Raw genomic sequence first — 72,089 nt, 5'->3', positions numbered from 1 at the left:
TATACTGCACTTTGTTCATCTTCTATTTGTTTACCTAGCAGCTAATGCATTTGAAGCCTTGCACACTCACAGTAAATAATTTATTCTGGATAAAGTAAAATAATAAAGTAGCAACACATAAAATCAGTTAAGCAACAAGCTAAATAAATTAACTCAAACCAACTTTTGCAGGGTGATCACCATTGCCACTCGCACTGTCCAATCCTCATTTTGCATGAAGTCGCTCGGTCCTATGGCATCAAGAATGTTGATGCTGCCGTCTAACATTCTTCCTCTTGATGTTATTTCTGGTTTGTGGTTTTCACATATTTCTTTCTCTTCTGTTCTTCTGTTTACTCTTAATGTTGCCCTTTTACTAAGCATTTAGGGGAGACCGGGAACGAAAGTAACACCTTTTGTTTGAGCATCGTTAACTCAGTGGTTGTTTGTGCTAGATTTCTCAAAATGTTATACATGGTAGCCACATTTGTCTGATACAAATAGAACACACTTGGACACGTACAACACAATCACAGATTATGTGAGTTAGTCAAACACATAGAGTTCCGTTCTTACAACAGGATGGGGAGGTGTAACAATGAAAGGCAATTTGCTGAAATAAGATCCACACAATCTAAATTTATGCAAGAATGTTTTTGAAGAACAAATAATAATCAGTTTTGAATAAAGTGAACAATTTAAAGTAACAAAAAAACATTGTTTTGTATTTCTTTATGGACTTAATATTTAGCACAAAAATGATTGCCGGGTGTGTTTTTGTTTGTCTGTCCTGTATTCTTGTCACATAACAGTTCAGTCTCTAGTGTAAGACTGGAAAAACTGGAAGGACTTTAATAGAGGGCCACTCTCTGAGAAAAAAAAGGAAATTAACATTTGAACTCCCCCTCATGCACTATTGAGTTGAAGGTCTCACCTCCTCATCCTAATCTACATTTCTCTGCCCCATTCTTCATCCTGGTAGAGATCATCCATACTCACACAAGAATCGAAATTTAGTATGAATGAATATCATCGAGTTTGATACATGTTTGTTATTATTTGAAATGACTCAGTGCGACTGGCAGTGGCGCCTCCAGAAATTTTTCATAGGGGTGGCCAGATGGGGCCACTTAAAATCTTGAGGTGGCACACCAAAACTATAAACCATAATTTCAGAATTTTATTCTACTGTTGTAGTAAACCGGCCTGTAGAAAACTATCAGAAAGACTTAAGGAAACTCCTACTGATATACTTTGGTTTATTGTGTTATATTTAATATTACTATAATAATAATGTTACTAATGATATAATGTGCATAGACTAATTACAGTACAGTTAACATTTTGAGTTGCACAACAATTCTGTTTTATTTTGCAATAATATTTGGCATAAGGTGTACATTTATTGCAAACAAAACAGTTACTAGGGAAAAGCAGATACTGGCAGATACAAATTAAAGCAAGGACAGAAACAATCACATCTTTGCTTTATGTAACAGGATTTTCCCAACAGGGATCAATAGTCTGATTCTGATTACCAGGCTATACAGTATATGTAAGAAACATTTATATCTTTGCTTAATGTAAAACAAAAATAATTATTACTGTTACAAAAAGAACTTCCCAACAGGGATCAATAGTCTCTGATTATGATTACCAGCCTTCAGAATAGCTTAATTTGCCTGTTTCTATGTTTTTTGGCAAACACATCCACAAAGTCATCAAGATTTATGGCCCTAGCCCTTCTTGATTCTACACTCAGCACACCCAAATTGCTTAAACGCTCAGCAGTCATGGTACTTCTCAAAGCAGTTTTGATTAACTTTAGCTTAGAAAAACTGCGCTCACAGGATGCAGTGCTCACGGGTAGTGCAAGTGCAATTTTGTACAGTTTAAACATTTGGTGGAAGACCTCCTTTAATGGCTCCAAAAAGACAGTGAGCTCTATTAATGCCTTTGGTGTTTCCTGACCACTACTTTGCTTCCTCTCAAGAATGCGCTTAAGCTGGGGGATCTCAAATTGTAGATCCTCAGTACTGAAGTTGTATTGTGAGGCAAATGGAAAGACTAAATCTTTCTCACAAAATATGGCACTGCACGGATTCGAGGCCTGTATCCCTTTCATTATGACACAATTTTCTTTGGAAAATCTTCTCTTCACCTCAGAGAGAAGCACAGCAATAACTGGAATGAATGAACCTGTCCGAAATGACTCTTTCTCTGTGCTCTCTTGTCTTTGAACTATTGGAGTGAACAAGTAATGCCCTTCAAGCAAAGAGCTTGGTCTGACCTGACGGCCTGAAGGTGTGGACCTGATGTTGCATTGTTCGATAAGAGTTAAAGTATTGTCCCAGATGTTATTAAAGAGAGAGCCCTCTCTGTAACTCTCCAATGTGTCAACAAGAGAGTCAACAAGTGTGACAGCTGTGCCCAAATCAAGTTGTGGGGACTGTAAAATATCTGACAGATATTTTATCTCACCAAGAACACTGGTGAATGTTACAAGGAGGCTAACAAACTTGAGATCTATTTGGGCTAATAAACCTCTTGCCTCTACAGCTCTGTCACCATTTTGCTCTTCTGATATTTCTTTTAGTAGACGTATGATGGCTGACAGTCTGTCTCTCACTGTCTTGCAAGCATTATACCTACATACCGTGTCTCTATCAGTCTAGGTAACTCTCTTTGGGCCCGCTCAAACATCTCCCTATGTACCTCAATCCATCTTTGGTGCACATATGACCCTGACACAAAAACATAGAGTTTCTGCAAAAGAGAAAAGAAGCGATTAGCTTCAGGGATGCATTTCACACTGTCAACTAATACTAAATTTAAACAATGCGCATTGCAGTGCACATAAAAAGCTAATGGGGCCTCCGATTTTATGCGTGCTTGCACACCTGTGTTTTTTCCGCTCATGACTGAGGCTCCGTCATATGCTTGCCCTACAAGGTGGTTTTTGTAGTCAAGACCATGCATCTGCAAAATTTGAATTATTTTCTGTGAAAGTGCTGCAGCATCAAGGTGCTGTGCTGCCTCAAAGGCAAGGAAGCTCTCACATACTGACCCTTTTTAATAGTATCTTATTACAAAGGACATCTGTTCTTTTTTGCTTAGGTCTTAGTCTCATCAACCAAAATGCTGAAAGCCTCACTTTGGGAAACTTCACTAGTTACTGAAGTGCGGACCATTTCAGCTAGACAATCAATTGTTTCATTTTGTGTGTCATGCCCAAGATAGGTTGCATTTTTTTGACATGTCATTTTTCTTTTGACTGTGGGATTTGGTTTGGCTAGCAGTTCCATAATAGCGAGAAAGTTTCCTTTATTCTCACCTTCTAATTCTTTATGTGCTCTCTGTGCAATGTTCTGCGTAGCTGTGAGAAGCAGGGTTTCTCCAACAACTTTAATGTACTCTCTATTTTCCTTCACTAATTTATTGTATTCCGCATTTAAGGAGGCTGAGAGAAAGGATGTGCCTGCAGTGGATTTTTCATACTCTGCCCATGCTAACATTGCATTAGTATGTGCTTCAGATTTGCCATGACCTAAAAGTCCCCCATCTTTAAAGGTTGCCTTTTTCCAATGTTTGAACCACTCTTCAGATGTAAATACTGAATCACCTGAGGAGGGGAGACTGAAGTGCCGGCAGGCATAACACTAGGCAGAGTCTTTACTCTGAGAGTATTCCAGAGAAGCATCGTCTTCTGTCCCCTTGATAGGTGCGAGGGAAGATTTTCAGATGTGGCTGCTTGGGCTGCTCTGCTCTTGACTGGGAGATATCTATAATGAAACAAGAGGCAAAATCAGTTATTCTGATATTAAAATAATAATGATGATACTAACAATAATAATAATAATAAGCCCCTCTCGTAATTATAGGCATTTCTATTCAGACTAATAAAACTCAACTACTAATAAACATGAATCAAAAAGCTTTGAGTGATTGTCATGATTTGTAATTTAATGGAAACACACTAAACAAAACATACATTTCTCCAGATGATGTTACTATCTAGGCTAGCCATCAATTTCATTATTAGGGCCACGTGATCGTAACTTCACCTGTTGGTCCAGGAACACGTCTAACACCTGCTTTTGCCGTGTCCTGCCACGCTTCTATGACCAATGGTGCTGACTGTCCCTGGGCTGCTGCTGTCTGTTTTTCCTCATCATTGTGTTCTGTCACTAATGCTGGCTGTGTATCCTTGTCATGCTGCTCTGTCTGTTCCTCTCCTCCATCTTCCTCCTCCTCACTATTACTAAGCCTCTGTTGCTCCCCTGCTATCTCTTTCACTCCTCCTTCTGTACTTTTCTTCTTAAAATAAGAAGAGATGTCGGTGGACTTTCTCTTCATTGTCTGAAAATTGACATAACATATACATGCACCAGCTAACGACGTTAGCTAGGTAACGTTAACTCTTGTCAAAACGTGTCAAAGACACATCAAAAAGCTGCTGTAACAGTATACTGTAACCATTTCGCACTTAAAAAGAACATGTCACGACACATAATTCCCTGTCTTCTTTTATAAAAGAATATTTTTTACTTATTTACTTAACGGTAGTCTTCTTCGTCTTCTTTCTTAACTTCTTTCGAAATTGTTGACCGACAGCAGAGACGACGGGCACGAGCTGAGCTGTTGCTGTCAAAGTGGTGACCTGCCTCTGTGATGTCGCAAAAGGATTTCGCGAGCAACGTCCTTTCCAGCAAAATATGGGGATTTTAAAATCAACACAAGGCTTGAACATCTTCTCTTTCTTCTGCCACTGTGGTAAGTCAACTTTTCTGCCCTTTTTTAGAACTGTTGAGAAAATGTTGTCTGCATTGTTACGGGTCGGAAAGCCCTTTGTTTAGTCCGGAACTGAAACACGTGAGGAGTGGCGGCGGAGATGAAGAATGAAAAGCCTTGTGAATAGATTTTAAAGATATCTTTTGCTTAAGCAACAAGAAACTAAACTTAAAAATGGAATAACATCTTCCAAATTATATTCTGGTACTCAATGAAGAGCTGTAAAGTAAAGCTTAAAAGTTTTCAAATCAGCCGCATGTTTGTCGCCATTGTTATAACTTATGGGCTTGTTGAAACAAACCAACAACAGGTAAAGAGAATGAGTAAATAACAAAGAAAAATCTAAGTTTATAAGCGATCGGAAAACACTTGATTTTATAAATAAAGACAGTTCGATACATTGTTTATGAAAAGCAAAATTTGGAAAAACAGGATGATATGATTTACAGGCTAAAAATCAGATCTCAAGGCTAAGCTAAATGCTAATGTCCATGCTGCATCCAAAACGCTTAACCCTTTGTGTCACCGGCCCACCGGTGGGCCTAAAGCCACATTGAAAACATTAATACCTCTATATTGCATTTGAAAGCTTACACTTTAACACTGATGGGATTAAAATGCATGCAATAATTCTGTTAATTTTCAAATTTGGAATTGTGCTTAACATATTGTGCTCATAGAACACACTTTAGTTGTTTGTTCTACAATGTGCAAATAGGCTAATTTTAAGTTTATTCTATAAACACAGGATTGCTTTACTGTAAGTGTGTTTGTATCACTTAGGTTAAGGCTGTAGATTGCATTCTAGGCCATTTATCTTGTGTAAACTGAATTAAGCACGTGTTTCTATGCTAAATTTGTTTGTATCCTTGGTGGAAAACTCTGCTATTCCCATAGCTGCAGTAAAACCATGCGAAGGAACATAGAATTGCCATGTGGCTACAATGTGATTCACAATCAATTTGAATATCAGAAACAGTGAACGCGCATCTCATTAGTCCTGAAACAAAAAACCTTTTCATATTCGAAGCTTCAGGGAACGAAATTTCCCCAAATAAATTGGAACATATATAATGATCCTGTCCTGTTTACATTATGGGCCGAAAAGGTCGAGCCTTCACTCTACAAACTCAGTAAAAGAGGTCTTAACATGGACGCTATTGACAATGAAATTTTCACTTGGTGGAAAACAGTGGGTAGTAAGCAGAAGGAATCAAAACATTGTGAAATAATTGAAGCTTTAAACTTCATAAGTTATAAACGGCTAGATAAGTCAACAAAATTTCTATCTTCGCTTATGGATGCTAAATGTGTAGAAGTGCATTCTAAAAATGCAGAGGCACAAATGTCTGAGACAAAGATTCAAGATCTTTTTAACACAGCTAGATAAATTACTAGCTTAGCAATTAGCCCTAACTGAAAAGTGTAAAAATCACAAATACACCATTGCAGATCTTAAAGCTAAGCTAAATGCTAAAAAATCCAAGTCTCCCAAAACGCTCAACAGCGATGGGACTAAAAATTTGCACTTCTTAGATGAGGCACCCTGCTCTAACAATCATTTATCTTTTCAGACAGAGGAAGCATGTGATACAATTTTGAAAAGAGTGCCTGTTTTAGCCCTTAAGGTGATACGGCACTGAGTCAAGCATTCAGCGTCCTTTAACGGTAACTGAATGTAACTTGTTTAAAGCAGAGATCGGGCCATTCGAACCATGGTGGAGACGCATTGTTAGTCTAAAACTTGTATTTCAGCTCGAACCAAAAGATATTTGGCTAATTGTTATCAGCTCAATTCCAGATGTTCTGATCTATAAGATACCACGGGTTTTGATGACAGGCACCATTGTACAGTCAATGTATCAAAATGAGCCTGAGAGTGAAATCTTTAATAGACTAAAACAATGCCTTTGTGATCTGCGTGGTTGTAGTCCTGTTGGATGGGAATTGATTTTCAATCGGAAACAGAGTACAGAAGAATCGTTTGAGACATATGCAGAAAACAGTTTGAGCTTTTTGAGGAGGATTCTGGAATTGAAGGTGTTAACCACAACAATGTAACTCTCCTTGAATTACTGCTTACAAATGCAGGGCGCAGTGTACAGCAATCACTCACGTATGGTGCTTCTCCAGCACAAAATACATTCGAAGGTATTGTTAGCTGGGCAACAAGAATTGAGTCACACAAACAAATGCATTGTGAGGTAGTTGTGTTAGAATGTCATGAAAATCCTCCATTTGCAGGAGAATTCAGAAAGCCACACTGTGGCAAACTGAACAGATTCTGTAATTCCTGTCACAAAACAGGCCATACACGAGAAATATTTTAGAGCTAGCAAAAGCTGTGAGAAGCGTGACCGTTTCATATCACACAGTAAGTCGCAACACGCAGAAGTGAAATGTATTATTAATGTCCACACAAGAACTAACACCTTGTTAATGTCCACACAGGAACTAACACCTTAATATCCACACAGGAACTAACACCTAGCCATTTGACTAATGACTTTTAGCTAACATCTGTAAGACTGGAAAAACTTGAAGGACTTTAAGAGAGGGCCACTCTCTGAGAAAACAAAGGAAATTAACATTTGAACTCCCCCTCATGCACTATATAGACGAAGGTCTCACCTCCCTCATCCTAATCTACATTTCTCTCCCCCATTCTTCATCCTGGCACAGATCTCCCAAACTCACACAATAATCTAAATGGTTTATTGTGAATGATTATCATCGAGTTTTATACATGTTTGGTATTATTTGAAATGTCTCGGTGCGACTGGTACAAATGTCTCATTCACAAAGAAGTAAACCCCAAAAGATAATAAAGTTCTTAGGAAGTTTAGAAACATCTTCCACAATGGAGGGTGCGTGTTTGAGTTAACACCTTCTGACCATTTACTGACTGAATGCTAATTTTCCACTGCTAGCAAATGGTGACTTACCACTGTGAATGATGTTTAGATTTGAAATGAGGTCTGGGTATATAATGAAACTTAGCGAGAGCTCAGGGCCTTTTCTATATTTGAGATCGGCCCGTGAGGCTGAGAGTTGCGAGACTCTCAGCCTCACACATTTCTTGTCGGGTAAACTTTTTCCTCTTTGTTCTAGAGCATTTGATGTTTTGCATTGATTATCCTTGAATTGATTATGAAATTATAATGATACATTTACCTGACATATTAAATTGTGACATTTGATTATTCTAATTGACTTTGACATTATTTTCATTCAAGAGTTTAAAAGAATAGTAAAACATTCGCTCACATTTAATGTTGCACAGATATCATTTAAAACCTTTTTCATTTATGGAGTCAGATGAAATAACGTGAAAATACATATGAGAAAATATATTGCATTTAACCAAAAATACTTTGCTGCGAAAAAAACCAGTAACACGCAAAGACCTTCACCGCTAATTCGAATACCGCCATTGGATCGAGTTAGACGGCCTTACAACCTTTAGTCATAGAAACGAATTTTCCCAGGCCCATATTACCAAAAAAAAAAAAAGAAAAAAAAGAAAAGAAAAAAAGACTTCTGGTAATCCATACTCTGGTCTCATGAGACCAAATCGATAATTTTGGAGCTAACAGCATCCAACACGTATTACATTGCAAGGGGGAGCAGTAGTGAGAAGTTCCTAGTCCCCACAGTGAAGTTCAGTGGTAGTTAAGTATTTCACCTGACCTAACACTGGGCACCTGTGGGGGATTTTGTAGAGACAAGTTGAACAACACACACCTCATCAAACATCAAGGAGGTCACCCTTCAGGAGTTAAACAGAACAGATGTGAAAACTTTACAAAAATGCCAATAATGGTCAGAGCAGTATTAAATTCAGCATATTATATCAGAACAGTATAAAGTTATGTAGGACATGTAGAATATTACACATTTGTTGGATTTAATCAAAGGGTATACTCATTTTTGCTACCCTACATTTAATCAAATTTGGCTAATTACTTATTATACAGATACTGACTACATATTAATCACACTGTTTTTATTAATTATGTGCTTAATAGATTTTAATTTTGTCATCTTTTCACAAATTGTGATAGTGATCATCAAGAAAAAAAATCTCTTTCTCTATGTGATTATTTACAATGTTATTCTTACTCTATTCATGTTGCTAAATATGACAGTATGTATGAATGGGCGCGTGTATATGAAATGCAGTTGTTGCATTTCAAGAATGTTGAATTTTATTTCTCTATCACCAGCATGTGTTCGTCTACAGCAAACCACACAAGAACAGCAATGAGGAAACAGGGAGTCTTTAAAACATATTTGACTGGAAGTAAATAATCCAATCAGAAATTGAATCATTTCTTTCTGATACATTTTAGAATATTTCCTAAAGAGACGGCATAGAGAAAAGGATCCAGACAGCAGTTTAGCAAAGCCAGAGTCTTGATTGTATCACCATAAACTCTACGGAAGGACTTCAGTTGGGAATGAACATCTGGATGAGAATTTTTAGTCAGAGCAGTAACTATATCAATCACATTGATGATGTGCACAGGAGTCCAAAACAGAAAGAAAGCCACAACGATGCTGACCACAAGTCTCTTCTTATAAGTCTTAACATTTGCCCCCTGATTTCTGGGTTTCTGGTCCTGTGGAACTCTAGTCAGACTGGAGCTCTTGACTTTTTGGCTCAAGCCTTTGTGCAACCAGAGATAACATGTTAACATGATCAAAAATGGAATGACGAACCCCAACAGGATCTCAAATAGCAAAACAGCCACTACTATAAACTGTGACTCCATTGTCCTCTGACATCTTTGCAATCCATCCTTGTCTTTGAGTCCTTGAGTGAAAAGTATTGGTAGGGCAAAAACAAAGGCTAGAATCCAGATGCCAGTCAGATGAAGGTGTCTGTGTCGTCTTTCCAGTCTGTGCAGTAGCTTCCTGTTAGTGACCCTTGACTTGATGACATTGTGATAGCGCTGCACACATATGGAGGTGACCGTCAGGACACCAACATACAGACTCCAGTGACCCAAGAAGAACAGGATCCTACAAGACCAAAGGCCAAGTTTCCATCCAAACAGTATTCCGGACAGCACGACAGGAGCCAAGCAAAGAGTCAAAGCATCAGAGACAGCAAGGTTTAGCATTAGACTTAAGGTAAAGCTCAAATTTATGTTCCACTCACGAGCAATGCTGATGATTACTGCAATATTGCTTGGCAAACCCACCAAACAGCATAAACCCAGAACTACAGCAGGAGCAATCTCTTCTGAACCCACAGCAGTGCTGTTAGATGTGGAATTTAACCCTAATCTTAGCTCCATCATCAAATGTTCAAATGGAAAATGCTGAATCTAAGTTATGACTGCTTGAAGAACAGGCACTATGTTGACTCCTCCCTCTTCTGTAAACCAAAACCACAGCTTTGCTCTTCTCTCAATCAAGAAAAAATATAGAATTCATTAAATTATAAACTCACACTTTACCCTTAAAATCATAATTTGATTCAATTTTGAACATGCATTATTTTGTTTATTGGGTGTAATAGAATACACCCATATACACTCATAGTGTGTAAATTAATACATTTTCTGTGTTTATATAGGTCCAAACTAAATAGAGTTAAACTAAAACTTAAAGAGTCATGAAACCCCCCTCTTTCAGCTCAAGTCTAGCTCACAATCTTTTTGAAAAATGCAACCTGAATGTGCGTGGATGGCTGTGAGAAGAGGGGAGGGAGTGGGTGTGGTATGGTATGGCACGGCAGGGGAGAGGGGGAACTGTAATCGCCAGTGGCCCATGCATATCGACTGTCACTAAAAATCAGTGGTAAAACTAGATTTGAGGAAATGCTAGATTTCTTTACAGCTGGCAAAGTGAAAGTCTGAAATACACTGACACTTTATAATTGTTCTTTCAAAAGTAACTGAATTCCCTGATACATATATTAGCCTACAGTAATCGTAATTCTATTTAAAACATATTAATGTCCATGTATAATTATAATGCCATTATAAAATAGTTGTTTATATACACACTAGGCTGTAAATGCATATTTGAAAATAATAAATTTTCCGCTTAAAAAAAACAAAACGTTACGTGCATATAGCCTAGATCTACGCGCCCCCTGAACCCCAATAATAAAGATGGACAGTGAAGCAATTAAGCATAGGCCACAATTGAGGTATTATCGAAATATCAAAAATTTTAACAACGAGTGCTTATTTAACAAAAGGCAAGTAAAATGATCAGGGTTACATTTTAGACACACACATACCTCTGAAGCGATAGGAAAGCTCGGGACTTGGTACCGCATTACTCGCAAGACGTAACCTGCATAGGTTGTCAACAAGGCCGAAGTCCACCATTCTCCAGTTCACTTTAGCTTTTTACTCCTAATATCTTAGGGGGAGTAAAGCAGAACCACTTCTGATATGGGACGAATCAAGTTTTTCTGCACGCCTTCTCTGATAAATTTCAACTCCACTTTCCTCACAAGACTATCTTTACTAGGTAGTGTTTTTGCAATGATAGTCATAGGGCACTGATTTCTCTTGGCTTGGCTATCTTTCATCAACACAATGTCTCCTTCCTTGAGACAAGGCTTCTTGTCTTGCCACTTCTGCCTACTCTGTAGAGTGGTAAGATACTCATGGCGCCATCTTGTCCAAAATGTTTCTGCAAGATTTTGAACTCTTTTCCACTCAGCCTTGAAAAGATCTTTATCTGTAAACTCGCTAAGTGGCAGAACGATCGAACAGGTTTTCTGGGTCAACAGAATAGCAGGGGTGAGTATTAAAGGAACTTCAGGATCGGAAGAAACTGGCACGAGAGGGCGTGCATCAATAATAGCAGATACTTCAGCCATGAGGGTTACAAGAACGTCGTGTGTGAGATGCAGAGACTTTCTTTCAAGCAACATGCAATCAAGAATACGTCGGCCTATACCCACCATCCTTTCCCAAGCACCTCCCATATGTGATGCATGGGGAGGGTTGAATATCCATGTACAAGCATATTCTTGTAAACACTGCTGAAGATCATAGACTCAAGTTTCTTTATTCATCTTGAGCTCCTGCACTGCTCCAATAAAGTTTGTGCCACAATCAGAGCATATCTGGTTAGCAGGTCCCCTTATTGCAAAGAAACGTCTCAGAGCATAAATATATCCGCTTAAGCTCAATGTCTCTACAACTTCAATGTGCACTGCTCTTGTACACATACATGAGAAAATGACTGCCCATCTTTTAAAATTGGAGCAGCCTCCTCTGGTACGGCGAGAAACAACCTGCCATGGTCCAAATATATCGACTCCTACATATTTGAAAGGTGGAGCCACTTGAAGTCTTTCTGCGGGCAAATCTGCCATCTGTTGAAGCTCTGTAGGATGACGAAGCTTTCTACATGTAACTCACTTGTAAAGTAGACTTCCAATGCATCTTTTGGCACTCATCAGCCAATACCCTGCTGCTCATATTGCTCCCTCAGTAAAATGCCTTCCTTGATGCTTGACTGCATTATGATAATGTCGTACAAGCAAGGTTGCTACATGATGTTTCCCAGGAACAAATCAAGAATTGTATTCTTCCTTCTCAAGACCTGCCTGAGCAATGTGGCCTACAACAGGCAGAATACATTTGTTATCCAGAATAGGATGAAGTTTCCATATACTACTTTTAGGTGAGAGATTGCATCCTGCTTTTATATTACTTAGCTCTTCAGGAAAGGCTACATTTTGAATGCTCTTCAGGATAACAAATACCTCATTTGGATTTCTAGATCTACTTCAAGATCAACAAGTTCATAGTTCTCTTGAAGCAAGGCGTTTAAGGATGGAGAGTTCTGAAAAGAAATCTGGCCCTGTAAGCAAAGTTGTACTACTGAGATAATCAGCTGATACAGATCTAGACCAATGATCTGCAGGATTGGCATCTGATGGAACATAGCTCCATTGACTAGGAGTAGATGACTGAAGAATTCGTTGGATTCTGTTGTGCACATACACATAAAAGCGTATTGTTTGATTATGAATGTGTCCAAGAACAACTTTACTATCTGTGTAGAACTGGATATTATTGAACTGCAAGCCTATTTCTTCTACAACCATGTCGGCGATCTCAACTGCTAGAACTGCTGCACAGAGTTCTAATCTTGGAACAGTCAGATCTGGCTGTGGTGCCAACTTCGTCTTTCCAAACACAAACCCAGTATCTGCTTGGCCATTTCGAGATGTGGATCGCAGATGAGCTACAGCAGCAACAGCTTTCACGGATGCATCTGCAAAGATACACAAATCCCTTGTCTCAACCTCTGAATTAGGAAAAGACGAGTAAGTCCGTGGTATCTTTAGATCTTGCAGGTTTTGTAAGGAATTCCTCCATCTGATCGATTCTGGCTTTATGTCATCAGGTAATGGAGAATCTCAGTCTTCAGCCTGCATTGAGAGTTCCCAAAGCAACATCCTGACTTTGATGGTAACAGGAGCAATGAAACCACATGGATCATATAAAGCTGTTTACGGTTGACAGTACACCTCTGCGGATGAATGGCTTCTTATCGTCAATGGCTTGGAAAGTAAATGTCTCTGATGCTAAATTCCATGACACTCCTAGGCTACGCTGGACTGGAGTATCTTCAAAGAAGAGGTCAACATCTTTGATATCCACAGCCCGATCTTCAGGGTGAAATGCCTTAATCACTGCAGGTCTGCTCTTTTACATGGAACTGACTTTCACAGGGCCGGAAAAAGCTGGGTCGACCACTTTCAGGTATGTAGGTGGAGGTCTTACAAACATCTACATGAGCAGGTCGATGAGCACCTCCAAGACACACTTCTCCAATATCTACCCATCCAAGAGCTAACTTTTGAGCAATTGTGTGGACCATCAATCTGTTGATGGACCTTGTGGACCCTAATGAGGTCCCTACCTAGGAGGAGAAGGATGTTAGGATCTGGGTCTAGGACTGGTATTTCATCAGCAATATCCGTGAGGTGACTGAAATGACGCGCTGCATCTGGTGTAGGAATTTCAGAACGAATGTTAGGAATCTGATTGCACTCTAGCAGTGTAGGAAGATAAAGGCTTACAGTCTTATCCAATGATTCCACAATGTAGCCACTTGCTCTCCTTCCTGCTGTCAATTTTAACCCAGCACATCTTTTGAGTGAATATGGAAAGGAAGATCCTTTGATTTAAAACTCTTCAAAGAATTCTATTCTTGCCAATGAGCGGTTGCTTTGTTCATACAGAATTGGATACATTCTTCTAGATTCTGTTTTGTTACCCACAGGATAGACATTAATCAAACAAATCTTGGAACATGCTCTAGCACTCTTTCCAGCTCCACACACTTCAGTATACTTTGATGTTACCTCTTAATTGACTAACTTTCCTCCCCGCCATCTTCTAAAATGGGAGAGAGGGTTTTCCTCCAAGGTGCTGAACCAGGATGCAGAGCTGACACATGACGATCACTATCACATTCAGAGCAATGGATTTCAGCTTTGCAGTTTTTTGCCATATGATCTACAGAAGAGCAGCCCCTGAAGCATACTGAATGTTCCTTAAGAAACTGTTTGCGTTCTTCAAGACTTCTTGCTCTAAAGCCTCTGCATCTTTTTAGTGGATGAGGCTTATCATGGATGAGACAATAACGTTGAGGTTCAACAGTTCGTATCCTGTCTGTAGCATCTCTTGTTTCATACATGTTAACTTGAGTTTTATGAACAGCTATAGAAGCTTGCCTGAATTTATCTGATCTTTCTCTTTTTTCTTGTGGCGCTGATAGAGGAAAAATAGCAAATCTGGGATCTGTTCTTGTTTTAGCTTCTGAACGAATAAACTCAGCAAACACAGAAAATGATGGGAAGGCCACATAATGTTCTCTCTTGTACTTCGATCCATACGATATCCATTTTTCTTGGATATTATAAGGAAGCTTTACTACAACCGGGCTCACTCCATGAGCAGTGTCAAGGTAAACCAGGAAGATAGCCATCCAGCTTGGCTGCCTCTAGCTCTGCAAGCAGGTCTCCAAGATCACGCAGCCTATACAGATCTTTACCTGATATTTTAGGGAAGCTTTCCAATTTGGTGAAGAGATCTCTTGCAATTGCCTCTGCTGAACCATACATTTCTTCTAGCCTCTCCCAAACCATTTGTTGACCTTCAAAAGGGTGCCTTATATTTAGGGCTGAACGGTGATGGAAAATAATCTAATTGCGATTTTTTTAACCAATATTGCGATTGTGATTTAATATGCGATTACTTTCAGTTCTTTACCTTCTGTATTAGTCGACAAAGATAAGCAATAAATCATTGTACAGTAGGGATGGGAATCTTTAGGCAGCTCATGATCCGATCTAATTTTTTTCTTATTAATTAATCTTAATAACACTTAAAATATGTATATAATTACATGTGTAAATATACATACTTTAAATATATATATATAAATATATATATATATATATATAACACATTTAATTAAACCAATTACATGTTAAGAATTTTAAATGGGCTATAAACTAATATAGCTTCAAAATATAAAAGCTAGTAAATAAAGAGGAACAAAAAAAAAACATTACAAGCAATAAACAAAGAGTGCTTTCAGTATTTAAAAGTAGGCTGTCAACGTTTTCCATTCAAGAGCTGGAGTGATTTTCCCCCTATACGATAAGCTGCATTCACACTAATGCACATATCTCTTTTGAAATTGTAAATGTGGTTTGTCCTGTTGGTTTTAAGATATAACTGACCGTGTTTACATTAATTTCGCGTCAAAAGCATTTTGAGATGCAAGTACATTTAACCAATGAGTCGCTCACAGCCGCATGCACGAGCGCTCTTCACAAAGCGCGCGGATTTTAAAATGAAAGGAGCTTTCTCAGTGATTTTCATATTTTTAATATATAAGCCAACTGCATTCCAAAAGACATAAATAATGCCTTTGTGGAGCATTTGTAAGGAAAATTCCGGCGGCCAAGACCGCGCACTGCAAGAGTAACATCAAAGCGGCAAAACCTGTGCAATGAAGCCCGCGACCGTCCTTGTAATTCGCTTAAACCCCGAACTTTATGAAAGCTTATTTTTCGGTAGGTTCGAGCGGTGTCGTGTGTGTGTGTGTGTTTGTGTGACTGTGTGTGAGCGAGAGAGAGAGAGAGAGAGAGAGAGAGAGAGAGAGATTTGATGCAAGCAGAATACGGTTGCTTCTAAAGCACGCGCAGAGTCATCACGCATCTGTGTTTAAAAACTAAGGTCAGACTCGATTCTGAAATTCTCTGAATCGATCTAGAATTGTTGGAGAGAGAATAAATAACACAATATCACATACATAAAAAATGAACAGTTCTTTCCTGTATGCCAGACCTATGGGTAGCGTGCCAAGTTGATGCTTGATCTGCAGACTGCTTTTCTCTCGTGTGTCACGTGACCAGTGTAATGGCAGCTTTTGCGGTTACAAAATCCCATTTCATCATATCGTGATATCATCGCAAATGCAATTAATCGTTCAGCCCTACTTATATTAACTGATTTTATTCTTCGTACCTGTTCAGATGATTCTCTTCTGAGATATTTGATGAGCAAATCTATCTCTTCCTCTGGCTTAAGGTCAAAGCCTGCAATAGTACTTTTGAAAGATGATCGCCAAGCCCAATAATTTACAGGTTTATCGTCAAAAGAATTTGGTCCAGTAGTTACCAACTGACTGTGTGCAATGTATTTGGCCAGGCTGTAAGTGTCTGACATATGCTCAGGACTACATTACAAATTACGGCTAGAAGCTTGCATTCTTGCATAGTCGGCGGTGCGTTGGAGGCTGATATCTTTGGAAAACTCTGATGCTGATAGATGGTCTACTTCTGTGAATCCTGCTGCTAGAATTTCTGCTTCTGCAATGGCCGCATCTTTTTCTTCCTCTTCCTGCAGTGCCTCTAGTGTTGCTTGAAGTTGGGCTTGTTCCACTTTAATTTCAATCACTTTCTTTCTTTGCATGAACCGCTCTTGCCTTGGCTGCCTCTGCCCTCGCACAAGCTTTCGTGACGGCTAAACTGGCCGTAGAACTTCTTGATGAAGTAGAAGATTGAGAAGTTGAGCAAGCATCATCACCTTCTTTGTGCATGCGATGGCGCAGTGATGATTTAGATTCTCTTGAAGACATGATCTCTGTGCAGGCTTACCAACAGAGATATTCCTTTATCTCTCTGATAGATGCAGTTGTTAGACAGCCATCCCATCCATCTTTCCAATTCGCTGCTTATCTTTTCACGGTCACTGGCCTCACTGTTTTAATTGATCCAGCTATCCAGCCGCTAAACACTTCCACAATAAATTCCGAGGAGATGCGATTTATGAAGTTTAATCATGAAAAGTGTGAAACTACAGAAAAGAGAAAATACACAAGCATGAATTTTACAAAATAGATAAATCATCAAAATGAGCACTCTTAAACACATAAGGCAAATAACCAACAACAATACAGTTGTATACCAACAGCATAGATTAATACTTTGTAAACTTGAGTAGAAAAAAAGTAACAAACATGCTGAATTAAATGCAACATTACATAGCACAGCAATAAAGTACTCATAATGCTCAATAACCAAAATCAAACAGCCACTTACAGATATTGCATTTCAAAGGGCTTTGATAGGCAAGATGAAGCTGGATGTCTGCAACCACATGGAGCACCTTACACAACTCAAGCACTGAAGAAATATGGCCTACTTCCTCTTTTAAACAGGAAACCATAGGAAAACTAAGGAAAACTCAAAAATAAGTATCAAAATAAAAGTCCTTGTTTAAACCGAAGTTTAAAGTCCAGCACACTCCCCGCCTGGGGTATGTAAATACGTTTGCTGCACACATATAATTTAGATGTGTCCGTATTTGATGGCCAACCAACCGACCCGAGTCTAGCCCTGGCAGCATCGCGGGGAAAATATTCAACGCACTTGAACTTCTGCACCACGAAAACAAACACTTGCGTCCCATGATTGGCTCTCTCATCTACTACGCGATATCACAAGGTTTGTTCGACATCGGCTGCGGCTGGATGTAACTGATCGGCGAGAGTTGCCGCGTGCAGGCGGGGAGAAGCTGCAAACGGAGAAGTTGGACACTTCCCGTAGTGACCGCTCACGTGGTGTTTGCATACTTTACCACAGATGAAGTGAAATAAATGCAGTATTTGCAAAATACACAGATGTTTCAGAGACATTTCCATTCAATACTTTATGTACTGCTTCATACAGCGTCTGTTTGAACAAGAATAAAGTTCAACATTTAAGCCTACAGCTAGTATCAATGAAGTGGAATCAACATTTTTTGATAAGTTTTATTTTGATAAACATGACAAAATATAACATCGCGACTAGATGAAAATAGTTATAAAAAATGATTTGGGAGCTTGAGTGGAACTAAAGGTGTGAGAATAAACACGAAACACATGTGATCGTTGTCATGCGGTGAATCCGGCCAATCGTGGAACAGCTGTGTCGTCATCAGAACTTGTGCAGCCGCTCTTGAGAAGCTGTGCTGACTGAGTTCTCCAACTACTCTCGAATCACTCTCGTGGTACTTCGATGGCATACGTCACAGTCACATGGTGTCAGCGCTGTATCAAGTCGGACAACATTTCTAACCGGCATGCACTGCTTCAAGTCAGCCTCCGATCAGTCTGCGCAGAGCTGCATAAAGTCGAACAAGCCTACAGCACAATCCCAGACGTAGTACTGAAGGAAAATGAAAATTGAGTGGAAGTACGTAGGAGGGCGGAGTCAGGCTAGCTCAACACACATACCTCTTTTAAAATTGGGTTTAGGGTTTCATGACCTTTTAAAGTAGTTCTGTCAAGTCAAGAACACACAAGACAATAGAAATGATTAGGAAATTTGTATTGAATAAATTGCAATTCAGTTGATATGAAATTTGGCGGTATGGCTCTGTTCAGGGAGACAGCAGCAGCATTAAGGAACGCTCACAGTTTAGCACTGGGAGAACAGAACTATTCCCCTATATGAACAGAGCAGCAACGATGACAGAATAGCAAATGCAACGTTATATTTGACAAGGAGGAGCTGGGGAGGTGGGTGGGTTGCAGAGAACGAGCAGCAAGCAGTTAGGAGCGAACTGAATCTGTTTAAATAAGGCGCCCTGATTTGAGTGAAATCATTAGCAGCGAGGGGAGATGAACAGCTGATGCGCTGATGCAGCTCAGCTGAGCAGATCGCTGATGAGAACGTGTTGTTGGCCAATAGCGTTAGCATCTTGACTACTTGGCCTGCCAGAACTGACGCTGACGCTCAATTTACTTTTTTTAACACTTTAGAGTTAAAAAAAAATACTGTTCTAACTGTTAAAACCCATCTTAGATCTTACAGTATCTGTTCTTTAATTTTGCGCCGATTTTTTCAATTGTTTCCTACTACTTAATTCTGAAAAAAACAGATATTCTAATTATTGGACAAAAAACTTCCTCACGCAATAACTTAGAATACATTCTAACACTTTATGGCTGCTCTGTCAAGTCCTCGTCGTCGGTTAGGAACCTGGGTGTGCTCTTTGATACCAATTTTTCATTTGAAAGTCACGTGTCTAGTATCTGTAAAACCTCATTTTTTACATCATATGACAAATCTCATTGACAAATCCGGAACAATTAGTTCATGTGTTCATGACATTCAAGGCTAGATTATTGTAATGCTCTACTGGGTGGTTGCCCTGCCCTCTTAACAAACAAACTACAGCTGGTCCAAAATGCAGCCGCTAGAGTTCTTACTAGAACCAGGAAGGATGACCATATTAGCCTGGTTCTGTCAACACTGCATTGGCTCCCTAAACATCGTATACATTTTAAAATATTGCTGATTACTTACAAAGCACTAAATGGTTTGGCTCCCCTGTACGGGAGCGAACTCTTAACGCATAATAGTCCGTTATGTCTATTGCGATCTCAAAATTCCGGCCAGTTGATAATACCTAGAATATCAAAATCGACTGCTGGCGGTAGATCCTTTTCCTATTTAGCACCAAAGCTTTGGAACAATCTTTCTGACATGGTCCGGGAAGCAGACACAGTCTGTCAGTTCAAGACAATTTGTTGAGGGTTGTTTTTTTAGGGAAGGACTACAAGCCTGCGCACATATATTCAAACGTGCATACCTGTGGTGTGGGCTCTTAATACGCATGTGCTTCCCTTCTGTGTTCTCATGGGTTCTCATTAACCCTCTGGGGTCTAAGGTGTTTTTGGGGCCCTTGAGATGATTTGACATGCCCTGACATTTGTGCTTTTTTCAGTTGCTTATAAACATATTAATGGCAAAGGTGTCATTACACTCTATTTAGCACAAACAGGGCTACCATAATATGTGAGCAGCATTTATGTTTGTATTTTTGAGAGAATATTGTTTATGCATGTTTATTGAAAAAACTAAAACTTAAAGTTTCTGAAATAAGGCCACAAAACACATACTAAATATGTGTCCACAAGATTTCTGACTAATGGGTGTTGTCGCCTAATAATTACATGCCACAGTGTGATCGTGCAGAGATGTTTGCAACAATCACATTAACCTTTCACAAATACGAACCCCAAACTGTCATAACCTGTGGGTCCTATGACCGAATTCTTATTTCATGATTTGAGTAATTTAATATATATATATATATATATATATATATATATATATATATATATATTTTTTTTTTTTTTTTTAAATAAAATTGTTTGATCACAATATAGTTTGTAGTTTATTTTATCTTTGTTATTAAAATAAGCAAAGATGCAAATAATAATATTTCATCGCTTAAGTTTCAATAGTCCTGTGCATGTTTAACACGTTACACGATATGGCAATTTCTAATGATCGAGATTGTATACTATTGCTATGGAATATATTGTCATACCGCCCAGCCCTAATGTGCAGGAAGGGTGGGGAATTTCCATATTACAAACCTAGAAAATGGTTTCAGATGGAGTAAGTGATATTTTCATTTTAGGGTGCTTTATTTAAATGCATATCTCAACAACTTTCAAAATGATTTTTTTCCTATGAGATAACCTATCTGGGTCTGGTTGGTGGCTTTGACCTGAAACACACCGTGTGGAGAGAGCTGAAAGCCACTTTTACAGCTGCTATGGCACGTGTTATTAATTGGAGAGGAGTCAATGTGAAGATTGGTGTCCAACGCCAGGTCGTAAAGGAAGTTGTCATTGGTGAGAACCTTTTTAAGAAGTCATTTTTATTTGAATAGCACTTTGCACAATACACAACTTTTCAAAACCGCTTTACAGAATATTGTATTGTAATTTCTGTTTTCTCAGTAATAGTAATAGTCACATATTCATGGTTTGGAGTTTAAATCCCCTAAACAGCTTTTCTCTTAAAGGGATAATTCACCCAAAAATGATATTCAAAAAATGATAAATGATAGTTCACCTGTGGAACATGTCCCCACCACTTTTTGCTAAGGTCCATATTATCCCCACCACTTTTGAAACATCTCGCAGCACAATGTACCTATACAAATAAATAAAACATCTCCAGTTAACTTGCAGAGCATGCATTTCGTTCGTTTGTTGAATAAGAGGGGATCTAGCACGCCGAAATTTGTTTTTGAAATCAATTGATCAAAGTGGTCGTTGCCTCTGTGATCAGTGGTGCAGATAATGTTCTCTCGTGACTCGTGCACACCGCAGTCTTCACACACACACACACACACACACACACACACACACACACACACACACACACACACACACACACACACACACACACACACACACACACACACACACACACACACACACACACACACACACACACACACACACACCCCACTGCCTACTGCCTACATCTATATTTAGTTCATTATAACTGTGTATTTAAGTTCCTGCTTACATTCAGTACTTGGCCCATTATTGTTTGTGTGTTTGTGCTTGCACGCTGTCTCGCATCATTTTGGATTATCTGAGTTTATTTTATGTTAGTAAAAACACTTCTATTTGAATCTTCTTCACCGTCTTTGGACTAAAACGTGACATTTATGCTATGCTCTGGAAAAAAAAACTTTTATACAGTGGTCAATCAGAGGTGTTGAATCTGTTAATAGTTGCAATTAAAATATTAAAAGAAATAATTTACATTAATGATTTTCCCCCCATTATCCTGCAGCTCTAGCTTCCAGGTTGCATTGCTGCTAATATTATTTAAATTCATCTTTATTGCAGGTGCTGCCAGGCAGAATCCCCATACAGGAAAAGCCTCAAATAAAGATATTGAATATAACATCATTAAATGGTTGCACATGGCTGGAGACCGAGAGGGGGAAGGAGGGAGCGATTGAAGAAACGCGCCGCCCAAAAACAACTGTCGACCCTCATTAGAGAATTTCCTGCACATCAACAACACACTTCTCAACTCTTTACCTTTCAAGTTTTATATAACTTTCTCAATTTTTCTTTAAAGCTCTCTTTACCAACTTACTGTGATTTTTACTTATTTATTAATCTCATTAGACTAGTTGAACATAACATCAATACACGCTTTAAAATATGACTTTTGGTGTAAAAAAATAAATAGTCTAAGACTTTTTGAATGTTATTTATATTATTAATATTTATTGTTAAAAAAAAAAATTCAACTGAATTCAACTTAAATTTTCACGGATTCAGCCAACGACACACCCCAGCCAGCTTCAACCCAACACACCTGGTCCCGATCGCAATCACCGGAATTCTGATTCACCTCACCTGCACCCTCATCACTTCATTCACCACGCCAGCTCTGCATATAAACCCCAGTCAGTCTACAGCTCATTGTCAGGTCTCGTCTTTTGATGCCAGTGACTCTCCGGTTCCTAAACCCTTCGGTCTGGTTCCAGTATCCGCAATATATCTACGCAAGTATTGTCCTTCTACACTAACCTCCCAGTGTGTGTGTGTATATTCCAAGCAGCCTCTGTGTGCGGTGGTTCCCCGGGATTCTCCAAACCGCCTCTCTGTGTTCTACAGTGGAATTCGCGGATCTCTATCAGGATTCCAGTGGTCAGCTATTTCCAGTATCTACAAGACGGACTCAAGTTCAAGTCTTCTCCCTGTGTTCCCTGTGTGGATCTCGAAGCTCATTCCTGTATTCAGGAGTTGCATACAGTGTCTAAAATAAAACCTGTTAACGCCATTCTCTGTCTTCACCCTTGCAGTAGTGTGACAGAAGACCTGACCACACACCATGCAAGCTTCCTCTGCTTCTGAGATCCACGCTGCATCCACCGAAGCCCCTCGGGGTGCCGCCGCAACCCAGCTGCTGATGGATGCCTCTGCTAATGCAGCCGTCGCTCCGCAAAAATCACTTCAAGAAACCCTCATTGAATTCCGTCACGCTCTTCAGAACTACCGACCTGCCTCAGTAAGTCCCATGGCCAAACCAGCTTCATATGCAGGCGGGGAGGATTGCAACGGATTTCTTCAATGCAAACTCTACTTGGAGGTAAACGCTGCTCAGTTTATTTCTGAAAGAGCCAAAATTGCTTTTATAATTTCTCTGCTCTCGGGTCGCGTATTAAACTGGGCTCAAGCTCTCTGGGAATCCAATGCACCCGCGTTACAGACTTTAAATGGATTCTTTGAACATTTTTACACTGTATTTGCTCAAACTTCTAGTGCCATCTCCGTTCATGATCAGCTGTTTCGCCTACGACAAGGCACCTCCTCTGTTTCAGAATACGCTTTGAAGTTTCGGACGATCGCGGCAAGCAGCGGATGGAACGAAATCGCTTTGAGTGCTTATCGTCAAGGACTCAACCCAGATGTCGGGCTACAATTGGCCATCTATGATGACACCATTGGGATTGAAAAACTATTCCAACGCTCGATCCTCATAGACCAACGTCGCACTGCATGTTTGTCTAATCTCCCTGCTTGTACTCGCATCTCCTCGTCCTTAAGCCCTCCAGTACCTGAGGCAATGGAAGTCGATACAGGACGTTTAACTACATCTGAACGTAACCGACGTCGAACTAATAATCTATGTCTCTACTGTGGTGCTTCTGGACATTATCGTGTCGAATGTCCCGTCCGTCCCAGCCGTTTGGCGGTGAGTACTGTAGATCTACCATTTCCAGTGTTAAACCTAAAACAAACTCCAGTCTTAATAACATATCTGAAACACTCTATTCCAGCGAAAGCTCTGACTCCGGCGCGGCGGGGAACTTCATTTCAGCTTCTCTACTCAACCGTTTGCAAAGCCCCCCGTCGACGATTAAATCAACCACTGAATATACACTCCATCCTTGGAAAACCCCTTTGTAAAAGAAGTATTCAGCACTGCAGTCCCGAATTACACCTGTCCATCGGTTGTCTTCACCAAGAAAGATGCTCTTTACTGGTACTGGAGGGCTCCACTGCAGATATCGTCCTCGGACGCCCGTGGCTTACTCAACACTCGCCTGTCATCTGCTGGACTTCTGGAGAAGTAAGTCGTTGGAGTGATCACTGTAAAAAGCATTGTCTACGTACTGTCAAGAAACAATCCTCATCCGCCATATCCGCTGTCCCAGCAGTCCTGGGTTCAACCTCCGTCGAAAGTCCAGTCACCGAGTCTTCCCACCAGATCCCTCCGGAATACCGGGCCTTCCAGGACGTGTTTAGTAAACAACTCGCCACCACTCTACCACCTCACCGGCCATGGGACTGTGCTATTGACCTGCTGCCTGGGGCCACTCTACCGCATGGGAAGATCTACCCGTTGTCCATCCCGGAGCAGAAGGCCATGGAGGAGTATGTGGAGGAAGCCTTACGCCAAGGATACATTCGACCTTCTACGTCCCCTGCCGCCTCGAGCTTCTTCTTCGTCGGGAAAAAGGACGGAGGACTGCGCCCATGCATTGATTACCGCATCCTTAATGCTTCTACCATCAAGTACAGATATCCACTGCCCTTGGTACCTTCGGCTCTGGAACAGCTACGTTCAGCTCGGGTCTTCACCAAACTCGATTTGAGAAGTGCTTTCGTGCACGTGAAGGTGATGAGTTGAAGACTGCCTTTATCACTCCTGCTGGGCACTATGAATATCGGGTTATGACGTTCGGGCTGTCGAATAGTCCAGCCTCCAGGGCTTCATGAACGAGATATTCCGAGACATGCTCCATCGGTTTGTGGTCATCTACATTGATGGCATCCTAATCTACTCCTCCAACCTCGATGAACATGTACTACAGGTGAAGCAAGTCCTTAAACGCCTCCGTGAGTACCAACTGTACCTGAAGTTAGAAAAATGCTAGTTCCATCAAGAATCCATGCACTTCCTGGGGTACGTGATTCAGCCAGACTCATTTCTATGGATCTAAATAAGGTAGAAGCGGTGATCAACTGGCCTAAACCCCAGTCCCTGAAGGAGCTGCAACGTTTTCTTGGCTTTGCCAATTTCTATCGTCGGTTCATCGGCGATTCTAGTAAGCTCTGCGCTCCAGTAACTTCCATGCTGAAGAAGGGTACCACACGGTTAACCTGGTCAGCTGAAGCTTCCGAGGCCTTTGAGGGTTTGAAGAAAGCCTTCTGTTCTGCTCCTACGCTGTGTCATCCCAACCCTGATCTCCCGTTCATAGTGGAATTGGATGCGTCCACCAACGGAGTTGGAGCTGTTCTTTCACAGCGGCAGGGGACCCCTCCACGACTCCATCCATGCGCCTTCTTTTCACGCAAGATGTCCCCGGCAGAGCAGAATTATGATGCCGGTAATCGAGAACTCTTGGCTATTAAATTAGCTTTAGAGGAGTGGAGACACTGGTTGGAGGGAGCCAACCACCCATTTCAAGTAATTACAGACCACCGCAACCTTGAGTATCTCCAGGAGGCCAGAAGATTAAATCCTCGCCAGGCTCTGTGGGCTCTCTTTTTCACACGCTTTAATTTCAGTTACCTACCGCCCGGGTTCCAAGAATCTCAAAGCAGACGCTCTATCACGCCTCTATCAATCCGAAACCTCCACAGAAATCAACGAAACCATACTCCCTCCAGCCATGTTTGTCAGTCCCATCCAGTGGAACATCGACAAACTCATTGCCGACGCCACCCTTACCGAACCTGCTCCGCCGGGGGGTCCTGAGGGGAAGGTTTTCGAACCTACCAACTTCCGCCTTCACCTCATGGACTCTGTACACACCTCTCCGGGCTCTGGACACCCAGGCAGCCAACAAACCCTCTCACTTCTCCAACAGCGCTACTGGTGGCCCGGCATGGCCCAGGATATCTCCCGATACGTGCAGGGGTGCACCGCTTGTGCTATGGCCAAGGTACCTCGACGTCTCCCAGAAGGGAAGCTCATGCCCCTACCAATTCCGAACAGACCCTGGTCCCATCTCGCCGTGGATTTTCTTACCGATCTTCCATCGTCCAACTCCAAGACCTGCATTCTAGTGGTTGTTGACAGATTTTCCAAGTCCTGTAAATTGATATCCCTCTCCGGACTCCCCACAGCCTTCAAGACAGGAGAGATGTTATTCACCGAGATTTTCCGCCACTTCGGAATCCCAGAGGACATAGTATCGGATCGGGGACCACAGTTCATATCAAGAGTCTGGAAATCGTTCTGTAAGCTTCTAGGAGTATCGGTCCGCCTGACGTCGGGGTACCACCCTCAATCCAACGGCCAAGCGGAGCGTAAGATCCAGGAGATCGGGAGATACCTGAGAACCTACTGCCATGACGCACAGGACCGCTGGGACCAGTGCCTCCCATGGGCAGAGTATGCCTAGAACTCTCTACGCCAAACATCTACAGGCTTGACGCCGTTCCAATGCGTTCTGGTATACCAACCACCTCTGTTCCCATGGACAGGCGAACCATCGGACGTTCCAGCGGTCCAGCACTGGTTCACCGAGAGTGAGAGGGTCTGGGACTCAGCCCACGTCCACCTACAAGGGGCAGTACGGAGGTTCCAACAACAGGCTGATGTACGTCGAGGACCCACACCCCACTACACTCCTGGTCAGCTGGTGTGGCTCTCCACCAGGGATATCCGACTGCCCTCCCGTAAACTGAGTCCCAGGTTCATAGGTCCATTCGCGGTGCTGAGGCAGGTCAATGACGTCACGTATCGACTTGCACTACCCCATCACTTCCGGATTGCACCCACCTTCCATGTTTCCTTATTAAAACCCTACACTGCACCTCTCTCTTCCCCTTCCACAGAAGCTGAAGCTGGCGAAGTGGACCCCACGGACAAAGCCGTATACCAGGTCCGCACCATCTTGGATTCTCGACGACGGGGGGGCCAGCTTCAGTACCTCGTGGACTGGGAGGGGTTTGGACCTGAGGAACACTGTTGGGTCCATCGGGACGACATCTTGGACCCCACGCTCCTTCAGGACTTCCACCGTGACCACCCGGATCGTCCAGGCCCCCGTCCACGAGGTCGTCGTCGGGGTCTATGGCCCTCAGGAGCTGGCCGTGGAGGGGGGGGTACTGTCACGGATTCACCCAACGACACACCCCAGCCAGCTTCAACCCAACACACCTGGTCCCGATCGCAATCACCGGAATTCTGATTCACCTCACCTACACCCTCAACACTTCACTCACCACGCCAGCTCTACATATAAACCCTAGTCAGTCTACAGCTCATTGTCAGGTCTCGTCTTTTGATGCCAGTGACTCTCCGGTTCCTAAACCCTTCGGTCTGGTTCCAGTATCCTCAATATATCTACGCAAGTATTGTCCTTCTACACTAACCTCCCAGTGTGTGTGTATATTCCAAGCAGCCTCTGTGTGCGGTGGTTCCCCGGGATTCTCCAAACCGCCTCTGTGTTCTACAGTGGAATTAGCGGATCTCTATCAGGATTCCAGTGGTCAGCTATTTCCAGTATCTACAAGACGGACTCAAGTTCAAGTCTTCTCCCTGTGTTCCCTGTGTGGATCTCGAAGCTCATTCCTGTATTCAGGAGTTGCATACAGTGTCTAAAATAAAACCTGTTAACGCCATTCTCTGTGTCTTCATCCTTGCAGTAGTGTGACATAAATTAAGTACAACTGAGTATCTGTAATTATATTATTCTTAAATGTTTTCAACTGAATACTACTGTAATTATTAAATTGAACTGTGTCTCTGTAATAATATTTATTTTTATGAAATATTTTCAACTGAATACTACTGTAATTATTAAGTACAACTGTTTAGCTGTAATTATTTAAACACTTGTCAATAGTTAATTGTTTTGAGTAAATTTTTTGTTGAGTGTTTCATTTACCTTTGAGTTAATAAGATTTTACATACTATCATCTGCATGTGGGCCACATAGGGGCCGTTAGATTTTATCAGAACTCAACCATACTATTGGCACTTTTCCACTGCATGGTACGGTACGGTTCGGTACGGCATGCTTTGGCACTTTTCCACTGCATGGTGCAGTACGGCTCGGCACGGCTCACTTGTGGCGCTTTTCCACTGCATGGTACGGTACGGTACGGCTTGCTTTGGCTCGCTTTAAATGGTACCACCTCTGTTGAGGTTCCAAGCGTACCGTACTGATACTAAAATGTGACGTAGAGCACTGTAGATCACTGATTGGTCAGACAGACAGAATCATCACTACCAGCGCCATTGTATTTGCGAGACATCAAACCCGCTAGATTTAAATAGCCAGTAACAGCCACTGCTGTAGCACCTGTTTTAAAACTACTTGCTTGACTTGCTTGAAGAAGAAAAACTTCCAAAAAAGAAATGGCTGAATCGTGGTCAGTGGACGACAAGTGCAGACGTTCCTCTTGTTGGTTGCCGAGGAGCAGATAAACTATAACGATCAGTCATAATTAGGGTTGGGTATCGTATCGTTTGAATTTGTACGATTCGGATTTCGATTTCGATTCCTTGTTTCGATTCCGGTTCCTAACGATTCTCGATTCCGATTCTTTTAAGAGGCAGGGTCAAAAAAGTTTAGGATATTTTAAATGAGCTAGCTAACCAACGATCTTTCTGAAGGAAATAGTCTAACCTTCTCCATCAATTTTAATTCTATGAACTTTTTACTTTTTATGAACTTTATTATGAATTTCTCACAGGGTTGTTTTCAATATAAATATCAAATCTATGAACTTGAATACAAATATTATAAATTATGAATATATTTTCACAGGGGTAAACTTTCCTCAAGAGAGCTTTATTTTTGAAAACCTCATGAAAACACATGAGTGTATGATGCTGCAGGTACTTAAACATTTTACCGTGCTCCCACTGATGGACTAACCTAGTGCAGAATAGCAAATAAACAATAAGAAACAACTTGTAAAACCTTCGTCATCTGGCGAGGAGAGAGCAAACAGCGAAATAACCTGTGCTCCGAACGGCGTCGAGAGCACTTTTGGAACATATCCATGCCTTGGTTTGATGCTGAGTTCACACCAGACGTGAATAGAGCGTCTGCCGCGAGTGATTTCAATGCAAAGACGCGTTACTCGCGATAAAAATTCCTGCGGCGCGAATGGGGACAGGCCCGCTTTTCAGTTTATAATGTCTATGTTTATATAGACGCAAATACTCCTTTTTTACGTACGCCAATTTCGCTCTTGACGCGCAAATGGATTCAGAGTGTTCAAGCGTATAACTACACGCGGTAGGTGCGAATTTGACGTGCTATAAGCAGCATTAGGACGACTCTCGAGTTGCTTCGCTCGGTTATGCCAACACTTCCAGTGGACGCTTCTTTGTTGGTGTTCAGCGGTTTCTTATTCCGGTCGGCGGACTGTGAGTCGAAACTAGGAATCGAAATTTAAACTTTTGAACGATACCAGGAAAATCGCAAAGCTAGTCCCGGTTCCAATCGATACTCGATACCCAAGCCGAGTCATAATACCACCCACTTTGAAGCGGTACTAACTGGAGTGGAAAAGCAACCGAGCTAAAGCGAACCGAGCCGTGCCGCGCCGAGTCGTACCACGCAGTGGAAAAGCGAAGCTCCCGAACCGTGCCGAGCCGAACTGTACTGAGCCGTACCATCCAGTGGAAAAGCGCCATAAAATGCCATACAAGGCACACATATAGGCCACATGAAATTGTATTATTTGGCTCATGCTTGGTGGAGTTATGGCACTCCTTTCATTCAGTTCTGGCAAAAGAGGTGTGGGCCATATCTGGGCCGACAAACACAAACTAATCTGGGTGTTTATCTGGACCAAATTTGTGCCAAAGGAAATTTGCTGACTGGGCTATTTCCGGTCAGAATCCGAAGTGCAGATCGATGCACACTCTAACAGCTAATATTGCCCACAACCCATCGCGCCTTGGGCGAGGATTCGGTTAGAACTACATACACGAGTGAAAAGTGTTAACAAACTACAGACATGGAGAACGCACGAGTCCGCGGTTATGTAGAGAGATTTAGATAAAGGGGTTTGAGTGATTAATTATCACTATCAGTATCTAACCTGACGAAAAGGTATTTATTCAATGTTGTCTACATTATATTGCATCTGCAGCAGCATTGTGAACTTTTGTAAAGATACGTTTATCCATTACCTTTTAAATGCATCATTCAAATTGCAAACACATGAGGAGAGTCTCCACATGAAAGACCCACGACTGGCAGATGAACGTACTCGGTTACTAACGTAACCTTGGTTCTCTCTAGAGAGGGAACGAGCACTGCGTAATATCTTACGCTATGGGGAAAACCTCTTTTCCACGAGATATTGAAGCCAAAAATTATCCTTAATTTTGAATTAATGTAAAACGCTGTGCAGCAGCATACAGACATAGGCAAGAAGGCTTGCGCGCCTATTGGCTGCCATGCGGCAATAGCAGCAGCCTATCGAGAGAGGCTCTGCGTGACACATATCCAATGGGGGCATTTCGCGCCCATTTCGTCACGTCCCGCCAGAAAGGGCGTGGTCTCGCTCTATAAACATAGCTCGATTAGGCTGGTACAACTGGTTTTCATCACCGAAGCGAACCAGAGCTGTGTATGCACGACAAGATACGCAGTACTCGTTCCCTCTCTAGAGAGAACCGAGGTTACGTTAGTAGCCGAGTACGTTCTCTTACGAGAGTATCTCTCGTACTGCGTAATATCTTACGCTATGGGGAACACAATGCAAAACGCCATGCGTACTGGGATCCGACACCAAAGTGCCAAGGGCAGTAGCCCGGGGCTCATATAGTGCATAATCACCATTGACTCACAGAGAGTCAGAGAAGAGAGGCTGCAAGCATCATTCCCCATGAAATAGCATCCTACAGGAGCTAGTTATGTTAACAGTGTTTCACGCAGACAGGGTGAACGTATTCAGCCTGAACTGGGTAATAGTACGGGTTATTCAACACCCATGGAGCTGTTTTATCGCTCAGTGAGCGATGCACAAGCTAAACTCAGCATCTGGGCCGGCACAGCGGGGCAGATAGCACTGAATTCTATACCGACAGAAGCTTGGCTTGTAAGGCGGGAACCCCTAGGTTGTAAAACCTTATAATTGTAGACAGCGAGCCCCAGCCTGCGGCCGTACGGATATCGGTAACCCCACTATACAACGCCCACGATGAGGCCACGCCTCTTGTGGAGTGCGCTCTGACACCCAAAGGACACTGCAGGCCCTTAGAAGTGTAAGCCAGTGCTATGGCGTCGACTGTCCCTCTGGATAGGCTCTGTTTTGATTCGGCCAGTCCCTTGGAGCGTCCGCCAAACAAAACGAAGAGCTGCTCAGTCTGTCTGAAGACCAACGAGCGGGACACATAAGCTCTCAGTGCCCTGACATGGCAGAGGAGACTCGCATCCTTCTCCTCATCACGAACCGGGAGGGCGCACAGGGAAATAACCTGGGCCCTGAACGGTGTGTTGAGGGATGTGGGCACGTACCCGTGCCTTGGTTTGAGTATGACTTTTGAGCCATTAGGCTCAAGCTTACCGAAAGCGCTTGCAAGTCCCCTATGCACTTCACTGAAGCGAGAGCCATAAGGAATACCGTTTTGAGAGACAGATGTTTCATGTCTGACAAATGGATTGGCTCGAATGGGGCACCTTTCATGGCATCCACGAGCGTAGAAAGGTCCCACCAGGGACTGAGGGGGATCCGGGAGGATTCAGCCTCCGAGCTCCCCTGAGGAATTGCACGACCAGGTAGTTTTTCCCCAGTGACTGGCCAGACGGGAACAAATTATAGATTAATGAGATCAAAGATAGCCCGTTAGATATACACAAGACGAATTAAAGGGCTAGTTCACCCAAAAATGAAAATTCTATCAGTATTTACTCACCCTCATGTTGTTCCAACCCCGTAAAACCATTGTTCATCTTCAGAACATAAATTAATATATTTTTGATTAAATCTGAGAGCTGGATCACTCCTCCATAGACTTCTAAGGGATTGAAACTTGCCAGCCCCGAAAAGTTATTAAAGACATCGTTAAAATAGTCCAAGTGACTACAGTGGCTCAATCTTAAGTTTATCAAGCGACGAGAATACTTTTTGTGCGCAAAAACAAACAAAAATAACGACTTTATTTCAACTATTCATTTCCTTCTCTGTGGGCCTCTAGTCAGTTAACGTAGTGTGATTGCGTGGAGCTACGTCACACATAGGCTCACTATTGGCCGACGCTGGTCATGTGTGTGATGCGTGTGACGTACAACAACAGAAGCTTACGCTATAACACTAGTGAACTGACTCGAGGCCCACAGAGAAAGAAATGAATAGTTGAAATAAAGTTTTTATTTTTGTTTTTTTTTGCGCACAAAAAGTATTCTCGTCGTTTGATAAATTTAAGATTGAGCCACTGTAGTCACTTGGATTATTTTAATGATGTCTTTAATAACTTTTCGGGGAACAAGTTTCAATCCCTTAGAAACCTATGGAGGAGTATGGAGGAATGATCCAGCTCTCGGATTTAATCAAAAATATCTTAATCTTAATTCGTGTTCCGAAGATGAACGAAAGTCTTACGGGGTTGAACAACATGAGGGTGAGTTAATACTGACAGAATTTTCATTTTTGGGTGAACTATCCCTTCAAATCTCATCTTTAACCACTAGACTAGAGACATCAGAGCCATTGGCAAACGTCAGAAGGACTAGCTGAGGAAAGGCTGTTCCAGGTGGGGTACATGAGCGCTGAGCGCCCGGTGATCGCCCGGATCTCACAAATCCGAAAACGTCAGGTCAAATGTTTAAATAGGCGCTATCTTTATAAATAAACCACAACTACATTCTAGACTGAAAAACTCTTAAAACCACATTTCGTGACACAAAAGTAATATTTTTAAATTTCGTGGCCTTTCTCCTCTCCTATTGACCAGAGATAACATGTTAACGTGATCAAAAATGGAATGACGAACCCCAACAGGATCTCAAGAAGCAAAACAGCCACTTCTACAGACCGCGACGCCATTGTCCTCTGACATCTTTGCAACCATTCCTTGTCTTTGAGTCCTTGAGTGAAAAGTATTGGTAGGGCAAAAACAAAGGCTAGAATCCAGATGCCGGTCAGATGAATGTGTCTGTGTCGTCTTTCCAGTCTGTGCAGTAGCATCCTGTTAGTGACCCTTGACTTGATGACGTTGTTATAGCGCTGCACACTCATGGAGGTGACCGTCAGGATACCAACATACAGACTCCAGTGACCCAAGAGGAACAGGATCCTACAAGACCGAAGGCCAAGTTTCCATCCAAACAGTATTCCACACAGCACGACAGGAGCCAAGCAAAGAGTCAAAGCATCAGAGACAGCAAGGTTTAGCATTAGACTTAAGGTAAAGCTCAAATTTATGTTCCACTCACGAGCAATGCTGATGATTACTGCAATATTGCTTGGCAAACCCACCAAACAGCATAAACCCAGAACTACAGCAGGAGCAATCTTTTCTGAACCCACAGCAATGCTGTTAGATGTGAAATTGAACCCTAATCTTAGCTCCATCATCAAATGTTCTTGTCTGGAAAATGCTGAATCTAAGTTGTGACTGCTTGAAGAACAGGGGCTATGTTGACTCCTCCCTCTTCTGTAAACCAAAACCACAGCTTTGCTCTTATCTCAATCAAGAAAAAAATATAATTCATTAAAGCTCCTCTTTGACTCGCTATATATATTTTCTTCTCAAATAAACAATGCTATTAAAAATAAATACAGAGACAACATTATAAACTCACACTTCACCCTGTTGTGGAAATTTTTATATTCTCATTGATTTTAGTTCCTTATCTGTGTTCTGTGTACGAGAACAGAGGACCCTGTTTTGTGTTATGTTTATACAGCTGGAGGTGTGTGTGAGACACTCAGCAGGTAGTTGGGCAAGTGACCTTTGACTTCCGAGGTGAGAAGACCCCTGCTTTTTGGGCAGTCATAAAGTTCCTTTGTTCCTCTTGTCTAAACAAGAGATAGAACAGTATAAGACTGCTGGCAGCCCCCTACTCAATGTCTCATTCCTCCTGCAGCTGGACTGGGAACTATTCTTGCAAGAATAAATCTTTTAAAACTAATTTGGTATCCTGATGTCTCTTACGCTGTGATGCTGTTTGTTTAATTATTTGTTTTTGCCACAACAACCCTTAAATCATCATTTGATGCAATTTTGAACAAGCATTATTTTGTTTATTGGGTGTAATAGAATAGGTTAACATTGTCCACATACTGTACATTATTGCAGGTTGGTAATCAATGGTATGGTTTGTTGAAGCCTTCTGGTTGCATTATTTTAGCTTATTTAAAAAAATTATTCAAATTAATTTGAAAAATGTGTGTTTCACACATTTCTTTCTCTTCCATTCTTCCTTTTACTCCTAATGTCGCCCTTTTTAAGCTGCAAACATTTACCTCATAAGCTTATTTATTTTAAATAAAAAACATTAAAAAATATATTTTTTTCCAAGGCCCATATTATCAAAATATAGAATTCTGGTTATCCATACTCTGGGATAATTTGGTCTCTCATGAAACTAAATCAATAATTTTGTATCATGTAAGAATGAATGCTTGTATGAAATGCAGTCAGATGAATGTTGAATATTGTTTCTCTGTCAACAGCATGTGCTCATCTACTGCAAAACACACAAGAACAGCAGGGAGAATCATTTCTTTCTGATACATTTTAGAATATTTCCTGAAGAGACGGCATAGAGAAAAGGATCCAGACAGCAGTTTAGCAAAGCCAGAGTCTTGCTTGTATCACCATAAACGCTACGGAAGGACTTCAGTTGGGAATGAACATCTGGATGAGATGTTTTAGTCAGAGTAGTAACTATATCAATCACATTGATGATGTGCACAGGAGTCCAAAAAAGAAAGAAAGCCACAACAATGCTGAGCACAAGTCTCTTCTTGTAAGTCTTAACGTTTGCCCCCTGATTTCTGGGTTTCTGGACCTGTGGAACTCTAGTCAGACTGGAGCTCTTGGGTTTTTGGCTCAAGCCTTTGTGCAAACAGAGATAACATGTTAACATGATCAAAAATGGAATGACGAACCCCAACAGGGTCTCAAGAAGCAAAGCAGCCACTTCTACAGACCGCGACTGCATTGTCCTCTGACATCTTTGCAATCCATCCTTGTCTTTGAGTCCTTGAGTGAAAAGTATTGGTAGGGCAAAAACAAAGGCTAGAATCCAGATGCCGGTCAGATGAAGGTGTCTGTGTCGTCTTTCCAGTCTGTGCAGTAGCTTCCTGTTAGTGACCCTTGACTTGATGACATTGTGATAGCGCTGCACACTCATGGAGGTGACCGTCAGGACACCAACATACAGACTCCAGTGACCCAAGAAGAACAGGATCCTACAAGACCAAAGGCCAAGTTTCCATCCAAACAGTATTCCACACAGCACGACAGGAGCCAAACAAAGAGTCAAAGCATCAGAGACAGCAAGGTTTAGCATTAGACTTAAGGTAAAGCTAAAATTTGTGTTCCACTCACAAGCAATGCGGATGATTACTGCGATGTTGCTTGGCAAACCCACCAAACAGCACAAACCCAGAACTACAGCAGGAGCAATCTGTTCTGAACCCACAGCAGTGCTGTTAGATGTGGAATTGAAGCCTAATTTTAGCTCCATCATCAAATGTTCATGTCTGGGAAATGCTGAATCTGAGCAATGACTGCTTGAAGAACAGGGGATATGTTGACTCCTACTTCTATAAACCAAAACCACAGCTTTGTTCTCATCTCAATCTTCCAATCAACAAAAACAAGGTGCTTAGAAATACACAAAGGCCAAAACACATCATTAAAGCTCCCATTTGACTCACTATTGAAACGTTTAGTTCGATGTCTGTTTAGTTTCATAGTGTTTTGGTTCTGTTTTCCCTGTTCTGCTTTGGTTTCCATTAGTTTCCCCAGTTCCTAAAATTAAGACATATGTCATGCATTTTAGTCTGGGACTAGGCTTAAAGGCCAAAAATGAAAATTAGTTCATGATTTACTCACCCTGAAGCCATCCTAGGTGTATATGACATTCTTCTTTCAGACGAATACAATCCGAGTTATATTAAAAAATTTCCTGGCTCTTCCAAGCTTTATGGTGAGTTCACACCAGACGCGAATAGAGCGTCTGACGCGAGTGATTTCAATGTTAATTCAATGTTAATTCAATGTTAATTCAATGCAAAGATGGGTTACAACGTAAAAAAATTCCTGCGGCGCTTTTGCCATTCATACATGGACTAGTGGTACTTTTGCCATTCATACATGGACTAGTATCTAATGAATAAGCACTAGTAGCCTACCTAAAGAAAAGGCACTAGTACCTAAAGAAAAAGCACTAGTATCTAAAGAAAATGCACTAGTACCTAAAGAATAAGCACTAGTATCTAAAGAAAATGCACTAGTACTTAATGGAATAGATACTAGTATCTAAAAAATAAGAACTCGTAGCATGAAATAGAGACTAGTAGGTTTAAATTATTAATTGTTAAAACGGCTTGCCATATTATGGATATCTAAAATAGAGCAACGTCATGCACAATCATTTTCACTAGTTATAAAGACGTTTGAGATATCTTTAACTTTCATTCTTCCTTGTCAAAACTGAGAGTTTAATGGTGTTTTCAATGAACTCATTGCAGATATCTGTAATTCAGTTTTGCTTAGACAATTTTTAAGTTAACTTATAAACAGAGAAAAACTTGAGAGAGCGAGAGAGTTACCTTTCAATGGCAAAATTCTCCATCAGAATAAGGCACCACCATTTTCGAATAAGAGGAAAGTCAGACTTGCATAAGGGGGGGGGGGGGTGTTAATAGATCAATTTAATAGATTATATTATCTAGTTACAATATATATATTTTAACAAAGACTTACAGCTGTGAAATCAAAGGGTGAGCCCCCCCCCCCCAACCCCCCCCCCCCCCCCCCCCCCCCCCGCCCCAACCCCACACACACACACACCAAAAAAAGGAAACCAGTCAAGTTCAGGCAACCATTTCATGGTTTCATTCTTATGATTTCTCTAACTTTTTTTTTTCAAACTTTTCCTTGTTTCTCACCATTAGCATGAAGATCCCAAAGTCTACAGAGCCAGTCAACTGTTGTGGAACATTCTAAAACAATGGAATATCATTACGTTATTCCTGGAAAGGATGTGACAAACATATAAAAACACACAATCTATATAAGTAACTAATGTTTTTTGAAAGCCTAATAAAACTAACCTTGTTTTTAATCAGCTTCCATGATCCTGGAGCGATTCTGTTTGCCAATTTACTGCAACAAAATCAAACAGAAATATTTTAATATATTATAACCATAAAAATTGGATAAAGGAGCCAAGTTTATTCGTTCTAAAGCAAAAAATGACCACTGACTGAATTGCAAAAACAACATTTCAAATTTAGAATATAAAAGCAGCATGCAGATCATCATGCAAATGAACATCATGTCCAGAAAAACAACAGTGAACATCAATGAAGAGCAAACTTTGCAAACAGCAAACTTCGAACAGCAAACCTTGAACTGCGAACTCTAATCATAATATTTATATTTGTAAGTGCAACCTGAAGACGGTCACATATTTTACATCACCAATCCCGTAGGGGTGAGTTGAATCAAAAAAAATACATAGCCTTGTTTTTAGGCTTCAGAACCTGTGAAATACAGTTAGTATATTGAATCCTAATATCACTTTAATCTTAAAGAGTTAGTTTACCCAAAAATGAAGGGAACAACATACACATAGCATCCAGTGTCTTGGCATCCAAGCAGGGAGCAGAATGTAATCCTTGGATCCTATGTTTTCCTGGGGGGAACATAAGATTAATTAATTTATTGTAACTGCATTTATAACTTCCAGTTTTAGATAAAATACAACTTGATGGACTTACTGGAAACGATAAAAATGGGTCCATATCAAGTGGTGGTAGCCAGGTAACAACAACATAGGAATTTGCTGCAAACACATCTGTTCTCTAAGCTTAGCATTCAATTGCACATCCATTATAAAACACAATTATGTCAGGTGATCATGACGATCACATCAAGACAGCTGTTTGCAGTCTGTTTTTAAATTATATATTAGTTGTATAATAACATAATATTAGTTAATTACTAATAAGAATATATTAGTTGTATGGTCAATTTTTCTATTTTTGAAATCATTGTGTGTCCACTTACTATTGCCTCAAGCTTTGCATTGAGGCCCAAGGTCAAGAAATCTTTTCACTGCAGTTTAATGCTTCCAACTTGAGCAATTGTCTCATCTCTGTCATTTTTACTCAAAATCTGGTCAAGCTTTACCACAGATTAAGATAAAGAGACCAAAATTACATTCAGTATACACAAAATGTGTTATTAAAAGTGTGATAAAAACAAACAATATTACTATTGATGACTGCCAATCACTTGGCTGGAAATCCCAACAACTTCTACTGGCAGACAAGTATTTAATGTCACAAACCATTCCTGTTGACTGGAATTTGCACCTAAGCGCCACCACATCTTGATGCTCATGACAAGAATAGCATGTATAGTTATCTTTATTTAAGTTAATTAGGTTTAAATTGCTGTCATGCCTGAATGAATGATATTTTTGCTATTTTACACATAATACTCCACGATGATAACATTACACAAAACTGATTGTCAATATTTTTTGAGACCCCCCAAAATTTCACGAATCACGTTTTCAGTGGAGCCCATGTCTTATTAAGGGGAGCCAAGCTCCCTCTAGCTCCCCCATAGTTCGCACCCTGCTCGTTTCAATGAACGTGACACTTGCGTCTGTGATTTATAGGATATGTGTGTGTTCTTGTTTAACCCACATTTTGAGGGCCAAATTCCCCCACAAAGATAGAATTATGAAGAAACAAAATTGATTTGGGCTATTGCATTTTTATAGCTTATTGTTGGGGTTGTTATTGTGTTTTTATTTTTTTATAATTGTAAAAGCTTGTAATTCTCTAAATAAAAGTTGTTACTTGCATTTGCTTCCTGTTATCCATTGGGGTCGCCATGACCGAACGATCTGACCATGGAATGGAAGCAGCGAGCGCGCCTTCGTCAACCCTGGAGGAGTTTATTCACCACAGTATTCGGAGAATGGACTCACAAGAAAGAGAGATCGGCGATAGGGTCGCGCAGTACAAGCCCTGGTGACGCAGGTGTCTGAGCTCACCCAGCAGATCCAATGCCTACGTGCTCCTGCTGCACCACCCGCACCAGCCGTTCCCCCCACACCACCAGAGAACCCCTCCCAGTCAGAGCCTCGCCTACCCATCCCAGAAGCCTACTCTGGAGAACCGGCTCATTGCAGAGCGTTTTTGACCCGCTGCGCCATGCACTTCGCACTGCAACCTCGCACTTTCAACACTGAACCAGCCAAGGTAGCTTTTGTTTTGACTTTGCTGACTGGGAAGGCTGCACTATGGGGAACGACGGTGTGGGAGAGCCAGCACTCATCCTTTAACTCGTTCCTGACAGTCTCCGCTGAGATGAAACAGGTCTTCGACCGGGCCGTGTCGCGAAGAGAAGCAGCCAGAGCATTGGCAGAGTTACGTCAAGGAGAGAGATCTGTTTCCGATTTCTCGATTTGAATTCAGGACCCTGGCGGCGGACTGTGGATGGAACGAGGAGGCGCAGTGGGACATGTTCCTGCATGGGTTGGCTGACCGCGTCCAAAAGGAGATCTACGCCCTGGATCTTCCCACCACACTGAACGGACTGATCGACCTCGCACTGCGGGTGGACGCTCGGTTCTTAAGGGCCGAGCGTCGAGCTCCGTCCACCCACACGCTCGTAGGATTCGACGGATCCACGATCCAGCGGCAGGGACGTGGTCAGCCCAGTTTTCGATCACGAACCCATGCAGGTTGGTCGAGCTCGGCTTTCCCGGGAGGAGAGGGAGAGGTGGAGATTCCAGGGCCTTTGCCTGTATTGTGGAGGAGCGGGACACTATGCATATAACTGCCCAGCAAAAGGGCCAAGCCCGATAGTAAATCTGAGGCTACTGTCGGGTGGGATCTCCGCCAGGAAGTCCTCATCTACATCTACATCTACCTCCACGCTCCTCCCGGTAAGACTAAGATGGTCAGTCCATCTGTCAAGCACTTCTGGACTCAGGGGCAGAGGGTAATTTTATGGACCACACTTTTGCACTGAAATTCCTGATTCACCTCAAGCCCCTCACACACAGAATCGCAGTTCACGCACTCAATGGCCAAGAACTCCCCACCATTTCCTTTTCCACTGAAGATATCCCCCTCATCACATCCGGCAACCATTCTGAAACCATTTCATTCTATATACTGGACTCACCCCTGGCACCCGTCGTCCTTGGTCACCCTTGGCTCATCCGACACAACCCCCGAGTGGACTGGCATCATAAAGCTGTGCTGGACTGGAGCAAGGAATGTCATAAGTCTTGTCTTGTGTCTGCCTGTTCGTCTGTGCCTCTTTCTGTGTTTCAGGAGGAGACAGGGGATTTGTCTAGCATGCCCGCGGAGTATCTGGACCTGAAGGAAGTGTTCAGTAAGTCTCGAGCTGCTTCTCTCCCTCCCAGTCCCTATGACTGTGCTATAGATTTACTGCCAGGTAAGTCTCCGCCTAAAGGCAAGTTATATTCACTCTCTATTACCTGAAAGGGAGGCTATGGAGAAATATATTTCTGATTCTCTAGCAACCAAGTTCATTCGCCCTTCCTCTTCTCTGGCGGGCGCGGGGTTATTTTTTGTGGGGAAGAAGGATGGTTCTCTGCGACCTTGCATTGATTACCGAGGGCTGAATAACATCACGGTAAAGAATACTTATCCTTTGCCGTTGATGTCTTCAGCTTTCAAGAGGTTACAGGGAGCATCCATCTTCACAAAACTGGATTTGCGTAACGCTTATCATTTGGTTCGCATCAGGGAGGGGGATGAGTGGAAAACTGCGTTTAACACCCCCAGGGGGCACTTTGAATACTTGGTCATGCCGTTCGGGCTGTCAAACTCCCCAGCAGTTTTCCAGGCACTGGTCAATGACGTGTTGCGAGATATGATCGATCAGTTCATATATGTCTACCTGGACCACATATTGATTTTTTCTTCTTCTCTCCAGGAACATGTGCAACACGTCCGACGAGTGCTTCAGAGGTTGCTAGAGAATGGGCTTTTTGTCAAGGTGGAGAAATGCGAATTTAATGCACAGGCTGTTCCTTTCCTAGCTTACATTGTCTCGTCTGAGGGAATGCGTATGGATCCTGAGAAGATTAAGGCTGTGGTGGATTGGCCAAGCCCAGATTCCCGCAAGGCCCTGCAGAGGTTTCTGGGGTTCGCCAATTTCTACCGGCGTTTTATTCGCAACTTCAGCCAACTAGTCGCACCTCTGACTGCCTTGACCTCCCCCAGAACTACGTTCAGGTGGTCAGACACAGCTGAGGCTGTGTTTGCCAAACTTAAAGGCTGCTTCGTTTCGGCCCCCATCCTCGTCACCCCTGATTTTTCACGTCAGTGCGTGGTGGGGTTCGACGCGTCAGAGGTGGGAGTAGGTGCAGTGTTATCCCAATGCTCTTTCACAGACGACAAGATGCATCCCTGCGCGTCTTTTTCTCATCGCCTATCCCCAGCCGAACGTAATTACGACATTGGTAACAGGGAGTTGTTGGCAGTCAAGTTAGCATTGGAGGAATGGCGCCACTGGTTAGAAGGGTCGGGGGTACCTTTTATCGTCTGGACTGATCACAAGAACCTAGAATACATTAGGACCGCCAAAAGATTGAACTCCAGGCAGGCTCGGTGGGCACTTTTTTTCGGTCATTTTGATTTTTCTCTCTCATACCGTCCGGGTTCCAAGAACATCAAACCCGGCGCTTTATCTCGTATATTTGATTTTTCCGAACGCCCGTCCACTTCCGAGTGTATTTTACCCGAAACCCTGTTTGTTTCCACACTCACATGGGAGGTCGAATCGAGGGTCGAGAAGGCCTTAGAAGGGGTAACGCCTCCGCCCGGTTGCCCACCGAATCGGTTATTTGTACCGGAGGGATTACGGTTGGACGTCATCCAGTGGGGTCATAGCTCCAACGTGGCTTGCCATCCAGGAGTTATTCGCACTAGTTTTTTAGTCAAGTAACGGTTCTGGTGGCCACTTATGGCTCGCGACATTAACGATTTTGTTTTGGCTTGCTCGGTCTGTGCCACTGGTAAGACTTCCAATCGACCTCCAGACAGGTTACTTCAGCCGCTGCAGGTTCCTTCGAGACCCTGGTCCCATATCGCTCTAGATTTTATCACCGCCCTCCCACCCTCCCAGGGTAACACAGTCGTTTTGACTGTGGTGGACCGATTCTCGAAGGCGGCCCATTTTATTCCCTTGCCCAAATTAGGGTAGCAAATGGTGACTTATAGGTAAATTTCCACTGTCGATGATGTTTAGATTTGAAATGAGGTCTGGTTATATAATGAAACGCAGCGAGAGCTCTGGGCCTTTTCTATATTTGAGATCGGCCCGTGAGGCTGAGAGTTGCGAGACTCTCAGCCTCACGCATTTCTTGTCGGGTAAACTTTTCCCTCTTTATTCTAGAGCATTTGATGTTTTTTATTGATTATCTTTGAATTGGTTAAGAAATTGTAATAATACATTTACCTGACATATTAAATCATGATATTTGATTATTCTAATTGACTTTGACATTATTTTCATTCAAGAGTTTAAAAGAATAGTAAAACATTCGCTCACATTTAATGATGCACAGATATCATTAAAACCTTTTTCATTTATGGAACGTTACACTAATGTATACAGTGACCATGCTAAGGCTAGGGTTTATTGTCTAAGTGCTCGTTTTTGAGATATTCTTAAGAACATGTCCAGACAGAGCACAGCCGATACAATATAGAACAAATCACGCAGTTTACTGTTAAACTTAATCAAATAGCAAGTCAGTTGTGTATTTTGCTGAATATTCTTCATGTGTATTTCTGTAATATGTTATTATATTTACTCTGCATTTTAATTTTTCTATAGAAAACCACACACTAAATAAACCCACAACTAAGGACAACCATTCAATCCTTGTTAACTGAGTTGTTGTGCTGGTGACAAATAAACAGGTTACTCTCAAATTTCCAACATCTTTTCACCAAGTCCCATACACCCTGTGGCAGATTTCAAACTTAACCAGCAGTTTACTGAAATGAGACTATTAAAGCTAACTAATTTTTTTCAGTTCCCCACTTACTTTACCTTCCTCAAGCACTGACAGAACACATCCAAGCTTGTGATCATACATTCATACAAATCATATAATAAAATAAAATGATCAAATGTACAGTGGGTCAGTTTGTTAACATATGTATTACTATTTTAATTCAGAATTGATGTCAATGAAAATAGGTTAAATTAGACATTTAAAAGGGGAGTCATTGCAGTGTCACCTGTCAATGTATCTTTGTCAGCTATTTTATTAAAGCCTTCTATGATGGACAAAGTAGATAAATGTCCAATGAAACTGTGAATGTTCCCCTGCTGTGTGAGGCCCACCTTGATATATGGCTGCATACATGACCGCACACAAGTATATACTGAAAATAAATAAATAAACTGGGTCCCACTTTATATTAAGTGTGTCCTAAACTATTATCTTCTAACATTGAAATAATGAAATAATTTGATACAATGCACTTTTTGTGTACATACATGTTTTTACATTGTACTTGTATTTTAAAAGTTCAAGTTCAAGTTTTTATCAACTTCGTCTGTGGTCTAAAGTCAAACCTTTCCTTAATCATAAAACTCATAAAAAAGAGATTGTTCATGCTTTTATCACCTCACGTTTAGACTACTGAAATTCACTTCACTGCAAGTCTCAAATTGCTCGTCTTCAGTTAGTGCAAAATGCTGCTGCAAGATTCCTTTTTCATTTATTACTTTTTCAAAATTAATTTAAATTGATAATATCACCTGTATACTTAATTACGAGTTGTCTGAGGAGTGCCCAATTTCAGAACAAAAAGGGCGCCACCTGGTTGCGATAGCTGTAAATTTAAGCACAAGTTGTTTTCCAAAGACAGATATTGATTACAGTGGTCTGAATCTTAAAGGCAGGCTAGGTAGGAATCCCCAAAAATACTTTTTTCCAAATTTGTTTAAACTCTATTTATATATCAATGCATAATTAAAATGTAAGTACTCTGGAAAAGAAATTATAAAAATCGAGTGTCTGTAATCCTCTCAGGACTGTAATAAACACAGCTCATTATTCCATTCGCGACTGTCACTCTCCCTCGCTACCATGGAAACCACCTCTGCTGATACAGGAGCAGCCCAAATGCGAGCACCCGTTTGAAGAGGCACGGAAGCTAATAATTACAATTATCGCAGAGAAAGAACAGTCAAAATTCTCAGTAACGTTACCTGCATATAGAGGCAGCGAAGTCAAACAAGTTAAAAAAAGGAAGACAGTATTTGAAAAGGCTATGAACAAAAAGTCTTTGCATAAATAAAGAAATCATACGAGAGTCTATCGGCGTGGCTTTTCCAGCGGTGGCGACAACTGAGGGATCTCAAGGGGCTGAAAGTGACTCCATGATGACTTTATTTCTGCTGGACAGGTAATCTTGCTTTTTTCATTTTGATGGCATTTATTTTTTCATGAAGCATGTATCACTAGCACACGTAGCTACCTAATACAGCTACCTAACGTTACGTAGCATAACGACTCGGTTACTAACGTAACCTCGGTTCCCTGAGAGGAGGGAACGAGTATTGCGTAAGTAGCTTACGCTATGGGAAAACTCCTTTTCTCGAGAATATTGAAGTCTTTATGTAAAATGCATTGCAGCTGCACAGCAGACAGCAATGAGCGAAGGAGCTCGGTCATTGGCTGTGCTGCGGCAACTTGCTCGAACCAATGAAGGGGCGACTCTGAATGCGCGACCAATGAGCGCGCCTTGTGCCCGCGCGCGTCAGAGCCAGCCAAGATGGGCGTGGCCAAGAGCTATATATTGGGCACCCCGTCATGAGAGTTCTTTAGGTTAAAACGACTGAAGCGAACTAACCAAGCACAAGCACGGTAGCTTACGCAATACTCGTTCCCTCCTCTCAGGGAACCGAGGTTACGTTAGTAACCGAGTCGTTCCCTTTCGAGAGGTCTCTCCTATTGCGTAAGTAGCTTACGCTATGGGAACACCATGCAAAACGCCGTGCGTGCTGAACTTCGCCTTATGATAGCCAGAGGCAGGTGCCTGAGCTAAAAAGCAAAGTTATCATCCAACTAGCCGGCAGAGGCGAGCTTTATATATGGGAAAAAAGTAAAGAGCGGCCAGAAGGCGCTCAGTGTGACACAAGCACATACATAATCTAGATACGAACTCATAGTTCTACTAGCATCATGCTGATAGTACATTGGAATGCAATGTCGGGACCTGTAGGTTGTAAAACCTGATAAATGTGGACGGTGAGGCCTAGCCTGCCGCCGCACAAATATCCTCGATCGGTATCCCGCTCGACCACGCCCAGGAAGAAGCCACACTCCTGGTGGAGTGTGCTTTGACTCCCCAGGGGCATTGAAGTCCCTTGGCTTCAAAAGCCAGAGCTATAGCCTCAACTATCCAGTGAGAGATTCTCTGCTTTGAAACGGCGGAACCCTTCGTACGGCCGCCAAAGCATACAAACAGTTGTTCTGTCTGTCTGAATAGGGCAGAACGCTCCAAATACACTCTGAGAGCCCTAACGGGGCAGAGTAGGTTAGCGTCGTGTTCGTCTGCTGGAGACGATAGCGCAGTTAGGGAGATAACCTGTGCTCTGAAGGGAGTGGTGGGCACTTTAGGAATATACCCATGTTTTGGCCTAAGGACGACCCTGCAGTCGTTAGGTCCGAATTCCAAGCAGGCAGCGCTTGCCGAAAGCGCGTGCAGATCGCCCACTCTCTTGACCGAGGCGAGTGCCAGCAAGAGCGCAGTTTTGAGCGAGAGCTGCTTAAGGTGCACGGTTCGGAGTGGTTCGAACGGGGGCCCTTTAAGGGCGTCAAGGACAGTAGCTAGGTCCCAGATCGGCACTGAGGGGGGGCGTGAAGGGTTCATCCTCCTAGCGCCCCTTAGGAAACGAATAATTAGGTTGTTTCTTCCCAATGGACGTTCCATCACAGGGTCGTGTGACGCTGTGATGGCCGCCACATATACTTTGAGCGTGGAGGGGGAGCGGCCCGCCCCCAGAAGCCCTTGTAGAAAAGCGAGTACGTTCGTAATCTCGCATGTTTCAGGGTTCAGGCCCTCTGCGTTACACCAGTCACTGAACACTTTCCATTTCTGGGCATATAAGCGTCTCGTGGAGGGCGCCCGCACCTCAGCGATGGTTTTTAGCTCTCCACTCGTGAGGTTCCTGGGAACCCGTTGAGGGGCCATGCATGAAGGGCCCACAGATCGGGGCGGGGATGAAATATCATCCCGCTGGCCTGACTGAGGAGGTCTGGCCTCAGTGGAATCGGCCGTGGTGCAGATTGCATTTGCATCAATTCTGGAAACCATGTTTGGTTCTTCCAGAGTGTGGCTATCAGGAGCACTGCGTTTTTCTCCTCTCTGACCCGACTGATGACCTGTGGCAGCATCGCGATCGGGGGAAAAGCATATAAGGGGCGGCTCGGCTAGCTCTGGGCGAGCGCGTCCGTGCTTTTCATGAAGAAAAGAGAGCAGTGTGCATTCTCCTTGGAGGCGAAGAGGTCGACCTCCGTCCTCGCCAAATATTTTCCATAACCACTGAATCGTCAGCGGGTTGAGAGCCCATTTTCCTGGGAGAATCTTGTCTCTGGATAGCATGTCTGCCCTTTGGTTCAGCGCGCCTGGCACATGCGCTGCTCTCAGCGAGCGCAAGTTGTGCTGGGACCATAAGATGAGTCTCCTGGCCATTGAATGCATGGAGCTCGACCTGAATCCACCCTGGCGATTTATGTACGACACTACCGTCATGTTGTCCGTTCGGACCAGGACGTGTTCGTTTTTTAGATGTGGAAGCAGGGCTCTGAGAGCCAAAGCGACTGCTTTCATCTCCAGACAGTTTATGTGTAGGCGCTTTTCTGGGTTTGACCAAAAGCCGGAGACAGGCCTGCCCTCATAAAGGGCCCCCCAACCTATTTTGGAGGCATCTGTTGTGATCATCTTTCTCCTTGTGTTCACACCCAGACTCACGCCTGACTGGTACCAGTCGGCGGCTTTCCAGTGCGTCAGGGCTTTTATACAGATGTGGTTCGCTCTGAGCAGGGACGCGGCTCTTGAGCCAGCGTTGGAGAGGACGCATATGCAACAATCCTAGCTGGAGTACGGCCGATGCTGAGGCCATGAGACCCTGCATCCTCTGAAACCGCTTGACCGGGGCGCGCGCGCCCGCCCTGAATAATGTTGCAAGGCGCCGGATGGTGAGCGCGCGCTCTGATGAGAGACGAGCTGTCATTTGCATCGAGTCTAGAACTATTCCCAGGAAAGAAATCTTCTGGCTGGGAGATAGTATACTTTTTGCAAAATTGATTCTTAGACCCAGGCATTCTAGATGGCTGATAATCCAAGATCTGTGTGTTATTAACTGACTCTCTGATTGTGCTAGGACCAGCCAATCGTCGAGATAATTCAGTATTCGCACTCCCCTTCGTCTCAAGGGGGAAAGTGCTGCATCCATACATTTCGTGAATGTACGGGGAGCGAGGGACAGGCCGAACGGAAGTACTGTGTACTGGTAAGACTGTCCCTCGAAAGCGAATCTCAGAAAAGGCCTGTGATGAGGCGCTATTGGAATGTGAAAGTAAGCATCTTTCAGATCCACTGAGAGAAACCAATCTCCTGGGCGTACTTGCGCGAGGATATGTTTGGTTGTTAACATTCTGAACGAGCGAATCATTAGTGCTTTGTTCAGGTGTCTGAGATCTAGGATGGGGCGGAGACCGCCATCCTTTTTCGGGACGAGAAAATAGCGGCTGTAAAAACCTGCCCCGCTCATAGAGGGGGAAACAGTTTCCACAGCGCCCTTTTCTATTAATTTGCGCACCTCGGTGCGTAGAACACTCCTTTTTCACTTTCGTTTCGACCACAGTCGTGAAACGTGGTGGTCTGCGAGCGAACTGGAGCGAGTATCCGTGCTTTATTATATTCAACACCCATTTCCGCATATCTGGAATGTTTTCCCATGCCGCTGCGTGTACAGATATGGGCTGAATACTGGCTAGGGGCGGGCCGCTGTGACGTAGGGACCCGGCCAGCGAATCGCCTGAGCTCGTAGCTCTCAGAGGCGCGCGCGCGCTGAGCAGCTGAGTGAATGGGCGCGTGTGTGATTACAACAGCGCACGCTATGTCTGTAAGACTCGCAGCCTGAGCTGGGGTTGTGTTTGACATTGTAGGGACAGTGTTTATAAGTGGGGGTGCATAGACAGTGGTAGGCACACGCGTCACTTTTATAATGTTTCCCGCTTTTACTGGGGATGAATTCATAACTGTGTGAACAGTGCTTGTGTGTAGTGGTGCGTACATGACCGTAGGCACGTGATCTACATTCATGGGGCGTGCAGCCTGAGCTGGGAATGAATTTGGCACTGTTTTGACAGTATCTGGGAATGCACACTTTGTGGACATGTGAACCCTTAGTGACACAGGCAGAAAAAGACTATTTTTGTGTTTTCTGTGTGTCGCCGTAAAAACGGCGTTTGTTTGCAGGTGAGCGAGCTCTGTGACTGGCCCATTGACTGCTGTATAGACATTTCCAGCCGCCTGTACGGGGACTGGGTAATGTTTGAGATTTTGCAGAGAGAGTGGTCCGGCTTTTGCGAGACACGCACTCTCTCTTCAAATTCCTGTGGCTAGGAAGGCTTTTGAGGCTCAGGGTTCAGCACAATCTTGGGCCGAGGACCCCGTCGCTCAGGAGGCGGCTTGCGGTTGTGGGAGCGCGAGCGGCGTCGAGCGTCAGTCTGAGGCGCGGGCTGAGAGGCGGTGGGGGCTGCTCTAGCCCGCTGCGGCTGTGGCGGCCTCTGTCTGCTCTGCGATGAGCTGGAGCGTTTAGGCAGGAAATGGCGCATAGCTTGTGAAGCGTTCTGGGCCTCAGTGAAGTGTTCGGCGAAACTTTTAACTGCCGGTCCAAACAGCGTCGAGAAACGGGGCCTTATCCGCGTCCTTCATCTCCGTCAGAGTCAGCCACAAATGGCGCTCGAGAACAGTCAAATTAGCCATGGCGCGGCCAATAGACTCCGCGGTGGCCTTCGTGGCTCGCAGGGCTATGTCAGTCGCGCTGTGCAGGTCCTTGAAGGCTCCGGGTTCCGGGCCAGACTCGTCCAGGGAGCGGAGAAGCTTGGCTTGGAACACTGAAAGTACCGCCATTGAGTGTAGCGCTGACGCAGCTTGGCCGGCGGCGGCGTAGGCGCGACCAGCGAGAGCCGAAGTAGTGCGGCAGGGCTTCGAGGGGTGGGAAACCTTGGCTTTCCATCCGGTGGTGGAGGGCGGGCAGAGATGATTGGCCACGGCCTCCTCGAGGTGCGGCGTTCCCTCGTAGCCTCTTTCCTTCGCGCCGTCCACAGAGGAGAGCGACGAAGAAAAAGAAGGCTTCAGTGGGGGGCTTTCCATGACTTGGTGAGTCTGTCGTGAACTTCCGGGAAGAAAGGAGAAGGCCTTTGCCGAGGGGCCTGCTGGCGCCCCTGCAGAAACCACTCGTCCAGTTGGCTTCGGGTTGGTTCTTCGGGAGAAGACCAATAGAGCCCGAGGTCCTCCACGGCCTTCGAGAGGATGCGGACAATCTCTGTATCCATAGAGGAGCCCCCACTCGTGTTAGTTAGCGTCGACGGGGCGGGGTCGAAAGTGGAGCCCGGCCAGTCGTCAGATGCAGCGTCGATGGACAAAGAGTCATCTACTCCCCCGTCGTCCTCGGACGCGCCGAAAGTCACAAGGCCCACCGCTCTGTTAGAGGGGTGTGGGTCCGGCTGAGTGAACTGAACCGGCGGTGGGGACGACAAGAGCGGCGGTGAAGCACCCGGAGACTGGCTCGGCATGACGTCACTGAGCTCAGGTTCAGGAAGCTTCTGTGAGCGGCGCTTTTTCTTAACACGCGGCTCAAACAGAGGGGTGTCGGCGATGGGCTCGCTCGCGGCGATAGCGGCGAAGCGAGCCCGCAGTGCGGAGAGACCCAGGTCGTCACATTCCGGGCATCCACCCTTGGTCAAAGCAGCTTCTGCGTGGTTCCGCCCCAGGCAGAGGGCGCAGATGATGTGATGATCCCCGTCCGGAAGAAGGTCTCTGCACGACGCGCAGGAAGGCATTTGAAACAACGCCTCAGAATTTTGCTCTTTTCCACATGTCGCGGGGCGAACAGATGTAGCGCGCCGGATGGCTCAGTAGGATGGCGTTCGAAGGCGGCTGAAGATGCCAACGTCCTCGTAGCAATCCCGCTGGTATGCTTTTCCACGGCGGCGAAGGCTTTCAATAATCCGGAGGATTCAGCGAAGAAGGTGTTCGCTGAAGGAGATTAAATCTAAAGAACTCTCATGACTGGTAATAATAATGTAATAATATAATATATAGCTCTTGGCCACGCCCATCTTGGCGGGCTCAGACGCGCGCGGGCGCGAGGCGCGCTCATTGGTCGCGCATTCAGAGTCGCCCTGTCATTGGTTCGAGCAAGTTGCCGCAGCACAGCCAATGACCGAGCTCCTTCGCTCTATGCTGTCTGCTGTGCAGCTGCAATGCGTTTTACATAAAGACTTCAATATTCTCGAAAAAAGGAGTTTTCCCATAGCGTAAGCTACTTAGGAGATAGGAGATACAATAGGAGAAACCTCTCGAAAGGGAACTAACGTTACACTGGCTTAGCTATGACAGTGTAACTTTGGTGCCGACTGGTATAACGTTACTGTTAGTGAGCCAGGGTGGAGACGATAAATAAGCAATAGGCCTATCTGCAGTTGAAAGATGTTTTGTTTAATTTCGCCAAATCTAACTTTAGGTTAAAAAGTTTAGAGGATCTATTTTTATACCTAGCTTTACCCTCTGCCTAAACTTTGTTCCTATGTTCACCGTGAACTCTACCTGCTCAGTTGTTTCACGTTTGATTTGTTGTTATATGCTCTACATATGTTTACCTATGTCTTTATGTTGTATCTATCTGTATTTGTTATACATGTTTTGTGTGTGTGTGTGTTATATTATCTTGTGTCTGGAATGCAGTTGTGAGAAGGTGCTTGATTGTATGTTACTCAGTTTATCTGTAAACAATCTTATGTTATGAATCTTACAAATTCACCTTCATCACAGTGCAGGGGCGTGGTAGCGGGGGGAAAAAGGGTACCGAGTACCAAGGGCCCGAGGCAGGGGGGGGGGGGTGGTGGGTCCCTTAGAAGACGCAGAGCTGAAGTCAAAAGTCCGTCTACAATCCGTCTACGAGAGTCTACAATCATACTGTATATACCCACATATGATAAAGGAAAAAGGGGGATAGGCCTGCACGTGCCCAATGAAGAAATAAAAATATGACACGATAACAGTCCAAACATCAGTCCTAACAACATTAGAAAAACAGAAGCCTTAAGAGGATCGCCATTCAGATCGACAATCTACTACATATGTCCAGAGCCGGCCCGAGCCTTTTGGGGGCCCTAAGCAGAATTTGATTTGGGGGCCCTCTCCCACTACACGAAGTCACCTGTGCTTGACAATTATTGACACAAATGTCACGCAATAATGATATATTATAAATGAATACAGTGAGGTTATGTATTAATACAAAATAAATACTTAATAAAAAATAGATGCCTACTTAAATAAAAAAGTTTAACTTTTACTTTACTCTTTTACTAACTCTTTCTTAAAACAAACTGTCTCAAAACATATAAAATAAATTATTTGCAAAAAATAATGACAAAACTGAGAAATCAGAAACATAATAAGAGCAAGGGTTCAACAATGACAATTATTGTTGAAAACTGTAAAAATATTATTATTATTTCTCAACTGTCTCAATACAGTGTAACTGTCCTCAAAATCTTTTTTATTATTATTATTGTAACAGACTTTGTTGGATTGTAAATGACAGAATCCAAAAAAGTATGTTACTATTATACTGGTAATGATGTACTGGCACTCGTTGTGTGTATGCAATCTATTTTTCCCCTCGGGGCTTGCCGTAGATAGGAATGGGTAGTGCGCACTTGGTACCGGAGTGTCACTGGTTTTTGGAGTTAGTGATCTGATGTGTGGTATAATAAAGTGGAGAAGAGTTCAAACTGCTATGTTCATTATTTATTCAAACTGCTACCCTTACACCTAGAAGGTTAAGTTCCCCTGCGGCTATTTTCTCCAACAAAAACCGATACCGTGACTATGCGCAGTTGAGAACGAATTGTCTATGCACTCGCGAGGTGTCTAGATTATGCGCATGACTTAAACGCTGGCAGACACAACAGCAGTTGTTGGCAGGTATATTGATCATGAAATCAGAATTTTCTTGTCTTGAATTATTCATTCATTCATATTCATTCATTCATTTATGTCACTTGTGGTTTAAGTCATCTAAAAATGATTATATAAACATATACACACATACATATACACACATACATTTATATATATATATATATATATATATATATATATATATATATATATATATATATATATATATGTGTGTGTGTATATGTTTATATAATCATAAATATATAGCCTACTGATACAGCAAACACAACGTCGGCAGTATAGACGGCAAAATAGGCTACAGAATATTTCATTCTGTATTGAAAGGTGCAATATTTGAAAATTTATTATTTTAAATTATATTTATATCTGCATTTATGTCAAAACCTATAGACTTTCAAACATAAAAATGTCCTTTATTAATATGTATTCGTGTCAAAATGACATATGAACATCTTTTTTTTGTCGTTCATCGGTTCCAACACGCTTGCGTGTCACGTGAAAAATAGGCGTCGGTTCTATTTCTAGCATGAACGCGTTTTTTATTTTTTTCCAATTAAAGAAATTCTAAATCATTAAATAAATGTAAACAAGACATAACTCTCAGTGAGTTGATGTTTATAATAAGCCTTTATTAATTCAAGTTTTAAACGTGTTCCTTTAGAAGAGCACAGATAAAAAATATTGCATTCCTGCTGCTTTTTACAACAGAATTATTAAAGCTAACTGATCTCAAGTTTGTTTGCAGACAACTTAAAAATAATAATTATTTGAATTTGTACCTGTGAAATAAACAATGGGGGTTCTACTTACTACACTAACCGCGAAAAGGATCTGGAACAAGGTTAGGATCCAGAACAAGGGTTATTATAGTTTTGCATTTTTTAAATTAGTTTTTATTTTAATATGCTAGGTTATTTGTTTTTTCAGTTTTCTGCTCATTGTGGTAGGCTATCCTGACTAATATGGGTGGTATCTTGTTTACTTTCACTTGAGATGGTTATCTTACTTAGTCTACATAATCCATAGTACATTAGCATAAACCTAAAGTCTAGACATGATGGAAATACGTATTTGGCCATTTCTGCTTCAGGGCTTGTTCAAACAGAAAGCGGTTTTGTTTTAAAACTCATGGAGGTGACCGTCAGGACACCAACATACAGACTCAGTGACCCAAGAAAAACAGGATCCTACAAGACCAAAGGCCAAGTTTCCATCCAAACAGTATTCCGGACAGCACGACAGGAGCCAAGCAAAGAGTCAAAGCATCAGAGACAGCAAGGTTTAGCATTAGACTTAAGGTAAAGCTCAGATTTCTGTTCCACTCCCGAGCAATGCTGATGATTTCTGCGATATTGCTTGACAAACCCACCAAACAGCATAAACCCAGAACTACAGCTGGAGCAATCTGTTCTGAACTCAAGTCAAGTCAAGTCACCTTCATTTATAAAACGCTTTTAGTATGGATTTTTTCCAAGCAGCTTTACAGTGATAATAGAAATTACCATTACAGATTGTTTAGGCTTTATCACAGCTCTAGGACAAAGTTATTGTCCAGCTAAAGATAGTCTTGACTGATTCACTTCCGTTGCAAAGATCATTAGTTAACTTAGGGGCCGCTAACACGACACCGCTCTAACAAAAAAAACCTAACGCGCTCCGGCCGCCCATCCGCAGTGCTGTTAGATGTGGAATTGAAGCCTAATCTTAGCTCCATAATCAAAAATTGTTTTGGTCTGGAAAATGATGAATCTAAGTTATGACTGCTTGAAGAACAGGGGCTATGTTGACTCCTTCCACCTCTGTAAACTAAAACCACAGCTAAGCTCTTATCTGAATCATTAATTAATTAAAGCTCCCCTTTGACTCGCTATATATATATTTTTTTTCTAAACCAAACAATGCAATTCAAATAAAAGATACAGAGACAACATTATGAACTCACACTTCATCTTTAAAGGGGTCATATGATGCTATTTTAAACGTTCATTATTTTGTTTATTGGGTGTAATAGAATAGGTTAACATTTTTCACATACTGTACATTATTGCTGGTTGTTAATCGATCGTATTGTTGAAGCCTTCTATTTGCATTATGTTTAGCTTATTTCTAAAATAGCTATATTCTTCTGGTTTGTGGTTTTCAGACGTTTCGTTCTCTTCTGTTCTTCCTTTTACTAGCCTCTTTTGCAAGCTGCAAACATTTACCTCATATGCTTATTTTTTTAAATAAAAAAACATTAAAAATCTTCTTATTAAGCCCATAATAATATATAACGCCATGGTAATATATCACTTCTTATAGGATGTTCTTATTCCAAGTTTTACAGTTTTTCTCAATCACTTAGGACATCTTATTGTGATTGATTTTTTCTCAATCACAATAAGATCAGATTTCTGAACAATTAGTTTCTGGTTCACAACATATTTTAATTTCTTATTGACAAACAAATTGCATGTGTTTTGGCATATGTATGCAAAAAAGTAAGTACAATTGTCTTCAATTTGAACAATAACTAAATGCAGCCAAACCACAAGAAACCTATTTAGTTTTTTCCAAGGCCCATATTACCAAAATATAGAATTCTGGTTATCCATACTCTGGGATAATTTGGTCTCTCATGAAACTAAATCAATAATTTTGTATCATGTAAGAATGAATGCTTGTATGAAATGCAGTCAGATTAATTTTGAATATTGTTTCTCCATCAACAGCATGTTTTCATCTACTGCAAAACACACAAGAACATCAATTATTTCTTTCTGATAAATTTAAGAATATTTCCTGAAGAGACGGCATAGAGAAAAGGATCCAGACAGCAGTTTAGCAAAGCCAGAGTCTTGCTTGTATCACCATAAACTCTACGGAAGGACTTCAGTTGGGAATGAACGTCTGGATGAGAAGTTTTAGACAGAGTAGTAACTATATCAATCACATTGATGATGTGCACAGGAGTCCAAAACAGAAAGAAAGCCAAAACGATGCTGACCACAAGTCTCTTCTTGTAAGTCTTAACGTTTGCCCCCTGATTTCTGGGTTTCTGGTCCTGTGGAACTCTAGTCAGACTGGAGCTCTTGGCTTTTTGGCTCAAGCCTTTGTGCAAACAGAGATAACATGTTAACATGATCAAAAATGGAATAACAAACCCCAACAGGATCTCAAGAAGCAAAACAGCCACTTCTACAGACCGCGACTCCATTGTCCTCTGACATCTTTGCAATCCATCCTTGTCTTTGAGTCCTTGAGTGAAAAGTATTGGTAGGGCAAAAACAAAGGCTAGAATCCAGATGCCGGTCAGATGAAGGTGTCTGTGTCGCCTTTCCAGTCTGTGCAGTAGCTTCCTGTTAGTGACCCTTGACTTGATGACATTGTGATAGCGCTGCACACTCATGGAGGTGACCGTCAGGACACCAACATACAGACTCCAGTGACCCAAGAAGAACAGGATCCTACAAGACCAAAGGCCAAGTTTCCATCCAAACAGTATTCCACACAGCACGACAGGAGCCAAACAAAGAGTCAAAGCATCAGAGACAGCAAGGTTTAGCATTAGACTTAAGGTAAAGCTCAAATTTGTGTTCCAGTCACGAGCAATGCTGATGATTACTGCGATGTTACTTGGCAAACCCACCAAACAGCATAAACCCAGAACTACAGCAGGAGCAATCTGTTCTGAACCCACAGCAGTGCTGTTAGATGTGGAATTGAAGCTTACGTTGAGCTCCATCATGATCAAATATTTTGAATCTCTTGTTAGAAACAAAATATACAAGTTACTGAGAGAACCTCTCCCACTAAACAACATATGCCAAATGGCATGCTCACCTATACCTGGAAAATAAACAAACAAAGATTGCATGTCATAATAGCCACAAGCAAAGGTTTTAGTAGCACTTTCATTAATAAGTTATTAGCAATATGACAGTATATCATTGTATGATAAAAGATCAGTAGTTACTGTACAAACAAATATTAATAAATATGAAAATGTGATCGAAAATGTAATGACAACTCAATTTATATTTACATTCATTAATGATCTGTTCAGGATTATAATGCAAAATCATAAAATTATAATAAACTAACCAATACTGTTTTTTTAAATACCTGCAAATTCACATAAAATTAAAAACACTTTAGAAAAACATACATAGTAATTTAAAATATAGTAAAAAGCAAAGGCTGTAGAAAACTCCCAAATAAATTAAGATTGTGCTGTTCCTAACTGTGGGGCAGCACATATGTTTCTGCATAATTTTTTGTCTAAAGTTTATTTTTCTGATATAGGTTCTGATTCATGTCAGTCATTTAACAGACTGTTTAGTTCCTAGGGTCAGAAAGAGTGTTTACATTGGCTAAAACTATTGATTGTATGACTGTTTTGAAATAATTGTTTTGGGTCAAATAAACCTGTTAGGCATGAAAAAGAAGAAGAGAAACACCACCATTAAAGGAGCTTAATGTATTTTTAGATATTATTTAACATCAAATATATCATTTTAATATTTTATTTTGGTCAGTTATTTTATTGATAATACCATATTCTGTGCCATAATTTGCCATACAGCATATCAGTTTAATGCCAAAAATTCAAATTTTCCTTCATACAAATTAACAACAAAAAAATATATAAAACAAAGGAAATCTGCATAATCTCAAAGAGAACATTTTATTATAAAAAGCACTGACAAATATACAAGGTTAAAAAAAAAAATCACTGAAACAATTTTTTTTTCTAAAGACATTGTATTCATCACTTAGTTGAACATAAAAATGTAGTTACTTGATGACAAAGTTCAATAACAAAGACTTACAATGTATCTATAAAGGAGAAAAAAATGCACACATTTCTACGCAATGTAATGCCTCACAATGTAAAACCTTGGCATCACCGAAACACCAGCACTTTATCTGTCACCCGTGCCTTCCCATCAGACTGTGCTCACAGAGACAGCCCACAGTCAAGACAAAACCATTTGCTTCTCAATTGTAGATGAAGTTAAACCTGTGCAGGGGAAAGAATAGGTTGAGCAAGTTAATAAAAAAGGATTTACAACATTAACCCTTTCCCCGCCAGTGTTAAAAAAGTTACCAGCCACTGCCAGGATTTTTTTTATCATTTTCATAAAACCCTTCACAGAATATTTTGTTGCAAAAATATCTGAACATGCACTGTTCAGTATTCAAAAGACAAAACAAAAACTGTTTAGTTCTAGCTTTAAAGTAAGTTTCATAAAATAAGCAACATTTTGAACAAAAAGCTGAGAAAATAATGTTTTTGTCAAAAGTCCTTTTCAGCTTGTAATTGATTCTCGTGGGGTCGTATGGTATTTTCAACATTTACAGGGGCTAGTAAGTGATTTTACTGCCGGACGAATCCAGAATGTCAGTGTGCTTCTCCCACCACTTGCAAAATCCCCGACCGAATTACCTACTGTTTTTTGACAAACATCAAGGTTGTGTGGTAATTTACTTGCCATCCAAATCCACATCACTAAGTTTACAAGAATAGATCAATTAAAAATTCACTGTTTAAATTCTTTTTTACCACTGACGAGCACCAAACGGCTGTGCTTAGCTGTAATTTGGATACATTTTAAAGATGTAGCCTACACTTTTTTTTAAAATGCTGGAAAGTATTTACAAGAATGATACTTCACCACTGCTCAAAGGAGAAAGAGAAGAAAAGCATGTGAACATTTGAAATGGGCTGGCATGGCAGCAATTATATAGATTAAAAATATTAACCAAGCAGCTTTGTTCACCTCATGTAAATAAGAGGCTGTATTAAATTTCTGCTAATTTTTAAAATGACATCCACCATTTTGAGATGAAATGCAAGACAGAAAACCATTTTAACTATAGCACATCTGACTTCCTATTTTTAAACAGGAGATTTAAATAATCAAATAATAAATAGGATATTTTCTTATATCAAATTAACTATGAATTAATTTTTATTATTATTAATTATAGCAGACAATCAAGCGACGGACCACATGAGCAGCGCATTCCCGGGTTCGTAGAATCACAAAACTCGCTCCTCCACCATGAATAAATCGCCATCTGAATGCATGAGTTTCATTACTGAGGTGCCATGCAATTTTATTTTTACGGACATACACATGAGAAACAATTATCGTCCGAATAGTGATAAATACTACGTCTGGATTGGATTCAGAACAATGACCAAAACATAGATGGAGTAGATCACGTCTGGCAACAGTCCTATACCTCATCCTGGGTTTACATTTTATTCAGTAACCTAATACAGTTTTGATTTATATGCGGTTTGATGATTGCGCTATTTTACATATGCATCTGCTTACATATGCTATCACTTTTTTTCTGCTGCTTCTTCGCCTGTGTTTTGATCCTGAGCTTTTGTACTATTTCATAAGATGCATTACCTGTCAATGGCGGGGGAAAGAGTTAATTTAATTAGACACCGTTTGTCAATATTGCTTAAATGATGTGAAGCCTATTTACTAGATGCTTTCATAACCCATCCGATGAGTTTCATATTAAAAGTAACACCTCACCTGCTCAGTAGCTGAGGAAGACTGGATATAATCGGGCCGTAGCCAGGAGCATTATCATAAAGCTCAAACAAGGGGGCGGCCACCAGCTTGTAGTTCTTTGGCACAGCAAACAATGCTAAAGACACACGACACACAAGTTAAGCTGTATATTAACATTTTACACAAGGTGCATTGAGTAAACAAAACATATTCTGCCCTACCTTTCTCTTGCAGCTGTACTAGAAAAAGCTTCTTATGTTCTTTAGGTTTAGTGATGTGTGCTGGAATATATGGGTACTGTGGAAAGAAACGAGATATGAAGCAAAATCTTAGTGTGCTTGAAAGTGAAAAAAATAAAATAACAATATATACTGTTGGTGATCCTGTGCGTGGTGTTTGTCTGAGGAAAAAGGAACGGAGTAGTTACCACCTGAGGTGGTTCAAAGTTTGGTCTCCACCAGTTCCCAATACAGTCATCAATGACCCAGTCCTGTTTCACTCCATCCTGACGCCCCAAAATCTTGACAAGAAAATTAGGAATTATTCTCCAGTGCATTTTTAATCAATCATCTGCTAGTTTTATTAGATAATGTGGCATTTTAATGTCATACAAGATGGTACGATACTCTGACCCTGTTTACACATGGTATTAACATGCGTTTGTCGATGGGATCACAAGTGGGCGACACTATACAGGTGTAAACGGGGTCAAAAACATTTTGAACTTGTCCACTTTCGACCACTTCCAGAGGTAATTGAAAATGCATTCACGCTAGCCATACGGGATTTAAACTTTGTTGGCAATAGACCCAAGTTTGGTTTGAAGATGAAAAATGTACCAAGCACAATGCTCTCTCATCATTCCTGGTTTCTAACATAACCTCACAGTTGTTCAGCATGATCTTGCGGCTATCAGATCAGAAAAGAAAGCTGCTGCTCTCCATGTTTTTCCGTCGTCTCCAGTTGCATTCATTTGTAAATCGCGCATGCTTATTTCATCCATTAGATCGAAAGATCTTAAAAAGCCCATACATTTACCACCCTAAAGACCCTCCCCTCAGAGAAATCAGGACAGAAGTGGTTGAAAATGGACAAAAGAGACGGATTAAAACCCCAGGTGTAAAAGGGAATGCGTCTCCCTCGTCTACCTGTGATCCGATCGACCATAACGTAATACCAGACCAAATCTTAATACCAGTTGTAAATAAGGCCTCTGATAGTAAGTGTTTTTTTCTTGGCTGATCTTTTATCTCTAAAGTGAACAGATTGTAGTTTAAAAATCCTGTAAATGCCATTAATTATGAACATATTAAATACAGTCAGAAAACCAATGATACCTCTGTCATCAGTCGTTTTAAGCCCTCCACCTCATCTTCTCCAGGGTTCAACTCACCACCAGGACTGCAAAAACACAATGTGTAAACTGTCAGGCACTGACAATAAATGTTACTAGACACATTTTCAAACAAATGCACAATGGATGAACAATCAAAACAAAACAATGTAAAGAAAAGCAACACGTCATAGCAAAATAATGAACAAAAATGAATAACGAATCATTCATAAGGATAGATACATTCTTTTTGACAACCTTAACCACTAAAACACCACCAATTTGAATCGATTAAATCCACACAAACTTCAGTGAAGCAGCGAACCCTTACAGTTTGAAGAAGGTGGTTCCCAGCTGTAGGAGCAGCACATGAGGGAGTCTGTGCTCGTGCACGATCAGAACTCCCTCCACTGTCCGCCGCATCCCGATTTTCTCGAACTCCTCCCGCATCCGCTGAAAGCGTGCGGCTACCGAGCTGTCCTTCTCATAGAGCGGCTCCTTGGTGCCGAATGTGTAATTTGTTAGTGGGTATCTGCGAAAAACAAACATCATAATGTTCAGGAGTCCCATCATTTAAATGAGGAAATGATAGAACTTTATTGATCCACTATTACCAATAGGCGCTCGTGTTGAGGAGCGCTTTAACCCCTGATTAATTGTTCAACCCCACAAATGAAATAGATAAGAAAACAGTACTAACTACTGCACATGGAATGGAATACAAAAAAAAAAACAGATCCTTGAATGCCAGTTATTTTGTACTATCGATACATGTCAAAATAAATGTACAAAGGTTTGGGCAATACATGAAATCAAACTCAGTAGATGTGAGATCTCAATCAGGTTCTTAAATAGTGAATCCGTTTATCGTGTGGATGAATTCAGGCACTGGTAAGGACAGTAAAGGACGCTGGCTGGCTCACTACACATTGGGACACAGGTGTGGTGACTATTTCTGGCGACGTGACATTCTTATACAATATCACTACTGGTATTTATGAACAACAGCAGAAATTACATCTTTCTGACATTATGTTTTAATGTCATTTATAGTAAATTATGATACATAGACACACTTTGCTTGTTATATATGTGCTACATTTCAGCCATAAATAAATAAAAAAATTTAGCTAGATTTTGTTAACTACCAGTCTAGTGATGTATGTTTATGCTGAGTATTAAAAATAAACATTTATCACGTGTCATTATGCGTAGTGATTTGGCTCATGTATTTTACGTTTAGCAACTTCCGTTAAGGGAACATAGTGAGAATCGATGTTCTTTGGTTTTCAAGGTGCATTGCGGGAATTTTTAGGGAACGAACATTTAAGTGAACTGGAAGGATTCTGCGATTGAGACAACCCTTAAAATGTCCGACTCCCTTATCAGTCCCCAGACTACTGAACTAGGGAGCTGATTGAGACGCACCCTGTGTATTGTTACGCATCCAAACAGCAGTAACGTTAACGTTAGGCAGGACGGAGCATTTTCAAATGTCAATGCTATTTCAAAAAGAAGCTATAAGGGATCGCTGTGCATTAGTTATGAAAGAAAAGTAATTGCACGTCGTTTGCCGTGGTTAATTCTACTCACAGGTTGATTGTTCTCTCCAGGGTGAGCGGTTTAGCCGGCTGGCTAATATATTTATTACCGAACTGATTTACTCCACGAGGCCAACCGGTAGATGATCGATTAGGAGGTACAACTGACATCGTACGACGAATAATATAGTCGCTTCTTAATCTTTGCACTAATCACTTTTTTTTTACTGTTGATTACGATATTAGTGGGATTGAATTGCACAGCCTTGGCGCTCGATGAAAACCGTAATACGGCTCTCTGTTGTGAAAGCACATCCGGGACATGGGGTTACTTCCTGTGTTACGACCGTGCGTTTTGCTTTACGTCATGTCTGCGTCAGAGAGGCTAATAATTAGTATATTGATAGATGTTAATTTTTTATATTTTATTTTAAAATTATTTTATTTTATTTTTATTTACTTACTAAATTTTTCTTTCTTGTTTGCTCGTTTAATCAATCTATAGTGTTAAAATATATAAATTAATGTGACTTGTCTTGACTTGTCACTTGACTAATCTACATTTATGTATTCATTGACCATTGCAAGACCATTGCAAGTAATCACATGATGAAAAAAATAACCTTCTCAAAATAAACCTTTTAGTTAAACCATTGATTTGTGGTAAAGAATAACGAAACCAACTTTGAATAAAATGTAGGCCTACTAATTCCGTAATCACACGTTATAAAACAGTAGCTTCTACAAAAGAAAGATAGATATTTCAGTTTACATAGGCCTATATGACTTTGATGTGATCTCTTCATTCGTTTATTTTAACAAGTAAAATGAGAGATCCTGGGTCCTTTAAAATATGTTTATTGTTTTACACTTTATGTGTGTACATATTTTTTAACATTATGGTCGTGGGAGTCAGGAACAGACTACATCCATAATTAATATGCAACATTGGTTTCCTTTCATGCTTTCGTGCTTTGTGTCTCGCTGTGTTACTCTACATTTATTTTTACTTGTGCAATTAACCACATTATGAAAACAATGAAAGACTTGCAACCTATGTGAAAAAGCACCCTTCTCAAAAAAAAAAACACTTTATTATTGCGCTTTAGGAAGTAGTCAAAAAATAAGAGTAGGCCTATAAACTAACACTGAATAAAAGCTATTTCTAATACAGTTATCACCCTTAGTGCAATTTCTTTTATTCCATCATAGTTCCCATCTAAGTCATCATTAGATGTTGCATCCTTGAGAAATCATACAAATCAATGCAGCAAGACTGCTTTTTAAGGAAATCATATAAATCAATGCAACAGTATTGCAATTTTAAAATTCAACACATTTGCAAGAGATCTAGGGAATTTTGCATTGCTATATGGCTGCCCTGTACTAACAAAGTGCATTATGGTCTCTGAAATGTTATCATATGTCGTGTGTTCATTTGCCCTCATTACATGAGGTTTGGCAGGAACAATAAACACATTCTTTCCTAAAGCCTAAGGCACTGTCATAGTTAGATAGTCTCTAATTTTGTTGTTGGGTTTAAACAGTCAACTGAAAGCATCAAATTAGAATACATTGTATAATAATATTTAAAATATATATATTTATATTACATAAGTATAGTGTTCATCTCAAAGGCGTTAACAATTGCTGTTTTAGTCATCTTTAGCAACTTAATTAAGAATTCAACCAATGTGGTCAATACATTTGTATCCAATGAGGGCAAATATCACACAATATATCATAAGCGTAACAAAGACAACTATTAATCCAGCAAGGCTAGTCGATTAACTTAAATATAAATTAAAACAAAAATACTTGATGTCTTAAGAATATGTTCCAGAAAATTACTGAGAAAAATACACTAAATTGTGCAAAAAGCAGTGCATTATTTCAGTTTTTTTTCTGTGAGGTCTGATTTTTAACCCCTAGACCTCTCACATTAATACATACATAATCTGATTAAACCAGTACTTTTATATGCCTTTAAATATATTGAAATACAAGTGTGTTGCATATATATTGAAATACAAGTATGTGCTTCATTATAAGGTAAATTTGAACAAAATATGTTATTTTTTACAGTTAAGTTTTAGGGAAAATTAAAATCACAGCTCCACAAAGCAGAAACTCCAACACACAGACTAAAGTGCATTCAAACTCGGGCCGCAATAATTTATGAAATATTGCATACAGTTCACATGTGTTGTCGTTGGGGAAAGAAATGCTTAACATTTCCTTTCTTTGGTATCTTCAAAATGATCTTGATGTAGCCTGAACTCCTTATAGGCTTTGAGAAAGGTTTATTCTAAATATTCCATCTTCAAAGAGTTGTTCCAAAAAATTCGTAAAAATCCATCTTCCACCAATGGCCTACTAAGTGAATCTTCATGAAGAGCTGGTCAGCACAAGTTTACTTGATATATCACCGCCACATCTACTCAGATAAATTGGAGCCTTCTCTTCTGATGTTGGAATAGCAATCCAAGTGTCATGCTTTTAAATGGATCCCTCTTGGAGAAACAATAAACAAGACAACCGTAAGTGTAAGATAGATTTTAATAGCATAAAACTATACTGTTTAGACTTCAGGCTGTTAGTAACTGTTGATCATTACCTGTTCATCTCTCAGGAGGGATCTGTGCTGGCTGTAATATCAGGTCTTCACTGCTCCTCATAGCCAGCGGTCGGGTACGTCTCTCCCTCCTGACCCTGAAACATGTACTGGGACACAGCAGCCGGGATTAGGGCATTAGCCAGCTCCTGCAAATGCACAAATAAATATTAGAAAATAGTCCATATGATGGGTACTTGATCATGCAATTATCACTTCGAAAAATGTCACTTTGCCATTATGCAGCTGATTATGTATGAATGACAGTGAACTCACTGATTTCAGGTTTGGGTCCATTTCTGTGAAGTTCCACTCATTCAAAGGCATACTAAATGTGAAAGGCTGTGAGAAAGAGTAAAGGTTAATCGGGGTATGTCTGTTAAGGTCATTACTATGATCCTCTCATTCACCTGTATGTGTGTAAACAGTGGATTCGCTCTCTATAGATTCATGCTTACATCCATTGCCGCAGCACTGCTTTCCATGCTCTGCTGGTGACTCCTCAGAAGCAGCTGTAAATCCTCCAGGCTCATGTCAACGTTCTCCACTCCATCAGGAATTTCTGGTCTTTGACATATACACACAAGTTAAACTTAAATGTGAGTGGTGCTTGTCTGTCTAAAAAAAAAGTCTTAACTGTGCTAAGTTGTAGATATTTGTTACTCTGATATGGATGATATATTATACCTCTCCAGCATGGGTCTTTTGGCCCTTCTCTCTCCCAAATTAGATCCACGGCCCTCTAGGACGGACTGTACCATGGCAACAGGGAGAACGGGGGGTTCAGGGCACACCTCACATGAGCCGAGTGGTACACCCTCTCCTCGTCCCTGCACCCCAGGACTCGCCGGCTCTTCCTTAATCAGCATCAGACACTTTTCCCTAAACAAACAGATCACATATTAATCCAAGGAAAACTAGGGTCCACTGAAATCCATTTGATGTATCAAAACCGTTGGTAATCAAACGATTGCATTAAACATTAACAATTTAATTAATCTTTTAAAGCACTGCAAAACAGATGCACAGATGTTTCCTGAAAAATAATTGTGATATTGTGTGATATTTCTGGGGGGGGGGGGTATTAATTAATTAATTAATTAATTAATATTTTATTATTACAGTGAGAAGTACATTCTACTGTACAATAATATCCTAATTTATTTCTGTTATAATTTCTTCAAGTTGAACTGAACTTTTATACAGTAAATTCCATTTTTATGACTGAATTCATTCCTTGAATCCATATGCGTTTTTCGCATTGTAGAAATCAGAGCTCTACTGAACAAAGTGGCTAAAGGGATAGTTTGCATTGTTTTCTCATCCTTTATTTTTCCAAACATGTATGTATGACTTACATAGGCTACTTGTGTGGAACACAAAAGAAGATATTTTGAAGAATGTTTGTGTGACTGTGTCCATAGTCCAAGTCAGTGGGGTCCAAAACAACATGAATATACAGTACAATTTTAATGTATGGACAAAAACAGTTTTCATTTTTGGGTGAACTATCCTTTAACCCTGAAGGTTGGCCCACTCACCTTGATTCCTCTGCCTGCATTTGTAAAGCCATTGTGGAGGACTGTGAAATTTCAGTGACATCAGAAATGATTGGCCCTCCTGTCATCACACTGCTAGTGGAGCAGGATGCACTTTCTGTGGATGGCTGGTAGAACATGAGAGAGATTCTGTGTTTGTCATATTTTATTGATCAAGAAAGCTATCAAGACACCAGTTACAAGGCATAATATAGTGAGAAACATCTTCTCTGTCAGATCTTCAATCTTTAATATGAAAGCTTTCTCACCGACTGGATATAGAAAGATTCTTGCAAGGACTCCATGGAGTGGCTATGGCTGAATTTGGAGGCAGGAGGGGTGGAGCAGCCATCATCCAGCATGAGAGGACTGAAGAGAAGGAAAAATGCAGCATATCATTGAAAGAAGCCACATTATTATCAATAATGGTCAAAGACCTTATGACTACTGTTGAGAACTAAAATCCTATTGCACCCCAGTGGTAAGACAGTGAAAGAAACGTTGGAACAATGTTGTTATTAGTCAGCCACTTAAAAGTTACAGCGAGGTAAAGAGCTCTGGCTCTTGCGGTCCCTTTTACCCAGTTTGTTCTCATGCGTCACACTAGCTGATGGTGCACCTTTTAATAGAAGGTAGAGGGTCATGCGCTACAATTCAGGTGCGTGCGTGTTTGTGTGTGCGTGTGTGAGGGCAAGAGCTCAGGAGGTCTGACTCAGCATTCAGGTCCATTCATCGCAGCGAGGGCAGTGAATTGTATCAGCTGACTTTTTCCAGCTGAGTTGGCCGTTCCCTCTACTGTGTTTGTGTTGGAGCATCAGGCAGTTGATTGCTATTTTCTGTTTGCTCTTTTTTTGTTTGTGAATATGTCAATACAAAATCGAGTACTTCAAATTAGTGTGTGTGTTGAAGTGTGTGTTACAGATGAATGGGTACACTCACAGCTTTCTCTTCATTCCCACAGGGCTGGGAGTGTTGGACTGCATCTGGCTAAACAGAAACTGAATCAGCTATGGATAGAACAGAGAATCAGAGAGTGATGAAGCATTACTCAGTCACTAAATCAGCACGTCAGCATCTATTCCAATAACAGCCAGTGTGGGCATGAGCTGTATTTCTTACCTTGTTCATGACTTTCTGCTGCTGTGTGTGATTCTGCCTCAGTGACACCACCTCCCTCCACAGAACATCATTCTGCCTACAGGATAGATAGATAGATAGATAGATAGATAGATAGATAGATAGATAGATAGATAGATAGATAGATAGATAGATAGATAGATAGATAGATAGATAGATAGTTAGATAGATAGATAGAACATACATATAGGCTGTAAACTAGAGATAATTTGTACACTACTGAAATGGTAGGTAATTGTTTCGAAGAAGTATTTGTTGATTTCACTCTGATTCGAGTGCAAGGTGATCTGCAATTTATGTTTTCCTCTTGATGTGGTCCACCAACTGAAAACATTCGCGAACCACTGAAATAGATGATTATTCAGATTAATATATACACATGGGTATATGATCAGACCGCTGGACTCCACCTGTCAGGTGAGCTACTGAATGTGCTATTGAGGAAGCTTAAACAAAACACCCAACCACTGAGATTCACAATGCAGAGAAGCCGATGAATGAGCCAACTGCAGAAGTAGGTGAAAAGTTACAGGGATAATAGAGGTGAAAAGTCAAGTTGTTGTTTGGGGTTCAGTTGCTTTGTTAAGTGTGAGGAAAGGCAGTAAATGATGCCATGGGATTAATTGGGTATGTGTGCAAGATGTGTGTTAAACGTCTTACTGTTTCATATCCTGCATCTGCATCTCCATGTTCTCTTGTTGGCTGCGTAACACCTGCACCTCATACAACAGCTTACTCAAGTCCTCTTGCCGCACTTTGGTCTCCTCGCTTTTCACTATTGACACCTGTGAATACACAAACATATAAACTATCGTACAGTAATGAGTAAACAAACCTCCAGCCTTCTCCTCTTTGTGTGTGTGTGTGTAAGAGCCTCTGACTCAGAGGATGAGAGCGAATAAAACAAGAGTGAGAATCACTTAAAGATAAGACGTCTCACCTTGCGCTTAATGTGCTCAAGCAGATGCTCATGACCCTGGAGGAAATAGAGGTGCTGGAACTCGGTGTCATCTCGCTCTGGCTTTACCAGCCCGCTCTGCTCAATATTCACCACCTTCCTGAAGCCGTCTGAGAGAGAAGTGAGAGGTTAGCACAAACTCCTTCAATCTGGAGTGTCTGTGAGAGTTTTGGGATGTTTGTCAGCGCAGGCTGATACGTACACATGTTGAGCTGGCGTACAAAGCTTGCCATGTTATTGTGTTTGAAGTATTTGGGCAGAACCTCCTTAGCAAATCTGCCCTGGTCAAAAACATGGAAGCTGGTGCCCGTCTAGAATGAGAGAAAACAAGGCAAAATGGAAAATACATCTCTGCTTTTATTATAGTATGAGAGGAGAGTCTTTTAATGTTTTTCCTCAAGCTATGTCTGAAAGACAGTTTAAATGCAAAACTGAGACAGGATTGTGTTAAATCAGAGAGAAGCATCTGCTAAGAGCGGCGTGCCTAAATGCCATGGCCTGCCTGTTTTTCAACTTCATTGAGTTTTTACTGTCTTCCAGGTGTTATTTATTTATTGGCCTTTTTTGCACACACAAGCAGAATGTAAATGATTTTTGATACACAGGATTTTTTGCCAATTAATTAATGTGTGCAGTACTGATGATTCATTGCCAAATTTATGTCAGCTAAAAAGAGATGGCTTTTTCATCAGAAGGTTATGAATACAAACATTATGCGGTCTCAAAGTATTGATAAAAATTAATTATCTTAATGAGTTTGCCAATGATTTTTGTGGTTCCGAGTTCAGTCAATGATTATTTTTATTGGCCTTTGATTGGACCATTCATTGATGTGCATTTAAAATGAATTTTAAACATTTTCATCTGGATGCAGTATGAACAGCAGAATGAATATAGAGAATTTGATTGGTTTCTTATTAATCATTCTGATGACCTAAGCTAGATCATCACTAATAATAGTAATAAATCCACCTTCAGTCTTATTTTAAAACTTCATTAACACATTTCCTCAAAGTTCAACACTGATCAACATATTTATATTATGAAGAATAATATGCTATTACACAAGGCATTAATATAAACTGTTAAATGAATTGTTGTAAATATACTTTGTATATGAAAATTTCTCTCAAATTTACAGCTAAAACAAATTATCAAAGTATTTGCTTAGTTAACAGTGTAACATTTTAAAAATATTTTTTCTACACTAAATTTCAACACCAGACAGATATTTTTATACATTAAAATGTCTCATATATAGTTTTTCTACTAAAGTTCTTTTAAATTTTCCACTGACCCCAAGAGCTCTCTTATAACTCTCCTCAGAATATTTTGAATATATATATATATATATATATATATATATATATATATATATATATATATATATATATATATATATGTATATTTCTCTGATATTGCAATTTGAGGTAAGAAAATATTTATGTTAACCAAATAAATATATTCCAATATTTTAGTCATTTGTTTTAGCTGTAAAAAATGACATAGTCAGATAATCAATTTAGTAAGCTTACTGTTTTTCACAAACATTATAATAGGGTCTTTATACATGCCAATAAAGCATAGATTTGAATAAATAAATTCATAGCTGCCATTTCATTGCAAGGGATCATCATATTTGGAGGTTCTTGGCATTAAAATGTTTAAAAAATCTTAATCTTACATTTAAACTTTTAAATGTGTTTCTTTGGCCATCTACTCAAGGGCCAACAATACTTCGACAAAAATTCCATAATTAAATGGTAGAGTTGGTTTTCTTCCTGATTTTCTTTCTATTTTAGATCTACACAGTTTATCATCAAATATATCAATCACATAAGATGCCATCAGGATGAACTCACAGTACTCCAGCAAATCAGATGACTGGTCTCTGGGTCCTCCACGAGAGTCCAGAGTTTAGTGAGGAAAGCAGGTACATTGCTAGCGTATGCTCCATCCACACCTATAGAGCCTGGGTTCTCCTGCATGACTACACTTGGACTTGAACAGATGAGTCTAAAAATTCAGAAGTATTTTAGTCCATTTCCAAATTGATGCTCTCTTGGGATGTGCGTTGCTGATGCTGTTCCTCTCTACTTCTCCTCCTCTCTCTGTCATAGGGCCATATTGGTCCCTGCCATTCCCACAGGTCAGAGTCAGCATAAAGCAATGCCCTGCAGCATCACCACTATACCCCCTCACTCAACAAAGGATCCCACAGGAGAACAATACAGACTCACACAAAGCCTAGAATAATGCCACACTGTCACGCCAAACAGCACAATGACCAAACACAACCTGCACAGGAGAGTGTGCTGGGCAGATGTGTGTGATTTTGAATTGTCATTCATGATGTTAAGGTTGTTGTTTAGAAGAAAAAAAAACTGCTCGTCTTCATGAAGTGGAATATTTAAAAGTACATTACTATCCACCTGAACCAGTGGTCTGTTTGTATCTGTATGTATGTATATATGTATTCGTATGTATTCATGTATGTATTCATGTGTTTTCATGTATGTATTCATGCATGTATGAATGTATGAATCTATCTATCTATCTATCTATCTATCTATCTATCTATCTATCTATCTATCTATCTATCTATCTATCTATCTATCTATCTATCTATCCATCCATCCATCCATCCATCCATCCATCCATCCATCCATCCATCCATCTCTCTATCTATCTATCTATCTATCTATCTATCTATCTATCTATCTATCTATCTATCTATCTATCTATCTATCTATCTATCTATCTATCTATCTATCTATCTATGTATGTATGTGTGTATGTGTATGTATTTATCTATATCTATATCTATATCTATATCTATGTTCCATCCATCCATCCATCCATCCATCCATCCATCCATCCATCCATCCATCCATTCATCCATCCATCCGTAGCTTTATTGGCATGGTAAAAAAAGAAGCTTTACTTTGTCAAAATATTAGAAACCCACAAACCAGTACATATACAAATAAAAACAAACAAAAATGCTCTACCTTTATCTAACTAGAAGGGTTTTAATTTATTTTAATTTAATTTAATTTTAAAAATAAAATAAAATAAAATAAACAAAATTGCTCTACCTTTATCTAACCAGCAGGGGGACCCATAATCCAGATCTTCAGTATTTTTACCTCTACCTCTCATTACCATGCAACACAGTCATAATTTTAACAGATAGCTTTTTGTTGTTGTTGTTTTTGTTGTTGTTGTCATAAAACAGCACAGGTATACATGCATAGGTATGAAATCCAAAAAGCTAACTCGGTTACTAAAGAGTTGGGGTGACGCAAAACTTATCACAGCAATTTCAAAAGGAAAACAGATGGCTGCATTACTATATTTTTCAATTAACCTATTCTTGAGAAAAAAAACAGAGGTTCTCAACTCTATAGGCATTGAATACACGGTGACAAAGACATTATAAATGCTTCCGTGGTCATTCAGGTCAAGCCCGATTCAGTTAAACATGATTAGTGGCTGACGCATGCAAAATTAAAATCACTGGTCAGCATCTGTATATGCTAAACAAAACAGGTCATAGGCCTTCATGACGAATTCCTCATTTTCAAGCTGTAGCATTATGTCTCTCTACCTCTCATTACCATGCAACACTGTCATAATTTTGTCATAATCATAATGACCTCAAGTCATTTAAAGGGGTTCGTTTAGAGAAATCCCATGCACATCCTGTAGTTAATGAATGAAGATTCAGCATTAATTTCAGGAGTCAACATCAGCAGCTGTAAGTAATTGTTCCCATGTATCACTTTCCACTAGGTCTAGGTACATTTTAATTAGTGCTACAGGAAGAAGGAAGTGTTTGATTTGCATGAGGATGTGCACATCTGCAGTTTTGTTATCGGGGTTTGTTGTCA

At 41.1% G+C, this 72,089-nt stretch overlaps 2 protein-coding genes across 3 annotated transcripts; both read right to left on the bottom strand.

Annotated features, from left to right (window-relative positions):
* Positions 1–57,204: 57,204 nt before the first annotated feature.
* On the bottom strand, positions 57,205–62,313 carry nudt21 (nudix hydrolase 21). Of its 2 annotated transcripts, none has more exons than XM_077248776.1 (7): positions 62,002–62,313; positions 60,740–60,940; positions 60,413–60,476; positions 59,506–59,595; positions 59,297–59,372; positions 59,097–59,211; positions 57,205–57,559 (listed from the first exon to the last, which is right to left on the bottom strand). In XM_077248776.1, exons 1-7 carry the CDS (start codon positions 62,118–62,120, stop codon positions 57,538–57,540), a joined length of 687 nt encoding a protein of 228 aa, XP_077104891.1. In that variant the 5' UTR covers positions 62,121–62,313; the 3' UTR covers positions 57,205–57,537. The 2 variants fall into 2 exon arrangements, with proteins under 2 accessions (XP_077104891.1, XP_077104890.1); XM_077248775.1 differs by having other exon boundaries at positions 59,503–59,595; positions 62,002–62,271.
* A 1,989-nt stretch (positions 62,314–64,302) lies between these two features.
* Positions 64,303–70,184, bottom strand: hsf4 (heat shock transcription factor 4). Its single transcript, XM_077193982.1, has 13 exons — positions 70,059–70,184; positions 68,399–68,507; positions 68,179–68,306; positions 67,899–68,023; positions 67,221–67,296; positions 67,041–67,108; positions 66,371–66,470; positions 66,105–66,229; positions 65,251–65,445; positions 65,022–65,130; positions 64,840–64,905; positions 64,567–64,712; positions 64,303–64,462 (listed from the first exon to the last, which is right to left on the bottom strand). Exons 1-12 carry the CDS (start codon positions 70,182–70,184, stop codon positions 64,614–64,616), a joined length of 1,326 nt encoding a protein of 441 aa, XP_077050097.1. The 3' UTR covers positions 64,303–64,462; positions 64,567–64,613.
* Between the last annotated feature and the right edge of the window lie 1,905 nt (positions 70,185–72,089).

This window comes from Siphateles boraxobius, unplaced genomic scaffold (genome assembly GCF_051911475.1).
Source record: "Siphateles boraxobius isolate OS27281-9 unplaced genomic scaffold, OSU_SipBor_1 31, whole genome shotgun sequence".
NCBI lineage: Eukaryota > Metazoa > Chordata > Actinopteri > Cypriniformes > Leuciscidae > Siphateles > Siphateles boraxobius.
The sequence above is the reverse complement of the archived record's forward strand: the minus strand, read 5'-3'. Positions and strand labels throughout refer to the sequence as shown.

Coding starts and splice junctions, on each gene's coding strand:
- hsf4 (XM_077193982.1), bottom strand. CDS start 70,184: ATGCAGGAGAACCCAGGCTCTATAGGTGTGGATGGAGCATACGCTAGC. Junction 66,471..67,040: donor GTGGGAATGAAGAGAAAGCT/GTGAGTGTACCC, acceptor CCTTCTCTTCAG/TCCTCTCATGCTGGATGATG. Junction 64,713..64,839: donor TGGACCCAAACCTGAAATCA/GTGAGTTCACTG, acceptor GTGCATTTGCAG/GAGCTGGCTAATGCCCTAAT.
- nudt21 (XM_077248775.1), bottom strand. CDS start 62,120: ATGTCAGTTGTACCTCCTAATCGATCATCTACCGGTTGGCCTCGTGGA. Junction 60,941..62,001: donor CTGGAGAGAACAATCAACCT/GTGAGTAGAATT, acceptor TGTTTTTCGCAG/ATACCCACTAACAAATTACA. Junction 60,477..60,739: donor GGAACCACCTTCTTCAAACT/GTAAGGGTTCGC, acceptor GTGTTTTTGCAG/TCCTGGTGGTGAGTTGAACC.